Raw genomic sequence first — 72,089 nt, forward strand, 5'->3', positions numbered from 1 at the left:
ATGAGAAATAGAAAGGGAAGAAGAAGAAGAGGAAAATCTTAATGAATTTCAAGAAGCACTTGGAGGAAATGCAGATGACAAAAACCCAAGTATTCCGACTCCTGCAATAATAGAAAGGGCTCAGCATAACCCTCTCTTTAACAAACTTTTTGACGAAATACTCAGGAGCAATGCAGATGCTCACTTCTTAAGACTCACTCAAGAAGGAGCAAAACTCCCCTCTAACTTTGATCTTGCCCAATTGAGACAAGCATCAGAAAGACAAAGTCGCCATGAAGAGGAAAGAGGTAGAGATCCCATCAGATATAACATTCCTCGAGGTAACCCACCACCTCCTCCTCCAAATGAAATGGAGATGTTGCGGCAACAAGTCGAGAATCTCGCCCAACAGCTTCATAGTGGTGTCAAGACTAACCAATTCTCACTCAATGACATTTGTCCCTATCCTTTTGATAGGAATATTTACATGCCACCATTTCCACGAGGATTTGAAACACCCAAATTTGAAAAATATAGAGGAAAGGGGGATCCCCGTGATCATGTCCGAGAATTTCATTCCGCTTGTCTCGAAGTAGCATATGAAGACACATACCTAATGCGCCTTTTTCCCCAAAGCTTGGGAGGAACAACCACATCATGGTTTTCCCGACTACCAGGTGGCTTTAGAACATTTGAGGAACTCATCCAGAAGTTCCTAGCTCATTATTCTCATAACATTGAACGCGACATCACCATGGCTGATCTGTGCAACACCAAACAAAAACCAGGTGAACTATTCTCAGTATTCCTGCAACGATGGCGCCAAATGTCTAGCAAATGTTCTCTTCAGTTACCTGAACGAGAACTAGTGGAAATATTCATTTCCAACTTAAACGAAGAAATGGAATTTCACCTGGATGTCAAAGACACAGACTCTTTTAATGATATGATCACTAAGGGTTTGAAATGTGAACGGGCACTCATCAAGAAAGGACTCATCAAAATCTTTAATGAACCAAAAGATGGTCCTCGCCCGCGCTTCAATAGTGATAAACCAAGCTTCTGGAATAAAAACAAGAATATCATCAACGATGGGGTTGTGGATGCCCGGACTATCCAAAACGCACAACCTGTGGTTCGGTTTGCAGGACAAAATCCTCCACCTCAAAACAACACAAATGTTCCTTCTAATCAAGGTCGCATCACATCTCATGATGAACCTAGACCTCGTCAGCAAAAACAGAAACGCACATACACTCCCTTAGGGGAACCCATTGAAACAGTGTTGCGACAACTCATTTCTCAAAATTTGGTCACTCTACCTAAACTATCAAACTATGAGCCTCAAGTCAAATCGGCATGGTGGAGAGATACTGAACACTGTGAATTCCATCAAGGAAGAGGACACAAGACAAGTAATTGTCACCGATTGAAAGATCTCATTCAGGATCTTATTGATCGAGGAGAAATTGAAATTGAAGGACATAACCCAAAAACAACCAATAATGATCATCTGATGTTCAAAAATCCACTTCCATCACAAGATCAAAGGGATCCTTCCACTTCCAGACGAGGCACTGATACCACTGATTATACGCAGGCTGTGTATAATTACACTGTAAATCATCTGTATGATGTCAATGAACAAGTTGCAACCATAACCTTCAAAAATCCCAACTCAAATTGCAATGTTGTTACACGTCGTGGCAAAGTTACCATCAAGGCAGCTCCACAAGGCACCACCTCCATCCCAAAGCAGTACAATCTTGTGGAACAATTAGACAAAACCCCTGCACTTATATCCATTTTAGAGCTTTTGCATCTATTGCCATCTCATAAAACTATCTTGGATCAAGCACTCCAAGAAGCGTCAGTCCCCGTAAATCTAAATACGGACCAATTTCAAGCCATGGTTGGAAGTCTAAAGTCATCACCTTGTTCACTTTTTCTGAAAGTGACAACTCTTCCTTCCAACAACCACATAATGCCTCACTCCACATCGAAGGATTTATTAACCAGCATAGGATCAAGCAAGTCTTGATCGATAATGGAGCAGGCCTGAACATTTGTACACTACAGTTGGTCACAGCATCGGGCTATGCGGTAGAATCAGTGGATCCTCATAAGAAGATCACAATCAAAGCCTACGATGATGCAGAGCATTCATCCAAAGGAGCTGTGGTACTACCAATCCGCGTGGGCCCTGTGGTAAAGCACATCATCTGTCAGGTTCTGGACCTTCCTTTGCCATACAATCTATTATTAGGGAGACCTTGGATACATGCCATGCAAGCCGTTCCATCTACCTACCATCAAAGTATCAAGTTCCCACATAACGGTGTAGAGATCACAATTCTGGGTGACGCAAATCCCTTTGCATATTGCCATAATATCAACCATCAACCAGAGATTACCATTCCTAATAATAGAGAAGCCATTTCCTCCACATCATATATAAGTACCGCCTCTCTTGCCCATTCAAACACCATTATACCCAAGCAAGAAAAGCTTAAGATGAAGATAGCAGAGGAAGGTCCCGGGGAATACAACTTGAGTCAACTCTTTTGTGTGGGACAAATGCCCACTTCTCCTAGAACTCATGGTAAACCACAGTAGGTACTCCAGCAACCACTAAACATACCAGCATGTGCTTTGACACCTTTCGTTCTTGGAAAGAGTCAAGAGGAAGAAACACAAGATGAGGACCTGGCGGAATGGATCTATAAAGATCCCATCACCACTGATAAACCACGAGTTACACTTCCTATAGAACAGTATGGAAAAGGTCTCCTCATTATGCAAAGAATGGGGTATGATGGTCAAAGTGCTTTGGGATATTGCAAACAAGGATGACATGAACCCCTGCTGCCGGAATTCAAGCCCAAAGGTAATACAGGTCTCGGCTTTGAAAAAGAAATCTTTCCTAAACTCAAGTTCAAAGGAAAACCCAGCAAACCATTTTGTCCACCTATTGCAAAGCAGGCACCTTTCATAATCAAAGAACCCTCAAGCACCATCCCAACAGCCCCACTGAGGCTCAAAACCCCAACACAACTATCACCAATGCCACTCATCCCATCAAACGAACTCGTCATCTCATCATTCACACCATTAGTAGCAGTAACTGTATCAGCACTCGCAGCAGCATCTATAACACCAGCAGTCCCAGTAGAAGCAACGGAATCAATATTACCAATACTCCCTATAACAGATTCCTTGATCCCCCTCAATCGCCCTGCAACACCGATCATTACAAAGGTACATCAACCAATCACACCCGCGGTATTTAACTCAAAGGACATCCCAGTATGGCATAGTAATCGGATGCTAGAAAGTGATTCAGAGACTGACTCACATGAGTGGGAATTTGATTCTGTACAGCTTAACACTTCAGATGAGGAAGACACATCACCACCTCCACCACGCAAAGATATCCCTGTTTACGGAGAAGCACAGATAAAGACCACTTGGGTTCCTGAACTGGAAACATCTTCCACAGACCCTACGTTTCATCCTACGCCTGATTTTGACAGGGAGAGTACCATTAACGACCTTCACCATAATGTCTTAACCCTCACTAATACATCTAACACACTTAACCTAATCGATGAAGTAATGCCCATTATCCACCCTGAACTCATCGAATGGAACCAACCAAATCCCCCATGTCTTGACTTCTTCCAAAACGATGAGGCTATCATTGACTTTTTGGAATTAAGGGATAACCTACCAAGCGGGGATCACAAAGATGGATTCGCCATTGAACTTAATAGCACAGCATACTTCGGGGCGGATGCCAAACCTTTCAGCTACAAAAATATAACATTAAAACATGGATCTTCTAGTGAAAACCACACTGTGGCACTGTTTGATCCAACGAAAGTAAAAAGAAAGAGCGTATCCAATGGTGAAAACCTCTCCGAGGCACCTGAGGATGAAGGGTTTGACATTCTCCCTGCTAATGCACAACAGGAACGATCAACGATTCTCATCGAGGAAACCAAAGAGTACAATGTGGGGACTCCTGAAAATCCTCATATCATACATCTGGCATCTCTTCTCACTCCAGAGGAACAGCCTAAATTTATAGAGTTCTTCCAAAAGCGTCAGATCAACTTCGCATGGTCATATGCAGACATGCCTGGGCTTGATCCTGATTTAGTCATGCATCACCTCACCGTCGCAGAAGGAGCCAAACCTATCAAGCAGAAGCTTCGTAAGATGCATCCCCAGATTGCAGTGCTAGTCAAAACAGAACTCAAGAAACTCCTAGATGTTGGTTTCATTAGACCAATTGATTATGCAGAATGGATCTCCAATATTGTGCCAGTTGGCAAACCAAAAGGGGGCATCTGCATTTGTACTGACTTCAGAGATCTGAATAAGGCCTGTCCTAAGGATGACTTCCCCCTACCAAATATCGACATCATAGTGGATCTAACAGCGGGACATGCCATGCTTTCACTCATGGATGGCTTTTCAGGATACAATCAGATAAAGATCACACCAGAAGATCAGCATAAGACAACCTTCACCTATCCATGGGGCACATATTGCTGGAATGTAATGCCTTTTGGTCTCGAGAATGCAGGAGCAACCTATCAGAGAGCAATGACCACCATCTTCCATGACATGATGCATACCATGATGGAAGATTATGTGGATGACTTACTAGCAAAATCACTCACCAGAGAAGGACATCTCCACATCTTAGATAAAATCTTTGATAGACTGGAACAATACCATGTTCGACTCAACCCAAAGAAATGTGTCTTTGGAGTAACCTCCGGGAAACTTCTAGGATACATTGTCTCAAGCAAAAGTATTGAGGTCGATCCAACAAAAGTTAAGGCAATCATGGACATGCCACCACCACAGAATATCAGTCAGCTAAGGACATTACAAGGACGCCTTCAATCCATTCGAAGATTCATTGCACAATTGGCTGATAAGTGTCACCCATTTACACATCTACTACACAAGAACATCCGCTTTCAGTGGGATGCCCGATGCCAGCAAGCATTTCAGACGCTTAAAAACTATCTCATGAATCCACCATTGTTGATGCCACCAGATCCAAGTAGACCATTGTTACTCTATCTCGGCAACAAGTACAACATTAGGTGTATTACTGGCACAACATAATGCAGAAGGAAAAGAGTGTGCTGTTTACTACATCTCTCGCACACTGGTAGGCTATGAACTCAATTACACCCCTATTGAGCGAGCTTGCCTAGCAGTAATCTTAGCAGCCACAAAATTGAGACACTATCTATTAACACACAAGGTACAACTCATTGCAAAGATTGATCCACTCAAGTATTTACTTAACCAAGCAGCATTGACAGGCCACTTGGCCAAATGGGTGATGATTCTAAGTGAATTTGACATTGAGTATGTAGACCGTAAAGCTATCAAAGGTCAGGTTATTGCAGATCAGTTGGCCGATGCACCACTCACAGGCGATCATCCTCTTATTTCCAATTTTCCAGATGAGGAGATATTCATGATCACAGCAGCACAACCATGGAAACTATATTTTGATGGTTCATACACTGGGCACGGCTCGGGGGCAGGCATTCTGTTTATCACACCTTAGGGTGATAGCATCTCGAAGTCTTACAGGCTCACATTTCCATGCACAAACAACATAGCAGAGTATGAGGCCTTGATCACAGGACTCAGGTTAGCCATCCAATGGAAATTACAAGAACTGCAAGTATATGGCGATTCCCAACTAGTCATTCGACAAGCAACGGATGAATATCAGACTAAAGATGATAAACTCGTGCCATATAAGCAAATGGTAGACACTCTAAAGACATCATTTACTACTATCACTTTTGAGCAGATACCAAGAGATCAAAATCGAGCTGCTGATGCTATGGCTACCATCGCATCTCTCCTAGATCTTCCACAAAATTCAACATGCTACGAGTTCTTGGTAGAACAGCTTTGGATCCCCGCTTATGATATCCCTGAATCCGAGATGATATGTCGCCTTGTCGGTTCTGAATCCCCATGGTATGGTGAATTCTACACCTATCTCCGCGATCACACCCTTCCTCCCAACCAATTGAATAACCAACGTAAAACCTTCATTCGCCAAACTGCTCGATGTACCATTATTGTTGAAACCTTATACCACTGCAGTCTTGATGGTACTCTCCTTCGATTTCTGGAACAAGGTGAGATAACAAAGGCTTTGGAAGAAGTCCATGAGGGAATTTGCGGGACTCACTCAAGTGGTTCGTCACTAGCCAAGAAACTCCTGCGCACTGGATATTATTGGCCATCTATGGAAAAGGATTCCTACTACTTTGTCAGAAAATGCAAGAAATGTCAAGTTCATGGCGACCTGATACATGCACCAGCTTAGGAACTGCAACCAATCACGACACCATGGCCTTTCTGTCAATGGGGCCTTGACCTTGTGGGTAAGATTCATCCATCTTCATCCAATGGCCATAAATTCATTATTACTGCCACCGAATATTTCACAAAGTGGATCGAAGCTGTTCCACTTACCCAAGTCACCGACAAGCAGATCACCTCATTCATCCTCAACTACATCATTTGCCGGTATGGTGTGCCCATGTCCATCATCACAGATAATGGTCTCCCTTTCAAAAATCAGGATGTCCGTGAACTTTGTGAGAAATTTCATATCCAACACCGCTTTTCCACCCCCTATTACCCACAAGGCAATGGTCAGGCCGAAGCATCCAATAAAAACATATTAAGAATCCTCAAAAAGACAGTCAATGATGTCAGCCGTGATTGGCATGTTCAACTAAATCCAGCGCTATGGGCATATCGAACTAGCATTCGAACCCCTACAGGTGCAACTCCTTATTCATTGGTCTATGGTGCAGAAGCTATCTTGCCTATTGAGGTCGAGATACCGTCACTACGGGTTTCCTTGCACAATCTCATTGATGATGAAGCTTACAGAGTCTCACGTCTTCAGGACTTAGAGTTACTTGATGAGAAACGACAAGCTGCATACAATCACCTCAAAGCCTATCAACAATGCATAAGCAGAAGCTACAATCACCGAGTTAGACCTCATACATTTGAGGTAGGTGATCTTGTTCTACGAGAGAATCCTCGCAACCAACCAAACCGAGAACATCAGGGCAAGTTTGAATCAAACTGGCTGGGCCCATATGTTGTCACTGCTGTGTTCGGGTCCGGGGCATATCAGTTGGCTACATCAGAAGGAGAACCGCTTGCAGATCCAATCAACAGCATGCACCTCAAACGGTTTTATACCTAAGCTGTACAGAGCATCAGGCTCCCCTACATACCAGAAAATACCAAAAACATTCAGAAAAATGTCATGAAGAAATAGAAAAAACATTCAAAAAAGTAAAGAAAAATCATACATCCAAACGGTGAACAACCACTCCGGTGGCACCTTGGGTAAGTACGATGGTGAAAACCTGGCAAACAGGCGTCACTCGTAAAGGCTCTGACTCCATTGTCTTTCAGACTTGTTGCGATCACATCTCCTTCATACATACATCCATCCATCCGAAAAACCATGGCTTGTTATTTCTCTGCAATTATGATAAATACTTCATGCATCTTGCGTCCCGCTTTTTCATAAGTCATGTCTAAAACTGGGGGCAATGCCTTTAAACTATTGATGGAAGTGGATTCTACATTGTCTTATGATTCATTAAGTTCTTCATTCAAGCAATCATCAAAAATCCAAAAACATTCAAAAATATCTCGCAAAAATACCAAAAACATTCAAAACAATTCAAAATCCAAAAATATCGACAAAACCATTGAAAAATCACACAAAAACATGGCAACACCTTGTACATACCCATCCATGCAGATACCAAAATAAACATTGACAAACTACTCACACAATGACCATTTACCAATCAACCACACAATCAACATCAACAATCAAACTGTCTTCAACAAGGATGCATCCTTCCTTACCAAAACAAAGACAAAAGTGACATTTTCTTTGACAAGAAAATTATGTTAAGCTATCAAATACTTGGTTGATTTGTGAGTACAATCGTTCGTTTATCTGTATTAGGATCTTGCAGCATTGTTTTGTATCGTTTGTGCATTATTTCTGATGAAGTTCTGGGGCATGTACTAATGGTGTCTGCGTGGGAAGTTCACTAAGCTATGTGATCATAGGCAAAAATACAGTCATAGATCACTACGGCTTGCTGACTACAGCGTATACCTCGACCATATGAGCATGAACCATTACCAAGGATCCATATTCTTTATTCTTTATGTATATACTGTTTGTTTGCAGGTACAATGCTCTTTCTTTGGTTCCTCCTACCTCATCCAAATTGGATTAAGGTTTTATCTCTTATTACGGTATGCACTTGTCTCAGGATATGATCAGCCTAAGATCAAGGAGGACGATCCAAGTCATGCATGAAAGGAGATAATCCTTGTCTGTTCTGCAAGCAATACTCAGGTCAACTTGATCCATTATATCAAGTTGCTTGTATTAACTTGCTATATCAAAATCCATGTAAGAAATACTCTGGTCATCTTGAATCTTTATGTCAAGTTGCTTGTATTTTCTTACAACATTTTAAAGCTCAATGATGAAAAATAAAGCACCATGGATCATCATTCCATCTCATTTGTATATATTGCATTCCATCCATCCATACATTCATAAATAGCTGCATATCATTCATACATAGTAATGACAATGGATACTCTATTTTCCTCTTCTTCCATATGAATGTAATAGGTCCTCCATTTCTTCTATCTAACATTGAACCCCTCCCGACCCTCCCCATCTCGATAATCACCATCACATACCCTACATCGTGTCCCAATCAACCTAATCAAGCCACATTCATCACCATCCATCTCTAAATAGGAGGGATTGTGTTTCCTATCCTAAGTCATCCAATAAGTCAAGAAAGTTACTCTATCTGCATAGGTACATCAACTCACGCACACCTAGACTATCAACAGATACTCTGATCAAGTATCTTCAGATCTCAACAGGTAATCGATTATGGCAAACCTAGACTACAACAGGCATTTATCATAATGACCTAGTCTCAACGGGGCTGCTATGATTCACCACAATCATCCATCCCACGCACACACTATCAATTGATCAACCAATCAAACACAATCCAATGGACAATTACATCAATTGTCTAAGTTTCAACGAGTATTTTGCTTCATATACCTTGACTTCATCGGGCAATTACATCAATTGTCTAAGTCACATCAGGTCACTTTGATTCACTTACTCAGACTTTATCATGTCCAAGCGGCCAACTGACATCAACTGTCACGCTTTGACTTAACCGGGGCAATTAAACCGATTGCACCAGATTGTCTAACCAATTTTGATCAATTGTATAGCATCAATCCAAACCCCACACTACATCTGCTATGTATCTCTTGCATGACCTCAGGGTACCCACTGGCTTGTTGTTTCTTCATATTCACTCCATTTTCTCCCATTCTTTCATCATTAGTTCTAATTTCTTCTATTCTACCTCCCCTCCACTTTTCATTCTTTTTTGAGAGATCGCCTGATTTTTCAAAAAAAAAAATTCGGCCCATCTCTCGAGGGGGCATACCACCCATTAAATTTACATTTTATGGGGCATTTCTTCACACCTATTTTTCTTTCTTTGAAACGACGCGATAAACCGCACCGTCTCAAAGAGGGGCAAATGTAGTCACATAAATTTGTCCACTTAATTAAATGAATACTTAGTATTTATTTGATTATTTAACCATCAATTAATGAATTAATTAAATTAATATTTAATTAATTCATCTTAACCCTCTTCTCCTATTAATTAAATAAATTATTCAATTTATTTGATTTAATTCACTTAACCAAATTCAGACCATTAATTAAATAAATAAATCATATTTGTTTAATTAAATCTTCTCTCACATTTAAATAAATTAATATTTATTTAAATCCCCCAAAATCTCACCTCTCACATTTAAATAAATTAACATTTATTTAAATCACCTTTATCCTCTACCCACTTGTATTTTCCTACAAAAACAAGTTGCACAATTATTTTAAATAAATAATTTATTTAAATCACCTTTATCCTCTACCCACTTGTATTTTCCTACAAAAGCAAGTTGCACAATTATTTTAAATAAATAATTTATTTAAATCACCTTTATCCTCCACCCACTTGTATTTTCCTACAAAAGCAAGTTGCACAATTATTTTAAATAAATAATTTATTTAAATCACCTTTATCCTCCACCCACTTGTATTTTCCTACAAAAGCAAGTTGCACAACTATTTTAAATAAATTATTTATTTAAAATCCTATTTATCCTCACCCACTTGAAACCTTTAATGGTTTCCCTTAAAGTATTCAAACTTGATGGCTTTAAAGTCTTCAAACTTGATGGCTTCCTTCTATAATCTTCTTAAAACTTTAATGGTTTTCCTTAAAGTCTTCAAGCCTTTAATGGTTTCCCTCAAAGTCTTCAAGCATTTTAATGCTTTATCTTCATTTTTCTCATTTAAATAAATTAATATTTATTTGAATATTTATCCAAATGCAAATTACACCATTTAATTGAAATAAATGATTTTATTTTAATTGAAAATACCAAAATTTCTCCCACTTGCATTTTCCTACAAAATCCACTTGCATGCCTAAACCCCTTCTAGAATTTTCTAATCACTTCTAAATAACCTAAACCCTTCTCTAAACTTTGTCACATTCCTAAGCAAAAGGGAAGTCACTTCTCAAACCCTCAAAGTCTTTGATAACCATTAAAGGCTTTCAACCTTCAACCACTAAATGGCTCAAAGTCTTTGATAACCATTGAAGGCTTTCAACCTTCAACCACTTAATCCCCAAAGTCTCCAATAACCATTAATGGTTACCTCAAACCCTCCCACATGGTTAAAACATTTGTTTTGACTCAACCTCTACCCAACCAAAAGGTTTCATCAGGCCATTAATGCTTTGACCATGATTATCTTTTAAACATTTGCACAAAGGTTTATCCTTGGATTAACTCTTAATCCAGTGGGTAATCTTAATTTGGACTTGACCCTTAGCCTCTAGATAACCATGAGGTCTTCTCAAGCCTTTAATGCCTCCAACCTCTTCTCTCAACCCAATCCTATGTTGACACTTGTCACCATTTTATTGGTGCCAATTGTGCACATGGATCCCTAACTTTCAAACTTGGCCCTTGATTAAACCATTCAATCTTAACCCTTTATTTCCTCATTTCTTCTATAAATAGAACCCTTCTTCAAAAGCAAAAAAAAAAGCATTAGAGTATTGTTGTTATACTGGAATTAGCATAGAGCTTTCTCATAGCATCACTATCTACACTTGCATATGATTTGCTTATCATATTCAACCATCTTGAATCTCCATATGGCATCCATGGCTAGTGCTAAAAGCTGAGAGCTACACTCATTTGGGACTTGGAGAGGAAAGGAACAAGGGAGGAGCAACTATGAGCATCTTGATTAGCATTTGGAGGAGTATAGTTTATCTATTCTATGTTTGTATGCTTTCTATTTCATGCTTAATATCTCTCTTGATATGCCTGTTTAGGATAATCTTTTGTTGCTAACACTAACGTTTGTTTCTTGTGCTCTTGTGTGTGTTGCCATCAAACATATTTTCTAATCCTTTTTGCAGAGCATCATTTGGTGAACTCGATGTGAATCGAACACGCAAAGATCAACTTTTTTTTTTTAACCAATAACATGTTTGAATGTTGAATGCTAGATGAAAACCTAGAGAAATAACCTAGGAAGCTCAAGAATTCCAAAACTGACTGTGTTTGTTTGCTGGACTGTAAAAGTTTTTCAATTCTGAACACAGACATGCTTGTATATTGCACAGACACGATTTCCTGACACAAACGTGGTTCTGTTTAACACATACACGTTTTTGAGATTTTTTGTAAATTGCAATATTGATTCTGGAAACACATACGCGTTTCTACCCTTCACAGACGCGGTTATACAACATAGACGCTATTATGTCAGACACAGACACGTTTCTGCAAAATTTGTGCAATTGTTTTCCAATCTGTGAAGTTGTTTTGTTGTGACCAAATCTGACTGTTTGATTGTTTTTCATGACAAGAGGACACAGTGTTGATGAAGACTCAATGTTTGCAAGTGTCTAGACTCCAAAAAAAAATGACTCAAAGAAAGTGTGATGTTTGATGTAAAAATATTTTGCATACACTTGAAGACACAAAAAATACAATGTTTTGTTGTTTGGTCTTGAATGTTTGATTGTTTAAAATAAGTCAAGCACAATTCTTATGGCTGGCCAAGACAATAGTTGTTGATCCCACATGGGGTTTTACCCCCGAGGCTACACTATTCAGAGCGGATACTTGGTTGCTTGACCTCACGGGCTCCACCCTCAGCACTCACTTCTCGAGTCAGCCAAGTATCAGTCCCCACGAAAACTCCCCGTGGTGAACTTTGTATCTCTACTAAGAACCGTATGTGTGTGGGCCGCTACCAGAGGAATGACTTCCTGCCCCAACAACTAGAAGGATTTTGGCTTCTAAAACAAAAAGGTGCTAGTAAGGGCATCTGCTTGTGTGGCCATACATGCGGCACTTTCAGCTCTGTAAATACAGAAGGCTCCCAGCCGGTAGGGGTTACGCCCTATAAATGATCAAATAAATTTGATCAAACAGGTTTATGGGGAGACATAATGTCGGTATGAACTAATCAGCACACGTTATTCATAGTTTTCACCACGACTACAATTATTTATAGTGGTTTGGAAGAAGATGGTTTTTCTTTTGCTACCACTCGGTTCGTTCTCTTCTCACTAGTAGTCCTAATGACCACACGGGAAGATAGGCCCTCTAAAGATTAAACAAAAAGAGCCTATTGCTCAAGACACAAAAGATAATGATTCAATTTTAGTGCACCAATTGAAGTGTTTGCTAGTCTATTGAAAACAAAGCACATAATAAAAAAATCAAAAACCCTTGCCAAGGACCTGCAACAAAGATTTATTAGTAGTTTGGATTGTTTGAAATAATCACCCCTTCTTGCAAGCACACAAGTTAGGTAAATTTTTAATCCAAAAGACTTTGTGAAAATAGGGGCCTTCAACCAAACGATTTTGCTTTCAAGACAAGCTGCACCAATTTCGTTAGCTAGATCTGAAGATGTTAGCTCAAAATAAACTGGATTTGAAATATTAAATGACCAAAAACTGAATCAATAAAACTCCAAAACAAAAAAAGAAAAAGAAATCAACGCACACAGACGCGGTTACCCCAAACACAGACGTGACTCTCTGACTTAGACGCGCTTCTGCGAGACACAAACGCGGTTCCAGAACCCAAATGCGACTTTTGGACACAGACGCATCTAAAAACACCATAGACGCGACTGAGGAACACAGATGCAGTTTTCAGAATCTGCAAAAATAATAATAATAAAATACTGTCGAGGATGCAGACGCGGTTCCAGATGTCACAGTTGCGACAGAAAATCAAAAACGCGACCCGAAAGTGCGCAGACGCGAAAATATCGAAATGTTGTCGAAAATGTCAGATCTGCAACTTCAAACACAAAATCTACAACAAAAATGTTAAATGCAAAAGGGACAAGGGTCCCACTGGGCATGCCAAAATGAATATGGTAAAAATGGATAACAATAATAACGATATTGAAAGACTAAATGGATTCAACCACAAAACCCTAGCCTAACAACAACAAAGATCCACCATAACATATGAAGATTACCTAAGACAATGCAAATCAAATGAAATCACAAAGATTGTACCATCACATGTCCAATAGGGTTTGGATCTCCATTCTTCCTATCTCCATTGATCTTGCTTGATATATTTGCTCTCAGATTTTATGTGCACAAGAGCTCAACAAAGAATGGAATGTGGTTGCAAGTAGGATCGCATATGAAAAACGTAGTGTAGTCAAGTGCATAAATTGATTAGAATGATTGATTAGGGTTTGATAATGAAGGGAGTATCTCCTTATATAGAAGACACTATATGAAATGGATGGATAAGATTGAGAGGTGTAAAAGGAGGTCGACTATGATTAGAGGGTAGGTAAAAGAAATAATAAAATAATGAAAGGGGTAGGTAGTGTATGAATTAAGAGATGAATGACATGGATAGAAAAGGTTAATGAATTAATTAAATAAATAAAGATTTATTTAATTAAAAGAAGGATTGAGATCAATTAAATAAATAAGATATTTATTTAATTTAGGAAAAGGATAATTTAAATAAATAAATGTATTTATTAAATGAGAAATAAGGCTAGAAGAGGATAAATGAAGTAATTAAATAAATAAAGATTTATTTAATTAATAGAAGAATTAGGCCTAGATAATTAAATAAATAAATATTTATTTAATTAGACATGACAATTTTAGGTGTCTACACTTACATTTACCATCCTTGAATTGCAAATCATAATCTTTGTCAACCATCTGTCGAATACTTAAAAGATTATCCTTCAAACCTTCAACATACAAGACATCATCAATACCATGCTTACCATCAAAGGAAATGGAACCTCTACCACAGATCACACGAGCTTTGTCATCTCCAAATCTTACTAGTCCACCATCATACCTTTCCATACTCACAAATTTGCTTTTATCACTGATCATATGATGTGAACAACCGCTGTCAATCACCCATTCATCTTTTTCTTCAACTTTAGCTGCTAAAGATTTCTCCTCAATAGTGCAACTTGTGGAATCAACAGGTGTCGATCCATCTTCCTTGATAGCAGCAATAAACACAACTTCATCTCCTTTTGATTCTTCATTTGTAACACCTTCATCAACAACATAGCAACAGTTCTTTTGATGCTTATACTTTCGGTTATGTTTGTAAGGCTTAACATACTTCTCACGCTTCTCATATCTATCATTCCTATCATGCTTATCAAATTTATCATGTCTATCATATTTAGCCATTCTCTACAGGAACCTAGAAGCAAAATGTCTTATCTTATTGCAAGAGAAACATTTCAAGGGCAATTTTACATCGTACTTACCATCTCCCTTAGGTAATCTCCAAGTAATCAATGCTTCAAGATCATCCAATTCTCTTTCCCGCTCTTCCATTTCTCTTCTCTCTCATTCATATCTGGATATTTTGCATTCTTCAAGATCACACTTCTGCTTTCCGAATACAGATGCTCTAAATGTTGTCTCTGACTTTCCATGTGATTCACCAAACTCGCTCAGTTCAAATGCAACAATCTTTCCAACCAACATATCTCTTGCTATAATAGTTACACTCTGGATCTTATTAATAGCAACTATCTTATGTTTGTAAGCAGGAGGCAAAGATCTCAACACCTTAGCACCAATTTCATCTTCTTCAAGGGTTCCACCGGTACATATGATACCTAGGACAAGATCATTTACCTTATCCATGAAAGTGTTTATGTTCTCATCTTCTCCCATCTTTAGCATCTCATACTTCCCTTTCAAACTCTGCAACTTAGCAACTTTTACTTGTTTATCTCCTTCATACAAGGTTTCAAGATTCTCCCACATCTCATGTGCAGTCTGAAGTCCCATTACATTAGTCATCTTTGAATCAGTCAGGGCGCTTAACAATGCTTCCTTTACTCTACTGTTATTTTCAGCTTCCTTGACTCATCAACAATAGTCGGTCCATTCTGAGGAACATAATAGACATTCTTTGTAATCTTCCAATAGTCTTATCCAAGACACCTCAAGTGTACCTGCATTTGATTCATCCATATAGCATAGTTACTTCCATCAAATCTCAGACTCTCCTTCTTGAAGATAACACCTCTAGTTGCCATCCCGGATCTCCTCAAGCGGTTAAGCTTCTTTTGGAGGATCTAGCTCTGATACTAATTGTTGGCAACAACAATGAAGGAAAACTGAGGCGGGGTGAATCAATTTTCTACCAGATCTACAAAATTAACCCAAAAGCATAACAGATATGATAAATTATGACAACAAAGATAAGCAAATAGATAACTCAGCACACAACACCAAGATTTTGACGTGGAAAACCCGGTTAAGGGAAAAACTACGATGGGAGCCTACCCACAAATAGATGATACTCTGCAATAGTATGTGAAAATTATTACAATGGGGAATGCACATGCATTCAGGCACATTGCCTAGAGCTCACTTCTCAAAATATAATAACTCGGAAGGATACAACCCTCAGGGAAGTCTCATTGGCTTACAACAAGATTCAAACTACAATCCGGAAGAAATGAATTGAAAGAATAGCATCTCCAAATGCCTAATGACAGTTACAGTTAAGCACATTTGTTTGCTCTGCAACACCAAGCTCTGCTCAATAAACCATATCGAAAGATGAATCCTTGTTCGCACATACACCACTCTTTGTTAATGCAGACACAACCTTGATACTTAAATTACATGACAATATCACCTATTTATACAATTCATCAACCTTGACAACAAGGTTGGCTAAACCCTCAACTCACAATTACAAAATTACATCACACGATACAAAGATCGACCAACAAACTAATATAATGATATGCATGACATAACATGGACCTAAATCAAATTTCCAAATGCGCATATCCACCGGTAATCACGCCAAGATAAACTGCAACACGCTACACCACCAGGAAAACTGCATAACACGAAGAACATCACCGGTTCAACAAAATTACCCAAAACTCGCACGATGATCAATGCAGATCATCAAGAAAAATAGGACACAATTAGGAAACATGAGCAAGCACATTAGAATCATTAGTAACAATTGAACCAAGACCACTTATCAAATCTTCATTGATCAACATTTGAACCTCGAGAATACTCAAATAGCAGCAACCGTCATAAAGAAAGATAAATTGTGGAGCACCAAATCATGAATCATATGAAATGAAGATACACGAGACCATCCCAAATAATATCTCAAAAAATCAGCTCAAGATTTATTCACACTAGAATATACCGGAGGAAATATTGAACTCTGCAAAGCACTGATCAGAAAAATAAATTGCAAACTGGATCATATGGTATGATCAATTAAGCTTTCTAGATCACCAAAACCAAAATAGAAAGATGTAATAACACTAGAAATACTCCATACACCAAACCATGGTCACAGTGAACTAATCTGCAAGCATCAGAGCAAGAATATGTTGACATCAATGACAACAACATATCCTAGCAGCAACAATGTCCAACAGTCCAAAACCACTCCTACCACTTCTAGCCTTGTCGTTGCTAATTTGTGCAAGCTAAAACATATCACTACTCCCTCGAGCTCTTGTAAAAAAAGGCAAACCTACCCCTTGGCTAAAAAAGGCTAAGCTTTATGCCCAACCTTGCATTGATAAAATCAATAGTGAGGGAGAGGATAAAGGTGTGGGAAACACTAACCATTGCAAGTCTAATAGGTTGGAAAGCAAGACCATGAAGAAAGAGAAGGAGGCCATGGGCAAAAATGAGGATGATCCTAAGGAGGTGGAAGAGATGGAGGAAGAGGAGAATGCGAGATAATATGAGAAGACTGCCAGTGCCCACTCTGAGAGTACCCCAAAGTCCTTGGACCTAACAAAAGTAACCCACCCGTTAGAGGATGAGTTCTCATGTTAGAAGATCCACCCTACCAAGGCAAATTATACTTGTAAAAAATGCAATGCTACTGTTGTAGACTTGGAAGCTTTGAAGGCAAAGGTGACAAACTTGGAGAAGAATTTGGTGCATGTTTGTAGGTTTAGAGCTCCAAAGTCATGTATAACTCAACTACTACCTTGTGCCTACTGTAGAAGAAGGCCTTGTGAAAATATGCTAAAGATGAAGACAATTACAAGGAACTTTTCAAATTTCTTACCGAGGATTGAAGCAAACTATTTCCCTGACCCCCTTGGGGTTTCTCTTTTTGATAGTTTTTATTTTAAGTATTTTATACTAATATATTGTTATGAACTCGTTTATACTATGAATATGTTATGAACTCGTTCTACTATAAGGCTTATATTTGTTTTTGATAAGTTTTGGTTGAACTCTTGGTTGTTGTTAATGGCTTGTTAATGTTGCCTTCAGGCTGTTTGTAAAAAGGGACAACACCCTTGTTTTGTTGCTTTATTTGTCAAAAACATTAAAGTTAAGCAAGGATAAAATCTATCCTTAACTCTTTTTGGCTTTTATATTGACAAACTTGAGAATGACAACATTTGCAAAGAGGAGATGATGTTCTTTTGGGGGAGTAAGGTACGGGGCTTCTTTTGTACATTGACAAGTATATCAATTTAATTTCCAAGTACTCTCAATGGTTACAAGAGCACTTATGTGCCCTGAGGAAAATTTATAAGGAGGCAAGTTTGCAAGTTAAGGCCAACATCGTGGTCTTGTTCAACAAAAAGGAAAACAATAGCTTGAATTTTATTTTAAAGGGTGTATTCTCAGAAGAACTAATATAGTATACATACCTTGAAATTGACTTCAACGATGAACTTAGCTAGGAAACTTATAGAAGGAACATAACTTTAGGAGGTTGGAGAGCACTTTATGCCTTGGAAAAAACATGAGAGATGGAGTTACAAGTTTGGAAAACTATCTAGATTCTATTTAGGCTATTAGTAACGTTGATGGTGCTTTAGGGGTGCAAATTATGTGTTAACAACACTTATACTTAAAAAAATAAAATAGAAAGGATCCAAAAATGCATGATCACAAGCAAATATAAACTGAAAGTTTTGGTACCCTATGTGATTCTTCAAACAAAAACATGCACATTTCCTATTGAAGCCATCACTATGATGTTGTTTATGGTATTTAAAAATAAAGTAAAAATAGATGAAGGCGAATAGAGAACTTAAGGTTGTCATTGAAAAAGACCTAAACGAGAGAAATAAGTTTTAGATAAAGCAAAATATCAAGTGAATGAGCAAATGTGACATTCATTTGAATGTATGTCCTATTAATAAGAAAGAAATAGAGATTTTTGTTATAGATAAATTTGACAAGTCTATAAGGGAATTTTTTTTTGGGAGAAACATGAAATATTTGCTTGATGAGTTTAATCCCACTCATTAGTTATCAACAAAAGGCCTAAATAAAAACTTCGCGCATTGCTAACATTATGTTGTTATTTTCATTATCTAATTTTCCTGTAGGCTCTTCAAGAGAAGTTGCAGGTGATGGGGAAGATTGTGATCCCAATGGGGACAAGGATTGTGTGGGCTATTTTGAGGTTTTGTTGGCCTCCTTCCTTCCCTTTCTCAGCTCAGATCCTGCGGTCTTTGGAATGATCTTTGTTCAGTTTCTTCCTATGGTCAGGGTATTTGGTCTTTCCTTGACTTGTGTTGTTTGGGGTGGTTCTCCTTTCGTGGAGTGGGTTGTGATACAGACGAGGGTCTTCACCATGGTTTTCTGAGTTGGCAGTTGCAGTCTTTTGTGTTGTGCGCTTGCATGACCCTCTTAGAGCGTTCCATTGGGAGTTAATTATGGTGATTGTTGGTCCTATTTTTGTGTCCTGATCGCTGTTTGTTGTGGCACCTATGGCTCCTTGTGGGACTGGTTGGTTAGAGTTTGGTTCTCTTGCTATCTTTTCTCCCTCTCTGCCTATTTTGTTGAGGTGAATGGCTCTTCTATTGAGGTGGAGAGCGGTTGGATGGGTAAAGTTGGATGGAGTTTTTTGGGGGCCCTTGTTGCCCTGTTTCCCTGAGGCTGGTTGCTTTCCTTCTTTCTTCACCATGCTTCTGTGTCACTTTTCTCCTATGGAGGTAAAGACTTTGGTGGTGCTTGCTTGCATGGTGTATGTTTGGTTTATGCCTTGTTTCCTTTTTAAGGTTATGAGAGCCTTTTAAAATCTCAATAGACTTTCTAGCTAGTGTTGTTCTAATCTTTTTCTTTGGATCTAGTAGGGTTGATCGGTGGCTAGCTTGTTCATATGCTGGGCAGTTTTTGTTTAGTTTCTATTGAGGTGGATCCTTTTCCTATTGAGGTGGCAAGGAGTTATGCTGGAAGGGAGATGACTTTCAGCTGGAATGTCTTTGTTGGTTTCAACTTGTTGGATTTGAGAGGCAAGTCAAAATTAAATATGAAGGTTTGGGGATCCATTCAAAACCCCTTGTTTCCAGACCGTTCCTTTATGCTTATCTTTAAGTCCCTAGTTGTTTTAGTTTTGGGATCCTTGCAAAAACCTAATATTTAAGTTATGGGTGTTTGGAAAAACCCTTGGTACTTGTTGCAGGTTAAGGGAGCCTTCAAAAAACCCTTGAATTTTATTGCTTTGACATCTTTTGGTGGTGTCTGACTATGGCTTCAACCTTCTTTTTTTTCCTTTTTTTTCCAGCTAGTTCTTTAATGATCATACTTTGATGTTAGGTCGAGGTTGGGCTGTTGGTTGTCTATGTTTTACCTTTTGGTAGTGTTCTTCTTTGGGTTTTGGATCTGTGCAAAATCCAAGGGTTTTAGGTCCCTTCAAAACTTGTTGTAAGGGGTTTCGGGTCCCCTTAAAACGTGTTTGATCCTTAATAAAAAACAAAAGGCCTAAAAAGGGGCAAATATCACTTAAAGCAAAGATGATTACATCTGAATTATAGACACATTATCTCAATTATAGACACATCATCTTTGATGCAAAATTAAGTAGATGGAAGATACCGAAAGAAGAATGGGACTAGAGAGAGTGTCTTTTGCACAACTAAGGTAGCTAAATTATAAAAGTTTAGAGTGAAAAACTTACAATAACATCCATACTAATTACATAAGTACTTTGGTCATAACATTACATGATTTATTCAAAGTAGAGACAATTGAAAAAATGAGGAAGTTCATCATCAAATTAAATAACAAAAGAATAGTAACTCATTAAAATAAAATAATAAGGTCCACACTATCTGCTTTCTCTCCTTATTTCTCTGCTCCTCGCCTTATCTCTTTGTTCCTCTCCTTATCTCTTTGCTTTCTCCCCTTATCTTCCTACTCCTCACGTTATCTCTCTGTTCCTCTCCTTATCTCTTCATTTTCTCCCCTTATCTTCTTGCTCCTCTCCTTATCACTTTGTTCGTCTCCTTATCACTCCACTTACCTATTGTCGGTCATTAAGAACCCCGACGAACAAATTGCTGCAGTCAACAATGACGATCAAATCCTCCTCTATGACATTTTTTGACATAGGCCCCTCCCACCACTGTCTCCATTGGGTCGAGAAGGTGCAAACTCCATTGTGGGCACCAGCTTCGTCTCCATCATGACATCTCCCATGTGAGAGACTTCAAAATTCCCTCTTGCCCCTGCATAATGACTACTGTATGCGGGAAAAGTGGGTCGATAGAACTTAATATGTGAAAAATATTGCTAAATAACTTGTCCACACACACACACAGGACTTCTTGGTGCAAGCTATGGAGTAATGAAGTATTACTCAGCTTCCCAAGGTGGGTCCCATGGTTCTCTATCTCACAATGTCCCTCAAACCAATGTTTTTGCTCTCAAATCACTGAGCAAAATGGTTCAGGGATGGCAAATGTAAGAACGAGGGATGCTTTGATAGATTTTTAGAATGAAATGCATCCTAAGCTATGCATGATTTTAAAATGCAATAAACTAGATGATAAGATGACAAGGTTAGTATGAGTACTATCCTAACATGATATATTTGTCTATGATTGAGCTAAATGATAAAGAAATTATTCTAAATATGCATATTTAGACTAGTTCCTGATTTAAAAGAGGCTAAAATGATGAGCATAAAAATGATATATGAGAGCTTGAATGTATTTGAGCATAAGTGTGATACTACAAATTTGAAGGATGTTTTAAAATGGAGGAATGAGAGCTCTATTTATAGCAAGAATAGGGCAATGGATGGTAAAGATTGAATGGTTTTATCAAGGGTTGAGTTTGAAAGTTGGGGATCCATGTTTGTAATTGGCACCAATGAAATGGTAACAAGTGTCAACATAGGGTTGGGTTGAGAGAAGGGGTTGGAGGCATTAAATGCTTGAGAAGACCTCATGGTTATCTAGAGGGTAAGGGTCAAGCTTAAGTTAGGTTTACCCAATGGATTAAGATTTAATCCAAGGATAAACCTTTGTGCAAATGATTAAGAGATAATCATGGTCAAAGCATTAAAGGCCTGATGAGACCCTTGGGTTGGGTGAAGGTTGAGTTAAAACAAATAATTTAACCATGTAGGAGGGTTTGAGTTAACCATTAATGGTTATTGGAGACTTTGGGGGATTAAGTGGTTGAAGGTTGGAAGCCTTTAATGGTTATCAAAGACTTTGAGGAATTAAGTGGTTGAAGGTTGAAAGCCTTTAATGGTTATCAAAGACTTTGAGGTTTTGAGAAGTGACTTCCCTTTGCTTAGGGATGTGACAAAGTTTAGAGGAGGGGTTAGGTTAATTAGAAGTGATTAGAAGATTCTAGAAGGGATTAGAAAGGGGTTTGAGATTTTGCAAGTGGATGGAGGGATAATAGGATTTAATTGAAATAAAGAATTTCATTCAATTTGGTTGCAATTAAATAAATTAGATTTATTCAATTTAGGATAACTATTTAATTAAATTTGAATTTAATTAAAAGTGGATAGGGGGAATTTAATTGAATAAAATGATTTATTCATTAAATGGGTATAGTGAATTTAATTTAAATAAATTGAGTAATTTACTTAATTAAATAGAGGAATGTGGGTAAATTAATTAAATTGGATTTAATTAAATAGAGAAATGAACATAAAATATTCATTTAGGAATATGGTCATTTTTATACGTCTACAACTACCACTACTTTTTTCTCCATCGCCTCCTTCTATTTTGTGTCATATACCTACAAGAATTCAAACCGTGAATGCTATATCAATACAACTTTGCAACTTACCATCGCACTGTGGGGTCAACCTCCTAATACATGATATATTAGTCTCACATAAGACTTAAACTTAATTGTTGGTCTTACTTATCAAACAAATTTTTATCATGATTACCTTTTCAAAATTATCCTTTAAATCTTAAAGCCTATTTTATTTAAACATACATATCATTGATCAAATATTTATATAATTATAAATTATATATATATATATATATTTTATGACTTGTTCAAAACTGTCTTTTTTATTAAGATCTTCTCAAATTTTTGATTGATTATATTTTACACAAATTAATGTGATCATACAACCATTAAATTTACACAATATTTTTTTTTACACCAAAGGTGTTCCCCATGTGAGCTTTACAAGCTCAATTGGATGATTGATTACATCTTAGAGGCGTGCAAGACATTTAAAACATTTGCAACCTTAAATGGAAAAACAATAAAAATCCCACAAAATTTTATTTAAACTCGACAAATATATTAAACCTTAGAATTTTGTTTAAAAACAATTTCATTTGATAAAATACAATGTTTTTTATAATTAGATACATAAATTCTTTTTTATTTTAAGTTGTCTTTCTTATTAAAAGTGATTTTTAAAATAAAATAGAATGTTTTTTAGTTAATATATATCAATTTCGTATTTGATATATTTAATTTTATTTAATTTACTAATCATTAAATTTTTTTAATATGAAATGATTTGCATGCAAAAAAGAATAAATTAGAATTGAAGTTTGTTTTATCTTATTCTAAAATTATATAATTAGTCATTATTTTTAAATAATTTTTTTATTTTATTTAATTTATATGTATTGGATAATAAATGTTTATGAATATTAAAAATCACAACTTATTATAATTTTAGAGTTAATTACAAGCTTAAAAAATATAGTGGTGATTTGATTAATAATTTTAGATCCAACAATACTTAATCCCACATAGAAATAGAACTATCCTTAAAGTACTTAAAATATTTATTATTAATGCTAAATTTATAATAATCCTAACCACAACTCTTATAATATCTAATTATGATTTAATTCTAGCCCAAGGTGCACAAGAATCAATTGAAAAAGAAAAAACCACAATTATACTTAAGTGATTAGACACAATACAATATCCAAAGATTCGATTTAAATAATGCGAGAACATTCTCTAGCTAACTACACAATGCATCATTCGAGATATGATAAATCTTAAGATTAGGATTTGGACTGTGATTCAATTAATGTTAATGTTGTTTGTAACATATTAATTTAATTTTTTAGGTACATTTTTTATTAATATTTTAGTTGTAATATATCTAAAAAATAGTTTTTTTTTGTTATTTAATTATTTTTCAATTTAAAATATTTATTTATTATTATAATTTTATTAATATTTAGATTTTAATATATTTTGACTTTACATTTAGTTTATTCTATTTTATTTATTTATTTTAGATTTAAGTTTTATTTTTTAATTATTTGTCTTTTTACGAAATTATAAATAATAATTAAAAGTTATTAGAATTAATTTAATTTATAATTATTTAACTTATGAAAATTTAATTTATTGTAAAATAATTATATTTTGAATTTGAATTTGAATTTATATAATAAAATTTATTTACCTCTCCATTACTCTTTATCTCTCTATCCCATCTCCCTTTTCCTCTCTGTCTCCCTCTCCATCTCCACATTTTCTCTCTGTCTATCTCCCCTATCTTTATCTCCTTACCTCTCTCTGTCTCTGTCTCTGTCTCTGTCTCTGTCTCTGCCTATCTCTATCACTCCCTCTTTTTATCCCTATCTCTCCCCCTCCTCTTTCTACATGTCTTTATTTCTCTATCCTCTATCTATCTATCTCTCTAAATCTTTGTCACACACTCCTTGTTACTCCTCCCCATCTCTATCTCAATATCTCTCACACTTTCACAAGACTCCTTATTTCTCCCTCCCTATCTCTATCTCCCCCCCTCTCTCTTCTTCTCTCTATTACCTCCTTTATCTCTCTCTTTCTCCCTTTGGTTCTATCTCCCCATCTCTTTCCCTCCCTCTCTATTTATATCTCATTATCTCTATGTTTCTTTTATTCACTCTATCTTTCCATCTCTCTCTCTAGCTCTCTCTAATTATCTAAGTCACGTTGGTAATGGAGTCTAATTATCTTCTCGATTCAAAGTTTTTTTTTAGCCATATTTGGATCGCTCTAACTAGATGCATAGTTCATTTTAAGCTATCACTTCTCGATTGAAATCTTAATTGAACAAACAACATCAATTTTTAAATAGCCTACCAATTGAACCTACAAATGTATGAAAATACACCAATTTTTTTTTTCTAATTGACAAACGTATTGCACAACAAAATTCGATTACTAATAAATATAATCATACAATTAACCAAAATGGAATTGCTAATAAATATAATCATACAATTAACCAAAATGGAATTGCTAATAAATATAATCATGCAATTATCAAATTTACATCTTTAAACTCTCACATTGTCTTCGACTCTTTCCCCTCTCCCCATATTACCGTACTCTCACGCCTGGTCCAATACGTCCATTTGTTGGGGTTTTGGAGAATCAATTAAGTAAAATAAAATTAGTTTGTTAACAAAGCTAGTAGGTAAAACCCCTAGGAATGAAATAAGACGAACAGTAGAGAGAGAGAGAGAAAGGAAAGCAGGTTTTGTGGTCTTGTGTACAGGCGAGACTCGCAGAGAGTCGTCCTTGTGCATCGGATCAGACTAGATCATCGCCTATTCATCACATCGGTAAGCAGTTAAAATTTTTTTAATCACTGCGTGTGGGGCAAATAACTCCATAATTTTTACACATCTCGCCTTGCCCTGATAAATCCATTGACATTTTGGTATTGTTGAAATACGTTTGTTGGTATACATTTTAAAAGCATTTGTAAGGGTTTAGAATGTTGTCTTCCCGTTTAAACGATAACCTAAATCTGTTTCTTCCCGTTCTTCTTTCGAGGCCGTTTGAGCATTTTATGGATGGCTTCTGTATCCTGCTGCTTCGTTGGTCCTTTTCGTTTTGGATGAGATGGAAATGTATCTTTTTTTTGAATCGAATTCTATTTCTAATTCTTCCTTATTTCTTTTTTAACAAGTAACTAAAAAATCTTACTTGTAAACCCGGCCAACTATAAATTATTTTAGGGATACACTGTAATGGAAGGACATTTGCAATTAGTCAACTCTGCCTTTGACCATGAAATTATGTTTGTTTTCTATGGATCTGTTTTTATTTCTTCTTTATTTTACGTTTGCGTCAGACAAAATGTAGGATACAAGTTCATTTTTCTTTTGATATAATTTTGTATCGTGCTGGAAGTTTATGTATACTGTTTGCTTCTCGTATATCTTATGTCCTGTGTGAAATTTTTGATACAGGAGAAAGCAAAGATGGCTTCAAAGCTGGTACAATTGCAGAGCAAGGCAACTGTGGCTTCACAGTTTGTCATGAAGCATGCCTGCGTCTATTATAAGCAATTGTTGGAGCAGAACAAACATTACATACAGGAGCCAGCAACTGTGGAGAAATGTAATGAGCTTTCTAAACGCTTATTATACACTCGGCTGGCAAGGTTGATTTACTACCACATGTTATTTATTTATTTTTTTCTTAGTCTAAATATATCTCTAAACATGTTCGCTTAAACTGATTAAAAATTATAGAAACCAAGTCAGATTGTTTCCAACCTGCACTTTGTTTCTTGTTCTACCCAGACATGGTGTTGATTTTCTTGCAATCGTGACTTTGGGGTGGTATGAAGCAATTACTTATGTTAACGATTTCTAGTTAAATAGCATTTTGTTCTGTTAGCTCAACATTAGCAGCTGAACCACTTGCAAAATTGATGCAGTAGTTTTTAAAGAATATTACAGATAATATCTACTCCAAATACAATCTATCCTACACTTATAAAATAGTTGCATTATATTTGCAATTGTTTATCACTTTTGAGAATTTGAAGTTGACTTTTTGCTTCTTGTTTGCCCTGTTTTGACTTCATCAAATTTTAAACTTTTTGTGTTGAAATTGGCTATTGTTGTCATGTATTGAACCCCTGATTCAAGTGTTTTTAGTCACCTCAAATGTCAAGTTATTTGTCAAACTGAAGATGTTTATCTGCCTTTGTTGTCACAAGAGGTTGGTGTTACATGTTTTTCTGCATAGTTTGACCCGGTCAAGCCTAAACAATTAAGTCTAAAGATCTTTTCATGCTGTAATAAAACCATTTGGCAGGGACACTTTTGACTTCATTAAGTATGTTGTGGCAAATTACTATGCCAAAATTCCTTGCCATTTGGGAGATCATAACTTTACAAAATTTTGCCAGGCAGTTTATAAAAACAATTAAAACAAAAGTTTTTGAAAGGTTGGAGCAAAACAAATTAACGTGGTGCTATTGGAGTTATTATGAACGATGTGGCCAAGTTTTGAATGAAAATGCACCTTCAGTCTTTAATCTTCTTTTATCATTTTTACTGATTCATTAGAAGATTTTGCAAAGTGTATGCAAAAAGTGTTTGGAGTTCAGCACAGTTAAAATATGAGGATAGATCTCTCTCATCTTTTTAAAATCTTTTCTATTGTCAAGTCGGAGCTTTAAAAAGGCTATATAACCTCTCCAAAATTCCAAAATACACCAAGTTGGATCTTTAAAAAGGTTTTATAACCTCTCCGAAATTCCAAAATAGACCAAGTCGGAGTTTTCAAAATTTTAAAACTTATTCCACTTTTGAAATACATTACATTGGCACTTTGTGATGGATATAAAACCTATTTAAACTCTCAACGTACTTTTTGAATTGAAATGAGAGCAATATATTTTATTGGGCATTGCAGGTTTTGTAAGGTTATATAAAACCTCTATTGGCTTTTGACAAGGTTCTTATAACCTTCTCAGATCTTGACACATCATTCACAATCATATTAATATTCTGAAGGAAAAGTCTTCGACAGTGAAGGCTTAAAAATTCATTGGCACCTTTACCGAGTTTCATAACCAACTTCGGGAGCCAAAAGAAGTTTCAAAACCTCTCCTTTCTGCCAACAATAAAGAAGGATGAAATCGATTGTTTGTTTGCCTTAAGTGGGAGCTCAGGAAAATATTGACATCCATCAGAGCATGCAGAAAGGATTTTGTCAGAAGTATTAAATAAATCTGCTGTAGCAAACATGTATGCAGATGGAGAAGCATGCATAGGTATGTGAATAGTTCAACAACAAATTTCAAAAAGTTATGTTGTAATGCTTTAAAAACCTTCAGACAATGCAATTGGAGGTGTAAAGGACCAAATGCCATGCCCATTTTCAACATCTTTCCTGCTCAAGGTGGAACACTTAGGCAGAGACGTACCGTGACTGAATGGGAGCTTTCAAATAGCATATGGACATTCCTCAAAATGTGAAATTGTGGAAGTGCAGGTAGACATGCCTGGGATAGTATATGGATATCCATGAATATAAAATGTGGGGACATATGCCAAATGCTGAAATTGTTTAACAGAATGCCTTCATTGGGCATTCATCGAAATGGTCAGAGGATGGTTTTTATAATTTTATTTTATGTTTTCATTGATATCTCATGTGATGTAATGGTTGCTGAACTTGCACACTAGGGGTTTGTTGAGATGGCATTTGAAACTTTCTTTGCAAGCATCCTCTATACTTGTGCCTTAATAAGAGCTATTTCTTGGCGTGCAAAATTTGTAACATTGGAGCAACGTATGGTCTCCATCAAAGAGGTGCGCACTGGAAAATATGTATGCAGAATGTGAAAGCATAGACAATGCATGTAAACTGTTTGACAATATGCTACAAAGAGATTTTAATATCATGGAATGTAATGATTGCAGGTTATATGCAAAATGTATTTGCCGAAAAGGCTTTAGAGACCTTCAAGAAAACGCCATAGGTGGAATACGGCCTTGGGCAATTCATGAATTCTTTCATGGAATTGAAGATCAACACTAATTAATGAAGGAAAATATTGACTTGTCCTTCCACTCCATACCCGTCAATCCTTTGAACTTACAGCTTTGTCTTGTCTATGATCTGTCTTTCTAGAGAGTAGCATTGAAATGATTATTCCTCTGAGGCTGATAATGAGGAGAATGTTCTAAATCAGAAACAAATCGTTGCACTCGCTGTTTTGCGTTCTTGAGAACTATAAACTCAGAACTAGCAAGAGACTAGACTATACATATCTCAAGGGCTACGAACCAGGGATGCTATCCAGTGACTTCTGTAATATTTTCTTGAAGCATGATCACATGTGATCTGTGCAAGTAAGAGCTGACATGTGGACACAAGCCTCACAAGAGAAACATATGTGGGATGCCAAGGCCCAGCATTAGTGGTTATCCCAACATCAAATGCTATTGTTAACACTGCTACTTCAATCTTCGTAGAAAAGCATGGTGGTATCACAAGCAGGCATCCAGGCTTATAGACAAAGACATGCACCTAAGTAGGATTATCGCTTGCCAAGAGATTAACCTCAGGATACTCATCAATAAAAATCAGTTCCTCACATCTGCTGCAAAAAAATCCACAGATGAGAACAAATGTCTAAGTCTGCAGTCAAGTCACTGGAGGAGAGAATTCACTTCTTAACAACTTGGGATTCAGTGCCTGGCTATGATTCCTCTGGGTATGTTATTCTGTATACTACAGATGGTAGGTGCTTCTTGGTGCATCAGTCCATTCTTTCTGAAAGATCCATGGTGTTCAAGCCTTTAAGGCAATGCTGAATTCTGTGATAACAATCAAGAACAATGGAAATTCATTTGCACATGTGAACAAGGAAGCACTTTCTGTATTTCTAAAACTCTTGTATAATGGTGAGATTTATACAAATGATTTTAAGGAAGATGGAGAGGAAAAGGCAGAAATGATAATCAGCCTGTGCCAGCAATACTGGATCAATTTCTTGCTCTCTATGTTCCAGATTTTCATTGTAGAAAATGCAATGAAAGTTGAGAATTTGGAGAGCATGCTCACAATGGCAGAATTTTATCAGTTAAATGTTGTCAAGATTGCAATTAAGGATAAGACATGGTGCCACTTTAGTAAGACCAATGCATTAATCTTTTTCTGTTAAACATTTAGAATTTCTTTGACTCTTTGAAAGATGACTGGAGTTAGAAAAGTGACTCTCTCCGAAAAAGTTAGAAGTCTAACCAAAATAAATTTTATTATTAATGATTGTATTTTAAAGAATAATCTAGAAACCGAAAGTTATAAATATTCTAAAAGACAATGGAAATGGGGAGTTCAGTTCTAGAGTTCAATTTTTTGGCTGGGGGGAAAGGCTACAGGAATTTTAACATTGTATGGCAAATATGAGTTTTTGTAGGGCTCTTTTTGAAATTGAATAAAGGATAGATCCCGCAGGTCTATGTGCCTGTGATTTTGTTATTCATGTTTTGAATTGTTTGAATGTTCAATTTGTAGCCATTCTTGATAGTTTTTCTGGTTGTGAAGAATACAAGTAACTTCTTTTTTCAGTATGTTGTGATGACATGATAGGTTATTATTTGATCTCTGAGTCATTTAATCTTATGTGGATCAATTTTTCTAATGTTAGACTGCATTCCAGATATAAACCCCAGTTGCATCCTTTATACTTCAATAATCTTCTTTGGGGAATGAATCTTTGTGTTTATTCTTCTTACTTTTTTGTGTTTTCATTTATCTTTCCTACTTCTGTTTTAGTATAATTACCTTTCCTGCTTTTCAGTTAAAAGCTTACCCCGAAAAATTCCTAATTTTATCATACAAGGGAGCTGTCCCTTTCAAACATAGAGGAAGATCTGTAATCTAATAGTGATCTTTCCAACTGGTGGGGCATTTGTTGCTGCGTGTTGGGTGATTCAAGGCTATTTTGCAGCAAAATATCGCAGGGACAAATCCATTCACTAACACTTATGCATCTACACCTTGATGCTTTATCATGTGTGTTAGCACAAAACAGTGGATGTTAAACAACACAATACTCAGCTTAGAGACACAAGTTTCTAACCGAGCAGCTATCCAAAACCCCACTATCTGAGCTCATTTATCTTGTCAATCCAAGGTCGTACACCTTGAAATGGGACAGCAAAATATATGCACCAAGAGTGTCAAGGAACAAATCTTTCCTATTCTAAGCAAATGGAAATGCTAAATAAATCTCCATAGGAAAAGAACTTGCTCCAAAATTATAACTCAGAAAGACTATGCTAACTTCTACTAACAAAATGTAAATTCTTTTAACTTATACAGAAATGACTATTCTGTTCTGTCGTGGCTGCAGGAGCAGACAACGAGCAACTTAACAGGACAGAGTTAGACAACTTAAAAGATAAAGTGCATAAAAGATAATCAGACAGATTCCTCACCAAGTGGGCCCCCTTGGGTGAGTCATCTGGAGTAAAAGTAACAGCAGAAACTAACTATTGAGCTTGCACAACCATATTAAAACTTAAGAGACTTAACTATTCCAACAAGTATATAAGCTTCTTTATTCAAAATCAGTTTAACATAACATTGTTTTATCAAAATAGCAACTGACTTGAGTGATTTTGGGGAGGTGTCTTGAGTGATTGTGCTTCTCGTTTTTTTGTGCTCTTTCATTTTGTTGCCATGGAATCCTTTCCTTGATTCTCAACAACTTGGCTAATCAAGAGAATCAAGGAAAGGATTCCAACAAGAAGTAGAAGCTGTTCAAGCCTAAGACACATCAAGATAGACCATATTCTTCCTTTCCACAACAAAAGGATTCTACATCCTCGCCTAAGGGAAAATCATATAAGGAGAGGCTTTCTTGTTCATATTGCAAGAAAAATAGTCGTGATGAGCATCATTGCCACACCAAGCAGATTGATGAGTTGATCAACATCATCAAGAAGAACAACATTGATTTGCCATCCTATTACAAGAAGAAGGGTTCATCCCCTTCCCCTTCCTCACAGTCAAAAGGAAAGGGACAAGCTCTTTGTGCTACTACAAGTCATGATTATGGGAGATGGCTTCTAGATTTAGGAGCTTCTCATCATATGGCATCTTCGTAGTCTATGTTCTCTTCATTTGAGCCTTGCAGCATGACACTGATTTTGATGAGCAATCGTACATATATGAATGTTATTGGGAAAGGATCTATTGCCATTGGGGATAACTCCCTCAATGATGTGTTGTGTGTACCCCATTTGACAAACAATCTTCTTTCCATCTATCAGATCACTCATGGGGCAACAAGGAAAACTGTGTTGTTCACACCTAATTCAATTATCATTAAAGACTTGGAGACTAGAGCTATTATTGCTACAGGGGTGGTGGATCATGCATCTTGGTTGCATTCCTTTGCAAATTTTGTTCCTATTGATGAGGTTGATTCTTCATATGTTGATCACACTTCTTGTGTTATGTCAAGGAGAACTTTGGTTACTTGAACTTGGGTGTTCTCACATGTGACCCCGTTCTTGAGACTAGCATTTGCACCTGATGATGTAGATGTTGCTACAATTTTGTCTTCTTGTGATTTAGTGCAGTAGGGTATACCTTGTCTTCCAGACACAGTTTCTTGGGATGACTACTTAACAGACATTGCAAGTTTGTTTGTGGAGTCCTACATTGATGATTTGGGAGGCATCATTGATGATATTCATCTCTTTGATGGAGATGATTCTTCTTCAATTGTTGCGAGGGGACACTCTAACCCTCTTGTTCATTCTCTACATGATCATTCTTTCGAGGTTGACTTGATTGTGGATTCTTATGTACAACACTTGGAGGTCTTTTTATCCTTGGAGACATGTGAGTCTTTGGATCTTGTTCTACATTCATCTCCACTAGATCTTGGAGTGCCTTTTTCAGCAATGTGGACCAGTACACCTGATTTGGAGGGGGCAACTTTCAGCATCGACATGGGGACACTTGAGTAGTTTTCAAAGACTCCATAGTACCATACATCTTGAGTTTTTTTCCTACATCTTCCCTTCATGACTGGGGAGACTTCATGGACACACCTTTGGTTTTGTTTCTTCCTAAGGGGAGGAACGTTGTTTGATGATCATGGAGTAGCTTCTTCATTTAGTTTCGAACTTCTCCCATTGGTGCAAATTCTACATTGAGGGAGGGCTTCATGGTCTCTCTTCTTCTCTCTTATGGGGGACTTTTTCCTCACATGGGGTTTTGTCCTTCTCATTCTTCTTTGAGAGTTCTTTTGTATATTTTCATCTCTCTTTTTTTTTGGGGGCGGGAGGTTTTTTTCCATTGGCTTTTTCTCTCTTTCTCCGTTTGTGAGAGATTGCATTGCTTTCTCTCTTTCTCTCTCTTCTTCTCTCTTATGGGGGGGACTTTTTCCTCACATGGGGTTTTGTCCTACTCATTCTTCTTTGAGAGTTCTTTTGTATATTTTCATCTCTTTTGGGGGGGAGTTTTTCCCATTGGGTTTTTCTTTCTTTCTTCGTTTGTTAGAGATTGCATTGCTTTGCGTGCATTTGCATTTGTGCATGGGTACCTAATATGGCCTCGTAGCCGGGACCCATCTTGCATTGTTAGCTTGAGTCTACATTCCCCTAAGTTGCACTTAAGGGGGGGGGGTGTTGGTGTAAATTATGTCTCATAATTACACTTTACTTAAGTTGACAGGATATTGCATTTCATAGTAGTTTGTGTATGAGACACTTAGGGAAGTGTGCACATAGAGATGATGCATGTAGGAGAAATTCCACCTTTTGTGGTCTTATCTTGTTGTTACATTCCACCTTCGGTGGGTGATCCTTCTCTTGTGGAATATTTTATTATTTCTCTTACCTACCCTCACCTACCCTTGCTTCTCATTGAGCCACATGTCATGTTTGTGTGTTCACATATCTATATGGCCTTGCCTTTATAAGTAGGCTCATCTTACATTGTATGTAATGATCCAGTTGATCTTATTTTGCATCTTGATTAGAATACAGTTTATTCTTATCAATATCTTGTCTCTCTTATTGTGCTATCCATTGAGCTCTTATATTGGCTGTATTTGACAAATTCTTACACCCTATTTACCAAGTTTCTCATTGAGAAATCTATCGATATCATTTTGAAACTTTCCAATCCTAAAGCCACCAAAATTGTTAGGATATTCCTATAATTTGCTTTTTTTCATTACAAAGGATAAATCTTATACACTTAAAGGAAAAGGCCTTAGATCCCCATCACCCCAAATTGGATTGTTGGCACAGTTCTTTTCAAACACACCATTGCTGATTGGTCAGATGGTAAGGAGAGTTTAAATGCGCTCTTGGCTTGTTTTAATCTGATCTTATATGGCTGACTATTGAGATTGTGAAATATATTTGCCTTCCCTTTTGTGGATGCCTGATGAACCCGGATATTTCCCTTTCACATAGAGTTTAGTGAAATAAACTCAAACATATAGGTACCTTTTCTGCCAATTCCCATCATTATTCTTCGGAAAGAATAAGATTACCTTATACCCTAGTGATAGATATACAGTTTTAAAATGTTTCATTTCTTGGATGGAGTTTTTTCTATGAATGTATACTCAAAACTTTTGTTCCTTTCATTGGCCTCTCCCATCAAAGCATGCTTCTTTTCTTGTTTATCAAGGATACACAAAATTCATCTATTTGCAAAATCTCTAGTATCTTTTGCATTGAGCATACTTACTAGGCTTAAAAAGTTCAAGTTGAACTTGCCGAGAGACTTGCCAAAATTTGGATTTTTAAAATAATTGAAAAGTTCAACAAACTAGGGGAATTTAAAAGTATATGATTTTTTTCGTTTTTTTGCATGTAACTCAGTATGACCACAAAATAAAGTAAAATTACATCAAGATAATCCTTAATTAAAAGAGATACTTTATATGTTTATTTTAGTTTGGTGAATTCCCCCTTTTTGGGGTAACTTTGGGCTTCGTTGCCAGGACAAAAGGATGTCTGTTCTGTCAAATTCACCTGTGACTTGCACCCAACCTTGTCCATGATGGTACACTACACCCCGCTTAGATATGATATTTCATTCAATATCAACACTTTATCATTTCTTCTAGGTTCTGGACATTGGGATTTATCAGGAAGGCACAATGCTTTTACCACTTGAGTCATTCCTTATGAGGGAAGATGTTCAGGAAAGAACTGGTAAAAATATCTTAGAAAAGATTACGATTTATAGAAATACAAAACACTATAGATATTAAAGAAGTCACCTAGCTCTAACTACCTAGAACTGTAGACATCTAATTACAATATATTTGACCATTATTAGTAAAGAAATATTATTCTAACACCCTCCCTGAATGGTCAATCTATCAAAAACACCAAGTTGCCCCCTCAATTTTACAAACTTATCCGGGCTCAGATACTTGGTGAGAATGTCCTCAGTCTGATCCGTTGTCGGAACATGCTACAACTGAACTGACCTGTCTTCTACCAGCTTGCGGATGTCGTGACAATGAAGCTTGACATGCTTGGTACGTTCATGGAAGACTAGATTTTTGGCTAGTTTAAGCACCCCTTGATTATCAATATACAAGGGAGAAGGACTTGCTTGCGGCATCTGCATGTTAGAAAGCATCCTCCAGAGCCAAACTGCCTCACATGTGTCCTTGACTATTCCCCGGTATTTAGCTTCGGTCGAGGAAAGAGCCACAACCTGTTGCTTCTTGCTGCTCCAAGTGATGACACTAGTACCCAAATTGAATACGTACCCAGAAGTGGATTTTCTGTCATCCACTGATCCTGCCCAATCTGAGTCAGTATAACCAATCAGCTTTGGATCGTTGCACTTGCTATACAAAATGCCATAATCTGAAGTACCTTTCACATATCATAGCACTCGCTTCGCTGCAATCCAATGATCAGCTTTTGGGGCTGTCATGAAGTGAGAGATGTAGTTGACAACAAAACAAATGTTAGGTCTAGTGGCAGTGAGGTAGATGAGGCTGCCTAGTAGTTGCCTGAATTCGTTTTCGTCTACTCCAGGTGAATCAGACTTGGCTGATAACTTCAGCCCTTTCTCCATAGGTGTGGAAGCAGGTTTACAATCCTGTATGTGAAACTTGTCAAGCAAATTGCGGGCATACTTGGATTGTGAAATAAAGATATTGTCATAAGTCTGCCACACTTCGACACCTAAGCAATAATGGAGAAGCCCCAAATCTGTCATGTCAAAAGCTTGGCACAAGTCCTGTTTGATGGCTGTAATCAAATGTGCTGAATTGCCAGTAATGATCAAGTCATCCATGTAGACAACAAGAAAAAGGATATCATCACCGAAGAGTTTGACATAGAGATTAGTGTCAGAGGGATTGCACTGAAAACCATGTTCACCCAAATACTGATTTATCTTGAAGTACCAAGCCCGAGGGGCTTGCTTCAGGCCATAGAGGGCTTTTACTAATCTGCAAACCGGATGTTCCTTACTAGGAATCTTGAAGGCAGGAGATTGAGTCATATAAACTTCTTCTTGCAACTCACCATTGAGGAATGCACTCTTAACATCCATCTGGTGAAGTTTCCATCCAAACTGAGCTGCAATGGCGAGAAGAAGACGAATTGTGCTCATTTTGGCAGTAGGAGCAAAAGTCTCCTCGTAGTCAATGCCCTCCCGTTGTGTAAAACCCCGGGCAACCAATCTGGCCTTGTACTTATCCAAAGTACCATCTGCATGATACTTGACTTTGTAAACCCATTTACAGCTGATAGGTTTCTTCCCAGGAGGCGGATCGGAAAGAACCCAAGTGTTATTCTTTAGAAGACTATGGTATTTTGTCTCCATAGCCTTTGCCCACTCAAGAATGCCTTTAGCCTCAGAATATGTTTGGGGCTCATGAATGCTGTGGATGTTGGCCATAAGTGCAAAGTTGACTGTATTTTGCGGTTTACTGTTGCGGCGAAATGATCTATCCTCAAGAAGCTCATTATCATGACGATCTCCTATTGTCTTGGCCTACCATTTAGGCCTAACGGTAGAAGTACCAACATTTGGCATTGGAGGAACAACATCCCCTGGAGTTTTCAGAACAAAGTCATCTGGATGCAAATCCTGTGACTCAAGTGGTGCTGGATCGGTAGATTCCTTATCTTTAGAGTCAGAATGCTCTGAAGCCCTCCCATCATGGGAACCAAGAGGAAGATGAACACCAACATCAGAAGTCTGCACAAACTGAGTCATAGGACTAGGAGTAGTAGAAGGCATAAATGGACTAGTAGTCTCATCAACCACAACATCACGATTGAAAATGAGACGATTTGTCTCCACATCAATCAACCTGTAGGCCTTGTGGTTGTCGCTGTAACCAGTAAACATGAGTGTTTGGCTCTTTGAGTCCAGCTTAGCATGCTTAGCATCTAGAATCCATACATAAGCAGTAGACTTTCAAATGGTTCACTTTAGGCTTGCGTCCTGACCAGGCTTCTTCAGGGGTCATCTTTTTAACAACATGTGTAGGTGACCGATTCAGGAGGTAGACTGTAGTGTAAATTGCTTTAGCCTAGTATTTCTTAGGAACGTTTCTATGCTCTATCATAGAACGAGCCATTTCAGTAATGGTGTGATTCTTATGTTCAACTACATTCTGCTGAGGGGTGTATGGTATGGTGAGTTGGCGCTTAATGCCATGTGTAGCACAAAATGTAGAGAAGTCATTGGAACAAAACCCCCCCCATTATTTGACCTTAGAGTGACAATCTGAGAGCTGGATTCTTTCTCAACTAAGGCCTTAAACTACTGAAATGTACTGAACACATCTGATGTATGGTTCAGAAAATACACCCACATTTTACGACTGAAATTGTTAACAAATAACAAGAAGTACCTGCAACCAGTAACAGAAGGTGTATTCATTGGCCCACATACATCAGCGTGAACCAACTGAAGGACCTTGGAGGCTTGCCAAGAATCACCATTCAAGAATGGTGTCCGATGCTGCTTCCCAGCTTATAGGCTCCACGTACTCCATGATTTTGAGGTTGGATCTCAGGTAGACCAGCAACCAAACCTTCTCGATATAAATGAGAGAGATAGTGCACGTTTAAGTGCCCATAACACTGATGCCAAAGTGTTCTGATGGATGTACTCCTAGCAACTAGAGCGTGCTCCTGAGAATCACCAGAATCAACAAGTTTATACAAACCATGATCCTCAAGTCCCATAGCGATTGTAGTACGAGTCTCCCTATAAAAAATGCTGCAGGTGGACGAATTGAAGATAACATCTAATTTAGGAGAATGCCTCATGATTTGACTGACGGAAAGGAGCTTATGTTCCATGCTTGGAACATAGTAGACATCAAGAAAAAGTAAATTTCTACCTCTTGAGTGAATCTGGACAGTGCCCTTACCAGCAACTGTGTACTCTTCTCCTCCTCCGAAGATTATTGAATCTGAGAACGGTTCAAATTTCTTGAACCAATCCCAACGATGAGTAAAATGCTGCGAAGCCCCTGAATCAATATACCGGGCATAATAGTGTACTGGATTTGTTGTTCTCTTGGCCATAAAAGCATAGAAAGCAAATTCTTTCTGCTCAGAGTGCTCTGTGACATTTGCTTTCTGTTGAGACCCTCTCTGCTTCTTTTGTTCAAAAACCAATCGAATTCGACATTCGGCCCTCATGTGACCAAACTTATGACAATAATTGCACTGAACGTTCTTCTTCTTCTTGCTGTCCTGAGAAGAACCAGAGCTTTTCGACTAAGAAGATTGAGCCTTCCCTTTGTTCTTAGCAGAAGATTTGGCAGAGAACGCTTGCTTGGTGGAGGTGGAATTGGTACTGCTTCCAAACTGCTGGCGCCATCAATCTTGCTGTAAAAGCTTGTTTACAAAGATCGAGAAACTTCAAATCGATGTCAGTGGAAGTGATATTGAGCGTTTCGATGAAATGCTCATAAGATTATGTCCTCTTCCTCCATTGTGCGACCAATCGCTTCAAGTTGGTCACGGATGTCCTTGATCTTTGTCAAGTGATCCTGCAGAGGTGTATTCTCGTCCATCATAATCGAAAAGAGCATGTTCTTCAAAAAGAATGCTCTGCTCTTGTCAGAGGTTTCATGGAGACTCTTCAAATGACCCCATATCTCTTTCACAGTTTTTCCGGATGGTACCTGAGGTAGCTGCTCATCGGTGATGGAGAGTTTGATGAGCATGACTGCTTCTCGGTTGCGTTCATCCCATTTGTCCTAATCTTTTCCGGTAGTGGTTGGACTTTGAGACGTGCCCAAAACAATTGCAGCAAGATGTCGGTACTAAAAAATTGTCAACATGCGCTACTTCTAGGTGTTGTAGTTGCAGCCGTTGAACATCTGGCTGCTTTCGAGCATTATATTTGTTAGAGATGCCATCACGTACCCCGAGGTGGAATTGGTGAAGGCACGAATTCCAAGGGACGAAAACCAATAGATGAAAACAAAGGATTTTTAAAAATTCTGCAAGTTGGATTCTTAAGGCCAAAGTTGAAACCCTAGCACAGTTTTCGAGGCAGAAATTTTTCGGAAGACAATTTTGACAGCAACCCAGTTGAGATTTCAAAAAACCCACCAAGAATCTGCAATCAAAAAAAAATTCCGCCTTGAAACAGAGGGTCAAAACCCTAGGTCATCAAAAAACGTGCAGGAAGCTGTTAAAAGTTGCAGATTTATTAGAAAAATTGCCCGGGTCACAGATTTTTTTGTTTGTTTGAGGGTTTGAAATAAACCCAAGGTACAAAAATTTGGATTCTGCACACAGCCTGACCTTTTCCATCGAAAAACGTGAACCCAGATTGCATAAAAAACAGAAGCTGCCGAAAATATCAAAAAGTGGCCGAAAATAAATTACAGGCGATGCGAAGGGCAAAGATTACCAGGTAATAAAAAATCACGCCGCGATTTGCAGTGAAAATCGGGCGAAACCAAAACCCATGTTGCAGAAACAGGGATGCAACGGGCACCAAGGGCCAGAAAAATCACGAAACCCCAGCCACCACGGGCAGAAAAAACGGCCGCCATTGCGCGAGATTCACGCGGGCAGAAAGACAAACACAGACCCGAAAAAATCGCATGAAAATCAGATGCCACGCGGAGATGTTTTGACCAGAAATGTGCCATGAACCCGCCAGGAAAATCGAAATCCTTTTCGCTCGGAGAACAAAAATAGACGGGTCGCGGAAAAATATTGCGACACAAAAGCGCAGCCAAAGGAAAAAAGACAGACACAGGTAGGGCAAAAATGCCCTCGAATAGACCCGCGATAAAAATATCATAAGCTCTGATACCATGTTCAGGAAAGATCTGGTAAAAATATCTTACATCTTTCATCTCCTTAGAATTCTTCTTCATCCTGATGATGAATCACAGAGTGTGATTCAAAACGTTGATGATAAAATTGGCTCACACAATCTAATCCAGAAGCAACAAATGAATAATGCAATGGATTGTGGAAATCTCATAGCTTTAAAAAATATCTTAGTTATCTTTTTACGTAGAAAAGATTACAATTTATATAAATACAAAACACTGTAGATATTAAAGAAGTCACCTACCTCTAACTTCCTAGAACTGTAGACATCTAATTACAATATATTTGACCATTAACAGTAAAGAAATATTATTCTAACAGAAGAAATATCATTTATTTATTCATGTATTCATGGGCGTTAATATTTCAATTCTTGGATCATTTTTGAGCGGCATGTCACTAAGTATCTTCAAAATCATAGCAATGCAATTTGTCCAATTCATCCTCAGCAAGAAAATTAGGACCACTTTCTGATCTGCTCATTTTATATGTATATATGAAGTCTTCACTTTGGGAGAGTTGCTTTTTACATATCACCAAATTCTACTAGCTTATGTATATTGAACATAGATATAGACCAAACAGCTGGTTGTTGGAAGTTGGAACCACTACATAAAATTATGGGTTGGTGGATTCACCCCCTAAGAGGGAAGCTTTTCCTATTAACCTCAAAAATGGTTTGACCATTTACATAGAAATAGCCGGCTGGGCCCTGGCATCTAATAGATATGAATGTTATTGACGAGTGACAAAAGGAAAACGTTCATGACATTACCCCTTCCTTCAATTGCTTTGCCCTCGAAGCAATTGCAGAGCTAGATGCTGAAAATTTTCTGAGTATTTTTTTGGTGAGCCTGCCTTCTGGGTCAAGTGACAAATTGTGAGGTGCTGTAGAAAGCTTTCTCCGTGGTTGCACCACATGAAGCTCCTTATTCCATTTTAGTATATCAAACAACAGCTTCTAGTACCACATTTGTTATTAGTTGATAATTTTCTCTCAACAAGTCTGTGTGCTGCTCTAGATCAGGCAATTCAACTTCAAAATCAACCTTAGACGTGGTTCATCTCATGGAAGTGCTGCGAATTTGGACAAAATGTTTCTCTGTCATGGATCCACAGTTTATGAAATTTATGTAAGAGTTAGATATAGAAGCTATATTGTTTAGTAGTTTGGATTCAAATTTGGTACTGGAGTGATCCGGCTGTTTTCATAAAAAATAAATAAGGTTGGTACTAGAGTAAGGTTATATAGGTGATGATTTTGATAGTTGCAGTTACCTTTTCTGAAGCTTCTTTCCTTTGTGTTTCTCCAATAATAGCTTATGTGAGAGATAGTGACCTTAGTGGTTGAGCAAGCTTTCAGCCACATCTTCTTTGCTAGCTTTCGTGTTGATGAAGATTGTCACTGTGGTCTTGATCTTTCTGAATATAATGAACTGCTCTATTTTCGTCCTGCTCAGACTTCTTTAGCAAACTCTTCATGTTCCAATAGCCATTTCTTTTGGTATCTTTCATATAGAGTATCATCTAATAAGCTTTCGTCTGGAGATTCTTCATTATAAGGTTCTCGTGAACTTGAATTTTCATGAATTTTCATCAATGAGTTGTAATGAATTCTATACTATAAAAAAATTCAGCCATGGTCAGGGCTCTCCCAATAGGCCAGGAAAGTGCTCTGATGCTAATGTTACAACTCAAGCTTAAAACCTTTTGTAGCTATGCAGACCTTAAAATCTGAAACTGAAATCTGCCAGAAATCTGAAAGAAAACAGAAAATGGATAAAATCTTAAGCTGCAATTGAAATTGATAATCCTATGAGACTGATTTCAGTTGGAAATAGGGAATTTCTTATGTAACTGAAACACTAAAGTTCTAAACTGCTACACTAACAAAATCTGGAACTTTTAAATAACTTAAACCAAAATTTTACAACCGCTGAAAAGGAAACAAAATTTTAATCATGCTGAAAACTGTAGCAGACATGCCCGATAGTAGAAAATTTTCATACGAAGGTATGGATGCAAGCTCAGGCCCAAATACTTCAGGCAGTATACCCTTGGCCCAAAACACAGTTCCATTAGACCTTTGCAAACTCAATATCCAAAGACTTAATAATACAATTGCACTTATAATTCCTACAGGCTTATTTATAACTGCTTTTCTCTGATGTGTTCACTTTGTAAATGTGGAACAATTACTTGTACACATCATTAAATCCTAACAACACGCTAAACTGAGAACATTGACCAAAATGTTGGGCTAGTGGACCTGCTACACAAAAAATATGGGTTGGTGAACACATTGACTAAAAGGAAAAGTTGGCTTGTCAATCTGAAAATTGGTCTCCCTATTTACATAGAATAGGTTTGAGCCCATTGCTTCATAGAGCTGTCATTAGTAGCATACAACAAAATAAGGTTCATAACAGTCCCCCCTGTTATGTGACCAACTATAGCTTGCTACTATGCTTTAAACCATATGCAAAAACTCTTGGTTTGAGAGAATAAAATCGTCATTGAAACCATAGGAATAGATGGACAAAAATTTTAAATGCTTAAAAGATGGACAAGAATTCTTAGTTCTGAAACAAATCTGGAAGTTCAGAATAACCGTTGTAAACCTTTATTTGAAACCAAAAATCTGGAAATTACTAAAAATATTTCAAGTTTGAAATCTAGAAAGAGAAAAAATTGTAATATTGTTGCAGAAGAACATGACTGTGGCATTTTCTGAATACAACTTTCTTGAGAAGGCACAGGTGGCACATAATGCCTAAGTATTTTGGAGCAGCGTGGACACCACTCTTGAGCCAAAAGTCATTATAGACTTGTGCACAATTTCCATTAACAGTATAGTGACACTTTGAGGTCTACTCATAATTTCTTCCCCAGCATGAACTGTCCACTTTAATGCATGTGGGATAATTTCTTTTTTTAACCTACTTAGTTACTAAAAGACATCTTAGATATACCAAAGGTAGACATATCCACAATAGTTTCCAAGTACTATTTTTGTCACATCTTCGCCTCAATAATTGACAACAAAATTAGCTTGGAGACTAATTACCAAAAGTTTGCAGCATTTTAACACTCACTTTTTGGGCACTCCATTTAATGCAACCTATCTTATATTCTACAAAAATGACTTATTTTGTTTCAATGCAACATTAATAATTTAATGGTTTGAGAATCTCCACTAAATCTGCAAACTGTTTTTGGTGGAAGAACAGCAGAGGTAAACTTGGTTTTTTGCCCATGTGTGCTCAATTATCTGTGTATTTATTCACAGAATATTGTCCTCCACTTGTATTTAGATGGATACCTGCTGCTTAACATTCCTCTTTAACAACAGTTGGATGATGACCGCACAGATGAGCAAAGTTTTTGCCATTTTTTATTGTCAACCTCATGTTCGTAAAGAATGATACCAAGGTTGAGGTCTTTGCTAACATCTTCAGTGACTGAATGATTGACATCCTCGGTCACGACTTTGTCAGTGTTTCAATAACCATTTCTGTTGACTTGTTTCATAAAATTCAACACACTTTGGAAACAAGAGATCTTCATGCAACTGTTCTTCATAGGAGTTTTCTACTCCCAGATATTGATCAGTGAGATCTGATAAACTCTCCTTGCACTCTATCGTGATAGATATCAAATTTTGATCAAACTACCTTATCATGTAAGTTCATCATGTTTTGAATGGTGCATTCAAACCATTAAAGATCTTCATTATCACCGATTAGATTAATCATCATGAAAACATAGCTGAATAAGGATTTTCATGCTTAATCTCTCCAATCTCATGTGTATCAAACTCCTCATTAAATGCAAAACAAAGCTTGAAGTCACATACAAAGTCAACCATATCATACAGACTGCCATTCTGGTTTCAGTTGCAGCTGATATCCAGCTGCAAGCAGTGCAAAATGTTGATTTTGTAACTGGGTTAGAAAAATAAATAGGATTTGGATTGCCTTAAGGCATCATCCGAATCCTTATAGGGCAGGGCCCTATCTATTGTATTTATGTGTAAAACAAATAGGGCTGGCCCCCTTATATCCTCCACGCCAAACATAAAAGAAACTCATGCTTCATTATAGGGCTGACCCTATATTGAAATGAACTAAGTTAAGCCTACACTCCAAACGTGTGGACCTATCCACATCATTGTTATATGCAAAAATGGTTTTAGTGCCCAAGGTTAAATGGGCCGACCTAGAGATAAGTAAAAAGATGAACCTCATATATATTCCAGCCACTTGCAAGGCTTAAAGAGACAATACACATTCAGCGAATATTATCTCTGTTATCAAGCAGCGAACTACCTTCAGTGATCAGTGAACACATCTAGAAGACAGCAAACATATCCAGTGAGCAGCGAACATATCTAGAAGACAGCGAACATCATCAATACACAGCAAACCCTATTGGTATCACATTCGTAGCACAGCGAACTTGCTCAGGAGCACAGCGATCACCTTTGGAGGTCTGCAAATTCCATTTAAGGGGCAACGAACTTCATTCTTGTGACTGTAACATCGGCAGATAAGCTCTCTATTACAGTGTGCCCTAGGTTAGAATTATTACTGTGATTAGTTTAGCTTCAAGTGTGAAGCTCATTGTAAATTCAATTGGTTATTGCCTAATCAGATCTGAGGATCTGTTGTTGCTGGGTTTTTCCTCCTAGAGTGAGGTTTTCCCAGGGTACTTGTGTCTTTGTGTTCATTTTGCTTATCTCTATTTATCAGCAAACAATCTAATTAGGAGCTAATTCTGATTTCTGGGTTCTTATATTAATCTGAAAGACTAATTTCAACACAAAATATCAAAGGAGTACAATAATTTGAGTATAGCAAGGGAGTGACAGAATAAAACCTATGTCATCTAAAGGTACCGTGGCAAAATGTAGAACAGTAGCACCAGTATCAAAATGGAATATAAGAAATATACTGATTTAATGTAAGTAACATTGGTAATAAATCATTCTTTTATATCAAGGTGGTGCTAACATCATAAAAGCTCAACAAGATTGTCCCTGTTGTCAATGTTCGGTACAATAGCATCAACAGTACTGAAATCAATCCTGATATCCATCCTTAAAGGAGTATATTTCTACTCCTATGTGGCAGAATTGCCATGCCTATACTACCTTACAACTATTAGATCATTTCAAAGGTACAAGCAAAAGTAATTTATTTGAGTGCTTCATTTTCTAATTAGTAAAAAGGAGCACTATAGATGCCAAGAATCACACCATGGAAAATGAGCCCAACCAATGGACAAAACTGTTCACTACCCATTCACGGGGAAAACATCTAAGGGTTAATGTGAACAAATTTCATTAGCATTGACACTATTAAAGATCCTGGAGATGTGCCAATAGGCAGGGATCATAGTTGAACTTGTATGTATGCAGACATATTGGATGTATCACATATATAATTTATTGTGGGCCTCAATGCTCATTGAAACAACCATTATAAGAGTAAACATAAGATGCCAGGTGTATAAGGAGAAAGAAATTGTTGCATCTCTCTGTTTCTTCATTTGAAGAAATATATGGTATAAAAGATTTTAAAAGCAATATAAAATATTGTATGCTATAAGGAGTATCGCACTTTAGCTTCTCAAGAAAAACTTTTTCATTCGCATTATATTATTCCAAATCCTTTATTCATCCATTCCCTTTTTAAATTTCATCTCTTTTTAATGTCAATTTTATCTGAATCCACTAACAGAAACCTGTTTCATAATTCAAATACTCTTTGAAAGTCCAGCCTAGAAGAATCCAGACGACTTTGGTGCCTTCATTTCCACTCTGTTCAAGTATAGAAACGGTAATATAAATAATGTCAAGTTTTATATCTTTTTTGTCTGTATGTCTATGAATGGTTATTACTTTAATAAATTATTTAATTGCTTTAGATCTTATATTAGGGCATTCACAATGAACAAGGAGAAATGACACAGCATCATCGATGACAATTAAAGTATCAAAATGATAACATCAATTTCAATAACAAAATCCTACTAGTTGAAGATGATACGACTCGATTGCAATACCTACATACATCTTTTAAACTTTTTTGATTGGTTGATGCTGCACGCAGTCACAATCCTCAATAATTGAACTTTGACATTATGTCCTCATTTTATCACGTCCATGAACCTTAATAATTGTCACCCTTGGTACATGGCCTGATATCTTTTATAGCATTCTATAGTCGTCCCTTTTTTATCATTACTAGCCAAAGTATCATTTTGGTAATCAAAGGTCTCACCTGACAAATAAACATGGCTTTTGGCTTTTAAAAAATTGATTGAAAATGTTATGGTCATAACGGCCTACATCTTATTCCTTTATTTTTATTGGACTGATTGTGCCAAGTTGTCTCTAGTTTTGAGAAAAAACATCCTTTTTAAGTTTTAGCTTCTCTTATCGGGTTAATTTTCTTCATCCACTTGGATGCTTTGGAAATAGGGTGAGTTGATGTTGTAAACTTTTAAGTTACCTTTCTTACATTTCTACTTGTTTGCTCTTCTGAAGTCAAATTTGCTATGAATATGTAAGCCTTAGAACCAAATTTAAGTTCTTTGTAACTTTACACGCATCCGCCTTTCAAGATTCAAATCAATCACATGCAAACCTCTGATTGAGCTGAATGTAAGTTTTTCTCTTGATGTGGGTGCTCAATTCGCCAGCATTACCTAAATGACAAATTGACAAATTATAATGTCAAATTGAATGCTTGACTTGAGAATGATGTAAAGTGGATTCGATTTATAGATTTGCAAGAGGGTTTGATGAATGGCTAGGATTCAATTTGGAACCTAAGATCTGATCCTTGATTTGGGGGACTGATGAAGAGATGTGGCATGCATAGAAGAGGTGCACATCATTATAATTTTTAATTAAGATAATCTTTTTTTTTTCAACTCAATGTGATTAGGAAGTTAACTATGCACATTTACAATCCTTAATAATTGGACACTGACATGATGTCTACATCTTCACCACATGCTCATGAACCTTAATCATTGTCACCCATGGTACATGGTCTGACATCTTTTATACCTTTCTAAAGTCATCCCTTTTTTATCATTACTAGCCTCAGTATCATTTTGTTAATCAAATGTTTCACTTGACAAATGAAATTGGCTTTTGGGTGTTAATTTTTTTGAAAATGTTATAGTCGTAACCGCATACATCTTATTCATTTATTTTTATGGGTACTGATTGTGCCAAGTTGTCTCGAGTTTTGAAAAAAAAAACATCCTTCTTAAGTTTTAGCTTGTCCCTTATTTGGTTAATTTTCTCCATCCACTTGGATGCTTTGGAAATAGGGTGAGTTGAGGTTGTAAACTTCTAAGTTACCTTCCTTACATTTCAACTTGTTTGCTCTTCTGAATTTGAATTTTCTATGTATCTGTAAGCCTCACAACCAAATGTTTCATCTTTTCCTCCATGTTGCTCATCTCTTTCCCGCATCAAGGCCATTACACCTCTCTTTCCAGCTTACAACCTCAGCCTCCACGCTCTTCAGAACATTCAGTTTGCGTCATTAGCCTCATCTTCATTACATTGCTGACTGGTTGATGTTGCGTACAGTCACAATCCTTTAAACATTGACTTGAAGCATTTAATGGCATTGAAAAATAATTCTGTCAGCATCTGACGCTGACAATTTTTTTGAGAGAAAACTCCTAATATAAATACCATTGGATAAATAGTTTGACAGGATGTGACATAATAAAAAATAACTAAGACATCAACAAAATTCACAAACACCGAATTTCAATCAATATAAGATAAGATTCAAGCAAAAGTTTTAATACTCCACTTGATCTTTAAGGCCAATAACCAAGGTCTCAAAATCCAAGACCTAGAGGTTAACAAGGTTCAGTTAGTACCATGTGAGTTTGGGAAGTCGATCACCTGATCTGTAGATTATATCTTTTTGTCAGGCATCTTAGATCCCTCTGTCCACTGGTGGCTGGGGCCATAGGTTAAAGATTGATGAAATATCATAAACAATTAGTGTCCTGTTTGCAGGTTTTAATTTCTTCATACAACAGGTGGTTTAAATCGTAGATGCACTGGTATGGAACAAACATAGACTACATTCTGTGTTCAAAGGCATTTTCAAGCCCCAATACTGCAAGTCTTCCATACTATTATGACGGTAGCAAAAGAAATGCACACACTAGGGAGAATAATGACGCAATTTCAAAGCAATTAACAGATTGCTTTTTTAAGATATCAACTACTACATAATAAGGTTACATTCCCTACTCAGGTCCAGGTATCAAACTCACCATATGTACTGTACAGGGCCTTGTTCATAAATTCCTAAACCTACACCCACCCTTGACAATTCTTTTCACAATTTAGGGTTCTACTTTAAAATCACAGGCAGTGTTGTGCCAAGGTTTTGTTGTCAGACATCATCAATAAGGTTTTCAAAATTCTAGAAAGCCTTGTCAAATTTCAGAGCTTGACCTTTATGAACAAGGTCCTGTACAGTACATATGGTGAGTTTGATACCTGGACCTGAGTAGGGAATGCGACCTTATTATGTAGTAGTTGATATTTTAAAAAAGCTTAGAGTAATCTGTTAATTGCTTTGAAATTGTGTCATTATTCTCCCTAGTGTGTGCATTTCTTTTGCTACCGTCATAATAATATGGAAGACTTGCAATATTGGGGCTTGAAAATGCCTTTTTACGCACAATGAAATCCTTTTTTTGTACAGATTTAGTTGCATTCTTTTCTCCTGATTTCAAGAGGATGAGGACATTTGATTTCTAAGATCTTTAGGATCCCAGCCAAACAATAGCTTAATTTTTTTTCTGCATCTCTTGCCCTTACCAAAATAGCAAGTTTAGTGTTTATGCACTTTCCTATTACAGCTGATTCCAATGGAAAATATAGCCACTTTGTGGTATGTATTACATGTCAGAATTAGTATTTTTGTCAGCAGGATCTCCATCTTTCTCAGCACCTAAGTTACAAACTGCAAGTCGCAATGCCACGTCAGCAGGACTGCATGACTTTGACTTGTTGCTGGCAGTTGTGGCAGTTGCAACTGGAATATGAATCGTAATGTCTTAGTTGACACCTCATATTTTTTCCTTCTATATAAATATGTACATACCATTCTTTGTAGGCTTAATGGTTTTAGAGACAACAATAAGGAGGTAGACTACACTTATGCTGTTTTCACAGATCATGTACAAAACTAAGCATAATATAAATTTGCTATTAGAGTTCTAATTGCCTGTTCTCTGTGTTGTTCAGTCATTCGTTTCAAATTCTTGAATCCACATCACAACTTAAATCCCCTACGCTTTTAACCTAGTTGAATCTCTTTAATTGGGTTGTACATTAAGCTTTATACCTGGAACCCAGCTCATTGGTACCAGAGCAATCTCACTTCTTGTTTTTTCCAAGTGATATTGGTGTGATAACAGGATAAGTGTCTCTATTTATATGCCCATTCACATGAGACATTGAGATCTGAATACAGGAATTTAGGGCTTGAAATATGTGACCCTTCATCATATCTTCCTTCACGCCTCCAGATGGGAGATGAAATGTTGGCCATGCCAGCACCGGAGGTGTTCCAAAAGACAAGAGAGGATATTTTGCAAAGGTAATGGGAATAACTGGAGGGACACAATGTATGTGAAAGGGTGGGCATAGTGGATTATTTTTACTACTTTTTAGACAAGTTGAATAACCTACCTATTCACAACAATCATTTGGTGGTCACACATCATACAAGGTACAAGTCAATCTAGATATCCACATGTTTGAAGGCAAGATGGATGTGGATGCCCTAGATAATCAACTTATTCAAATCCACTCATACTATGTGGTTAATTAATTTTCTAATCAAGAGATAATCACATTGGCTCTTCTGAAAGTTTCTCTCTTTGTGAAGAAACAGTGGAAGAACTACGGCACAACACATGACAATGATACTAAGTGGTTAATCAATTTTCTAATCAAGAGAAAATCACATATGCTCTTCTGAAAGTTTCTCTCTTTGTGAAGAAATAGTAGAAGAACTACTGCACAATGATACAAACATATCTTTAGACACATGGATGGTTTCCTTGCAACCCTCAAATAACCTTCTAGCTTGTAGGATACTATGATGATTCAGTACATTAAGTTTTCTCAGTTGTGTCAAAGTTGAGATCAATCAGTGGAAGAATTCACAAACACATTTCATACTTTGGTGTCTAAACTAGGAATCCAAGATTAAGAGCAAAACCTTGTATTGAAGTAATTGTCAGGTTTGAGACCCCACATTCAATCCGATACAGGATTCATGTATATCTCTTCAATTGGAGAAGTCCATAGATTCATTCTCAACTTTGAAGCAAAGGAAAAATTCAAGAGAGAGAGAAGATGCTAAGTCTCAACACATGCCATAGTCTAAGTCCTCAAAGCAAAATTCCAAACTAGCAAATGGCTCTCCATGCCATCCACTAAAGAAGCAACAATAGCTGCCACATGATAAGAAGATTAAGAACCATAAGTAGTCCAAGACTGGCAAGTGTCATATAGTTCATAATTCCAGCATCATTGCACGTAAGAATGGCACACTAGGAAGTTTTTGCTTGCACAACTTGAGAAAGAGGGTATTGGTGCTATGACAACATAGGATAGAGATAAGCAAATCATGGAGACCAAGCCTAGTGCCAAGGTGGGTATCATAAATATCTTTGTTTCCCTGGCTGACATTGGGGGAGCAATAAAATTGTTTCACTCAGAGATGTGGATCAATGGACAGCCATTGTACTTCATAGTTGACTCGACAATGAAATTGTAAAGAACCCGTTTTCACTTGAAATGGCTTGGAGATTGAACGTGACATTGACACTTAACCCACAACCATTTTCCATTAGATGGTTTAGTGTGGGCTTTGAGAGATGCAACACTTAGTAGTGTCAACCAGCATTAAACATCAAATAATTTCAAGATGTAATCTTTGCAACATCATGCCATTAGAGGTAAGTGATGTTTTAGTTGGGCAATTGTATCTTTATATGTGGGGCAAATCCAAGGAATTTAGTTATAGATGTTGGTGATAGCATACTAAACTTTCACTCGTTGGTGCTATAAGCAATGTAAAAGGATAGTCCTTCTCGTAAGAAGTTTGTGCTTTTGATGGTGAGATTTGAACATAATAATTTCCTTGTGGCAAGAAAACATATAGCAACTCGTCAAACAGCATTGCAAAGACCTTAAAGTTGAACTGCAAGCTAGTGGAGTACAAGGATATCTTTCAGCCAGTGCGAGGAGTGCCTACAAATTAGGTGAAGGCATACCATTGATTTGATTCCTAGACTGCCTCATGTAATGCTGCTTTGTATTGTTGATCATTACTAGAGAATGAGGAGATTAAATGACAAATCCATGAGTCTGTCCTGAAAGGACATATTAGGTTGAGCTCATCACCTTGTGACAACCCAATTGTGCTAGCATAGAAGAAAGATGGCACATCGAGGTTATATTTTGACTACATAGCTCTCAACAAGACCATTGTGAAGAACCATTATCTTCCTCCAAGGATTGAGGATTTGGTGGACCAGCTATGTTGTGCAAAGTTCTTTACTAAGATTTATTTGAAGTTTGGTTATCATAAGTATCTTGTTGAGCCCATTGACATTTGGAACACAATCTTGAAGACAAGAGAAGGTTTCTTCAGGTGGTTAGTCATGCCTTGTGGCCTCAACAATGCTCCAACCACATAAATTTGGATGATGAATGATATTTTAAGGCCATTCACTAATTGTTTGTTGTCTTCTACCTTGATTACATCTTGACCTTTAATTAAACTTGGGATGAACTTCTATACCATATTAAACAAGTGCTTGACAGTTTGTGGAATCATAAGCCGTTTGCAAGCATGGAGGAGTGTTCATTTGCCAAGGAGATACAATATCTAGGATATATTGTAGGCACATAGGGAGTGCATGTGGAATCGACCAAGATTTAAGTCATCTAGGACTTGCAACAACCAAAGAATTTCATAGAGCTTCACAGCTTCTTGGGAATGGCAAAGTTTTATAGGAGATTTGTATTTGGTATTTTGCATGTAACCTGCTTGCTAAACTAGATTATAAGAGATGGCGCTGAAGGAAGGTTTATTTGGACAACTACATGATTGAAAACATTTGAAGAATTGAAAAATGCAGACTTTGTTTTGTGCTAGTGCTTGCATTTCTAGATCTTTAGCCCATTTAAGATTGAAATTGGTGCATTAGAGTATGCACTTAGAGCAATTTTCACTCAACATGGTCATTAGGTTGTGTACCACAATGAGACATTCATTGCATTGGCAAGAAACTACCCAATATGTAATTTTGAGCTTTATGCCACCGTTAAGGTATGTAAGTAGTCAAAGCATTATATCTTGGGCAAGGAGACTATGATCCACATAGATCATTAGCTGTTTTAGTTCTTGCGGACTTAACACGAGTTGTAGCAAAGAAATGGTATATTCTTATGTCCAATAGTTTTACTTGAACATTAAGCTTAAGAAGGGAAGTGCAAATCTATTAGCAATTTGTCTAAGTTGTCTATGTAGATGATGTTAGTGCATGGTCAAATTTGTATCCTTTTGATAAGGATTTGTAGAGATCTATGAGAAATTGCATTGATGTAATCTAGTTCAAGTTTTTTAATTGAGGATGGACAAAACCATCCCCTTGGGCACTTCTGTATTTTGCATGAGGCAAAGATATGGAAATTGATCTAGTAGGCTCATTTTTAACAAGGTCAAGGAAATTTCGGAGTGGAAAATGCCCTTGTGGTGTTGCAAAAGTACTTCTTTTGGCCACACTTCAAGGTAGGTGTTAGCAAATACGTTAGGTCATGTATTGAATGGGCAAGTTCCAAGTTGGTAACAAGAAGTCGTTTTTATACACACCTTTGTGGGTTCCAAAGAGTCTGTTGGAATTTGTTTCCATGAACTTCTTCTCAAGTTGCCCTACAATCAAACATCATAATGATTATGTTTTTGTAGTTGTCGGATTTTCAAAAATGCCAATTTTGTTTCCTTGCAAATAGACTATCACAACTATGGAAACAACTCTCTTGATTTCCAGCATGTTTGGATCCACTTCCTTTCATGCTAAACTCAAATTTGAATGAACTCACCACCTTCCACCTTATATTGATGGATAGATTAAAGTGGTTGAATGATTACAATCCATCTTCTTAGACTGCACAATTCAAAGAAGCATCTGACTTGGGATGAAAGTTTGCCTTTTATTTAGCACAACGACAATAGAGCTTGACACAACTCTACAACACATAATCCTTTCTAGGTTTGCTTGGATTTCTAACTTTGGGCATGTTAGGGTTTCAAGCAGATCTGAAGCAAATATGAACTAACAATTATATGCAGATTTAAATACAAAAGATAAAGAAATAAAACAGGACACAGATAACACAGAGATTTAACGTGGTTCACCCAGAATGGGTTACGTCCACCATACACAGCCGTCCAATCTTTCTTATTATCCAGCAAAAACAGTACATCAACCTTACAATGCCTTAAGCATCCCAACCGCTTATAACATGCATTTTTAGGGCAACAAACAAAGTCGGCCTTTTTAGGGTTTTATTACAATGTCGGTTTTCATCAACGAAAAACGGCAAAATTTTTTTTTCGGGGGCAGCACCCTGCTCGGGGCCCAGCCTGGCCCCAGACCCCGGCGAGGATACAAGCTGAGTGTACAATACTTTGTTGATCAGTCGCCACATTTCAACAGGGCACCCATTGACATAGATTATCATGTTCCTCCATCAACACTAGCAATTCTTTCAACTCAAAAGAAAGTTGACAAAGTCATTCAATTCATTGAGCACATTTAGTGTATTCAACAATGAGTTTAGACCATTTTGTAGCAAGCTAATGCAAAGTACAATTACCATCATGACAAGTGTAGCACATTGCACACCTTTTAGGTTGGTGATTGAGTTTGATTACACTTGCAGAAGGAAAGACTGATAGGACCTTACCACAAGCTTTGTCCACTTTGGTACAAAGCCCTAAATCATTACCAAGCAAATTGGAGATACTATATGTGAACTTTCCTCTGAGGTTCTTTTGATGTTGTAAAGACACTATTGTACATAGGGATCAATCTAGAATGTAGGATTTGGTTAGCATTGGATCAAATCATTGACGCTAGGGTCAAATAGATGAGAAAAGATCCCTGTTTTCCAAATTGTCAATTCATAGAAGCAAAAGTTGTGAATCTGTTCGCACATCTTTTATCATACTTGCCTGCAACGAGTCCATTGCTCTTCAAGGAGAAGCAACTAATGTATGAGGATTTGGGTTTACTAGAACATACCAGAAACCTTGGTAAGACATGGTGGCCTTTGTGGTTTCATGAGTAGGATTCCCATCTAATTAGTGTCTATGATGTAAACTGCAAGTATAGCACCATGTCAGTAGCATTGTAGGCTTGAGTTCTTGTTGGTGGTTGTGAGTGATTGTGATTGTTGTAATGGGAGAATATGAACCGTAATGTTTCAACTAGTGACTCTTATTCTTTCCTCTTGTATAAATATGTACATAGCCATTCTATGAGGTTAGATGTTTGTAGAAATCATAGTTGTAAAACTTGGACTCTGCAATCATTCAATAGGCTAAAAAATTTAAGAACTTGAGACTCGGCAATAACTGAGCAATTTTATCAAACATTTTAAGATGCACAAATTTTTAAAAATATTCTTAGAAAACACATTATATGAAATTTGTAGAACATATTATTGATTTCCATCATATATAAATCAAAATTAGAGTTTAATATCATAGATCCCAATGGGATTGAGGGACAATGCCATTGTTGGTCTGGGGGGCAATGCTTCCACTGAGGTTGAGGAGCAGCACCCCTCATTGGGTTTGGGTGCAACGCCTCCAATGGGGACGAGGGGTAGCGCCCCCAATGAGGATCAGGGGCAGCGCTTCTAGTGGATTCCCTGTTGCAATGCGGGCGTGATTGCACCACCAAGCCCAAATTGAGGCCTTTGAAAACACACAAGTGCACACTATTTTCTTAAGTTTATCACTTAAGAGCGAAATTAGGTGTTTGGCCCTTTTTTGTTTATAAAAATGTTTAAAAATCATATAAAATTTAAATATTAGGTGAAAAAACAAAGTTATACTCTTTCAGGGAAGTTTTTCATGAAAAATCCCAATTTCTTATCAAAAATCTCTCCGAGATTTTCAAAAAATCGCTAGCAAATTTTAAGGTAACTCACCAAGACTCTGCTTTTCGAGCATGCATGAATGTTGCAAGCACAATACAAGTTTTTAAACAACAATAATAAGGAGGTAGACTACAGATTTGTTCTCATATATTATGTATAGAATTAGGCATAATATAATCTAGTTGTTACAGTTCTAATTGTCTGATCTTTGTTTTTGTTGTTCAATCATTCTTTACATATTTTTGTCCCTATCATAACTCAAATCTTCTACACTAATAACCTAATTCTACCTTTTTAATTGGGTTGTCCACTTGAATTTACACCTGGCTCTGGATCATCTCATTTCAAAATTGGCTTAGATATAGGCAGTCGTTTGTTGTTAAATACAAAGAAATGTTTGATACGATTTCCCTAGGATTGGACAAACAATCTTACTTTGTAGGATTGGACATGAGGGTGGGAGAGGGAGACATAGGCTCCCTTCCTCCCTTAGTTCACAGCAGTTTGGTTAGGTTTTATTAATGTTCCAATAGGTCTCTAGGTGATTAGTGACATCAAGGGTCAAATACAATAAATATCAAAAGACCTATCTAACTCAATTCCAATTTGAATTTATCAACACCAATCGACATCTATGACTCAATCATGCTAGGGTTGGATTATTGTAAGTTATTGGTCTTGGTATTGGTTTGGGTTTGGGTTTGGAGTTTCATTTTGCAGGTTTGGTCAAAACTTTTTTGGGGGTTGGGTTCGTCCATACAAAAACAATAAAATATAAAAAATCAGAAATATATACATATTTGTAGCAGTAATTAAGTTCAAAATGTCTCACACAGCATCATATGTTGTATAATAAACAAAATCACCATAAAAAAATAAAAATCACAATGTCAATTAGTCAAACTTGAATGTCATGATACATATTATACATTAAAATAAAAAAATAATAATGTCATGTGTCAACAATTAGCCATCACTGATCAAGCATCATCATATGGGTCTTCATAAATATTATCATCAACATCCATATTAATTGATATAGGAATTGGTAAGTTAAAAGAATCACAAACAATGCCACTGGCATTGGCATTAGCACTAGCATATTATCGAAAGATAATAATAAGCATTGTACAACTACATCACCCCCTCAAAAGAAAAAGCTGTCTTCTAGAGAACAATAAAAACAAGTATCAAGTAACATTAGGGAATGTTGTCCACTTTGATGATGATATTGTAGATGAGAAGTAAAACCTATAGGCAAACTTGGAAGCATAGTTTGTGAACTCTGACTTGAAGAGTACTTAGCTAATCAAATGAGTTCAGTGAGGGTTTGGGGGCGCCTTGGTGCATTCCTTGTTGCAATACAGGGTGGGGTTGAGGGGCAGAGTCTCCACCAGCATGCCCAAGTTAAGACCTTCAAAACCACATAGACCTTCATTGTACACATCATTTTGCATTCACAATAAGAGAAAGGACTTTGTTTTTGACTTTAAAATGCATTGGAATCCATGTTTTAGTCAAACTTAGATTATTTTAATTTTTTTTATTTTTAAAAACTCGAGCAAATTTGTTGCATGGGTTTTGGTTCCCACTGAATTCACTGTGAGTACACTCGGGTTTGTCCTGGACGGATCTGCAGGTCTCCGGCGGGACCTGTATGGCCTCCAAGGCAAATTGGATCTGGACCTGAACCAACTGGCCAATACTAGTGAATCCGTAACATAGGGTTTAGCTATCTAAAAGTTTCATAAGATCTCAAGTTTCAATGGGAAGGCCTTTTCAAGGTTCCAAAAAGGAAAATCATCTAAGGATGCAGCTTCCAAGGAGATGACAAGGTTGGTCACTACGAGTTGTTCATCTGTTTTATGATTGTAGATTAAGATGATTTCTTTACAAATTTTTGAAGGTGTTTTTTGTGTACTCGTCATTTTGAATGGGATAAGTTAGCAATAGCAGTATGGGTGGGTCTAACCACTGATCCAGTTTTAGTTTGTGTTCATGTGAACCCTTTTAATGGGGAAGATATTCTCATTGCATGCTATTATGCAAGTTATGAAGTGGGCAAACGATAAATAACAGATGCAGTGAAGTGGTGGTTTTGCTGCTTGTTTGTTCACGACTTCAGCCTTAAAAGTAAAAGGCTTGAGACATTGATGCAATCAATTGCACTTTTTTTTAAGTTGTTGCTTTTAATCAATTAGCTGGAGAAGCTAAATGTATTTCATAGTTCTTTTTATTCTATAGCCGTGTCTGAGGTCAGGTACAAGGTTGTGATGATCAATTCAGGTAGTAAATATCTCTGAGTCTGATGCAGAATTAAAGTATGAGATACCGACTCCCAAAATTTAACAAAAGATTCAATACTTTATGTTAATTACTTGTAATGAAACAATTCTAGAAGCTAAAGGTGTTTGCCGTTTTACCTTATATAGATGTGCCTAGTCACACAGGGAATCCTTTGTGCTCCTTGGTAATCATCTCTTTGCTGCTGGTTCAGTCATATAATGCAATAGTTTGCAGGATTGCATGTTAGTTCTCTAGTGTTCCGTGGGGATGTATCCCCAGCAGTCTGGGTGAAATCCTAGGCTTCCTGGGGACTTAGGGATTTGGGAGACATCCCCTTTCCAGGATTGGAAAGCCTGCTCCATTTGGTGCATAAAAATAAAAAAAGTTGAATTTTTAAGGAAAAAAATTCTAGAAACCCCTATGAACTAAAATGGGATGATTATCATTGCAAATTTATCATATTGTATTAAAATTATAGCTGCTTTTAGTTTGATTATGTTTTTTAAATAGCCATCGGCAAAGTTTGGGAAAATCTCTGCTATCCCCAGAACTCCTTCCCCCCGTCCCCTTGTCCTAGATACTTGGTCATCTCTAAGAAATTATTCAAAATGATACATTTTTAAAATCAAAATTACTAACAGGACTGTAATAGCTTTTCTTGCTTGTGGGATGCAAATATGAAAGCTATTATAGTTATCAGTCAGAAAGCAGACAATGGAAAATTTGCTGATGCATGCACATTTTTTGTGGTGCTGAAAAAATTGAAAGAATTGATTTAACGGGGATATCTAAAATTTGAAGAGTGGTTTGAACTTAAGTGGTTTTGATTTGGTTTTAGAAAAAGAATGGGGCATGCAAATATGATTCCTGTCAAAAGTCAAAGAAGCACAATCTGTGGTCATGCAAAAGCATGCACTATGTTGAAGATTCTGAGCAAACCTTGAGGTGATGTTAAAAACAATAAGTTGTTATTGGAAGAATTTGAACCAAATCTGTACTGTAGAACTATAAATCAAATATTTCCCACAGTTGACATTTTTCTCCAATTGCAGGATGACAAGAGCCTGACTTCTTTTTTTTTGTAAGTATTGTTTTTGGTGGCACGACATTGACCATCAACATTAACGGTGCCGCTGATCATTACTGAGAAGTTTCTGGCTCGTTGAAATAAAACAAAAATGTCTTCTTGATTGTTGGAATGGTAAAGGAAATAATTCTTAGAAATAAAATACATTTTACCTCATTTTTATATTGTTTGCATTTTCTTAATTTCTTTAACATGCCATTTCATGGTAAATTTGTTGTTGGGAGGCTGAATCAGTTCTAGGCTTCAACAATGACCATTTATGGTTTTGATGCTTCTCTTTGATCTTTCAACTATTTCTATTAGTTACTTCATATTGTATGTAGTAGATTATTGTATATAGATATCTTATTTGTGAAACTAAAAATAGATGTATACTCTGTAAACTAGTCATGGTTTTTGATTGCGACAACTAAATCAACTTTTTTATCCAGCATTCCAGGCCGCTATGAGTCATTTTGGAAGGAAGTGGACCTTTTGAAGCAGAAATTGAAGAACAGGAATGAGTTGAAAGTTGAGGAGGTTGGAGTTGGTGTACTATTTGCACTGGAATGTTATGCATGGGCTTGTTGTGGTGAGATTGTAGGACGTGGCTTCACAATTACAGGATATGATGTTTGAATATTGTATCCACAAGAAAAACCATTGAAAATATTTCAATTTTGCTTTAGTTTGAAAGATGGCTGTTGTCCATATTCTTTTGGCTACATGTCAGACAATTTGAAATTCAGCATTATAACAGCTGTTCTTTTTGGATTTATTGGTTCAAACACACCATCGCTACAAGCCATCGGTTGCATTTAAGCCAACACTGTTGCATGGCATTTGAGATAAATAAATGAATTTTTATGGCAGGCATTATTCTTGTCTGGCACCGGTACCATTGCTTCTAGTTTTTACTAGTGAATATTCATAACCTGACATCAATAACTTTTTTGTCATGCTGCTAATCATATTTTGAGTTGAAACCCATTATTTTTCCAAGTTATTGGTTCATCCCCTGCATAGCCAGGATCTAGGTTCGGTTCATGCCCAGTCTGGTTTCTAGGACTATTTGTCAGGGGACTCTGCCATGGCATGTGGACAAACCCAGAAGAATCCAGTGGTACCCAAGGGCCAAGATGAACCTGCTTAGAAAATTGCCTTTTAGTTTTTTGTTTTGTTTTAAGATGTTGATTGCTAAGCAGGATCGAATCTGAATTGCTGAAAGCTGCTTCATTAGTGTCGAGTCTCGACTCCTATTTACTTATAGAAATGAACCTGAACTAAATATGTGCATAGAAATGAAATAGTGTTGTTAACATCAATATATTATTGTTGGTTCTGTTGCTGTTTTAAGCTGTATGCTGCTCTTTATTTTTTAAATTTTTTTTTAAAAGTCAAGGGATTTGTACAGCTGTGTGGTATTTGCTGCAGCTTTTTTTCCATAAAAAGCAGTAGTTATTAATTACTGTCTTCATGAGACTAAAAGCAACACATGCTTTAGTTTTTAGTGGCTTTCAAGTGTATACTTATTCAAAGGAGTTAAAGGAATTATTATGTGAAAATGATAATCTTGAATAAGAAGTGCACAAAGTTAAAATAAGAAATGTAGAATTACAAGAAAAATGCAAGTTAATGAGGTGGTTAAAAAGAAGATAGAAAGATATGAAAGAAAATCTAGATAGGATAAAAGAAGAAAAATGTTTATAGAAGGATGATGTATTGAAATTAAAAAAAGAAAATAAGCAATTTGATCAATTACTTACATGTTAGAAAGAAAATTGATGTCCAAGGTCTGAGACTCCATTATGTAATTCTTCATGTGATACAAATGATCTATATGATGAATCATTTGATAAATAGATTCATTTGATAAATAGTATATAGTTAAAACTTCTTTTGATAAAAATGTTAAGGTTGGTGATAATGATATTGAGTATGTGAATCTTGATAGTTGCAATGATAATGTCAAAGTATGTTGTTTGAAGGATGTTGGTTTTAAGATTACAAATCTTGATAGTTGTGATGATAATGACAAATGGATGTTGTTTGAAGGATGTTCGTTTTAAGATGACAAGAAGAGTGATATATGCAAGAAAAAAAGAGCTCATTATACAATATACGAGGCTAAATAATTAAGGTTGTGGAAATGGAAAAGAAGATGATGTTATAAGCACAAGTAGTTCTAAATAATTGAGGTCATGGAAAGGACATCAGAAAAAAAAATGTTGGAAATATCATCCTTGAAAATCCAAATAATTGCGGATGGATTTAATGTTACATCTTTCTTTTACACAAACATCATGTTATGTTTATTTTGCTTTAAAATATTATTAGTCATCAGGGACTTAATATGATTTGCGGATTCATGGTCTCTTTTTAAATGCTATCAGTTGAGCAACTATATGAATTAATGTTATGATTCTGATAAGCTTAATGAGTATGAGTTTCTACATTCTCATGATTAAGTGGATACAAGTAACTCGAAGTCATCCGAGAAGGGCATATGAGTCGCATGAAGCTTGAAAGTATAAGACACCTCTATGGTTGTTAGTGCCCAGGGTTGCAGTGTCAAGATTCGGGCTTTTAGTTTATCAACCTTTAGACTTCAATTAAGCTGTTAGGGTTTCCTCCTTTTTCGTGATCTTAATATGTTAATCTAAATTATTATTTAATTAAAATTCTTGAAGAAGAATTGGACCACGCGAATTAATGATGGTCAATTGTTTTAAGTAAAATTAAAATTCAATACATACATAAATATGTATATATATGAACAATAAGTCTACACGTACATACGTATGTATATGTGTAAACATACAAAATATGCGATATACGTCAATGTATACAATAATACAGACACGTATGTATATTTTAAAGTTCATATATAGACATAACTATATACGTATATAATTATTTGTTTCTTCATCTTTAATCAAGTTGAAAATATCATTAATACAAATTCATCATTAAAGCATTTTATGGGCTAGTACAACCAAGCTGTAAAAATGTGAAATTGCTTTATGAATTCGGATAGGCTTGCATTGTATTGAAGCCACCACTTTACTGTTTTTATGGAAATCTGTTTGCAAACCCAAGCATCGTGGGTAAAATGAAATGGAATTAAGTGAGATTTGGGAGTTGCTTTTGGCTCAACCAAATTTGAATTAAGCTGCTTTGAGGAACTTTTGAGTTCCAGTCATATAAACATCGAACAAAATTCTCTTTGAGTTATCATCTTTCCTTGTTGAGAAGAAACGGTTATTCTTCGGTCTCGGTTAATACCAAATTCACAGTTGAATTGGAAGGATGGTGCAATGAGATTAGGAAGCACCGAGAAAAGAGGACCACGTGAAGAGTCACAACCAACTTCACCTAGCAACCTGGTTGCTAGGCTAGTAGAATATCTTTTAACTGAAAAAGTTAATTTCTCTTAAGCATTGAATGAAATTAAATAGAATGCTCTATTTAAGCAGTAAATAAATATTTGTTTATGACCTGGAAATGAGGTCGAAATTATATTTTTTTTCTCATTATAGCAACATGTAGTACAGGTTTTAATTTCTGTAATGCAATGGTCTTCTGCAATTTAAGAAGGCACTCACACTTGGTGTAAGCCGTAGCATGATAAACTCTTTGTCCACGTCCAAGAATTAAATAATCTGAAGATGTGTATATTGCTGTAGAAAACAAAGATTTATTTGTTATTTATTTTTGTCATGTGATAAGAATTTTGTCTTGTTTTAGGCTCTAAGTATGAGAAGACCGTAAACAAAGAACAGTTTCAAGTTATTCAAGTAAGGCATCAATGCTTATAACTGCATTTAATTTTAGATTTCAACTTCAAACTCGAGCCAAGGGGTGAAGATTGGCATGAGCAGTAGTTCTTTGTTCAATCAATAAGAGCTGTAACAAACAACATAGAATATCGTTATCAGATGGAACTAAATTGTGAAAGACACAATATAAATAGAAAAATTATTATTACTTCATGCATTAAACCAAATGAACAAGAGTATTTGGAAAAGTAAGAACTTCCATTAAATGTCTTGTTGTATAGAAACAAATTCAAAGAAGTCTTGAACTGATATATGCAAGCCTTGTAAAAGACAATTTAAACGATACGTTACGACCAATAGACCGAAGGTCCACAATATTAGTATGATTGTTAAGCAAGAACTTGAATAAGTGGAAGAATATCCTTTAAGGTTTTATAGCCCTAAATTTATTTAAAGACTGTCTACTGGGTAGTTTTTCAGTCACTTGAGATGATGACACAAGCTTGTATGCATGCAATGGCAAGGATGCATGCGCATGGTACCAAAAGCCTAGCACCTTAAAAAGTCAATAGCCTATACCTTGTCAGGATGACAGAACTTGAGAAATTGTTCAGACAAGTCAAGTGGGATGGTGAACCTTGACTTCATGTTCAATCATGTTTGCAATTATGAAAACTTTGGCCAAGGCGGCGTATTCCCTTGCATGCGTCTATTAGTTAATGTAATCTAAATACACTACCTTGTCAGAGGTCATGCTAGTTAGGAGGTACCTATAGTGTGTGATCGACTAGAGTTGTGTAGGTTCAAAACACTAGGCTCATAAGACATTAGACCTAACACTTGTTTGCACCCTCGTGAAGGATAGAGCCACTTCCAGTAGGAAGGTGTGCAAGAGACTGCTAGGTCTGTGGTTCGAGGTAAAGAGTCTTGATGATACTCTCCCTTTGGCTAGCTTGCAATGGTTTTTAAAGTTTTCATGTTGGAATCCTAATACAATAGACCTTGAACTCTTCTATGCACTTCATTTTGAATGTCAAACAATCTTAGAGTTGGATACATATATTTTATTTATGTATATATAATCATTGCTAGATAAAGGATTTTTTATTACCTGCTATAAAGAAAAGTTAAAGTTACTTTTCCTCCTAAATAAAAGAGCTCTATGATTTGTTCACATTGTTCATTATGAAATGTATAGTTTTGCATTTTAAAACTTGCTATAGGTGTTAGCTTGTTACATATGGTATCATAGCGACCAGGTTTGACATTGAACTTAGGGCTTGCCACCAAGAAAAGTTAAGATAATTTTTTTTGAAACGAACCATTTTGGTGATTCCAGGATGTGGATTTAAACTACCAAATAGAAAAGGTTTCACAACCTAGTACATGTCTTTCTTTGGAGAAGTAGACTTAAATATGAGTATTCTTTTTGTTCTCTCCCTTCCGACACAAAAACCCTAGCAAAAGATTTAAAATGTCTTCGAAGGGAGAAACATAAGTGGACAACTTCAGTAAAGGAAGTAGTTAAAGCATTTATCCTCTCTAAAATTATATTTAAACCCAAACCAAAATAAGAGAATCTTCCTTAAGGTAGTGTTGAGCTAGAAAGGTTAGTAGAAAACATAACACTGACTCCGGGATACAAACTTATCCCATATTTTGACTTAGATGGGCAAGAGGAGTCCATCACCAATGATGAAAACAACTCTTAGAAGGAGCTTTACTTGTATATAACAATGATGATGTATATTCAATGATCTTTTGGGAGTGATCAATGGAAAGATACAATTTTTGTTTTTCTTGTATATTGTTACTTGTAATAAATGAGATGTTTAGTAAATTTGAAAAAAATGTTTTATATTTGTCAGGAACTAAAAACCTAAAGGATGGATAGCATCTAAGATAACAACAGAGGATCTGAACCAATAGAGACTTTGATGGCCAAACTTGATCAACTCCTTCATATGATGTAAGAAACTCAAACCAAGCTCCATAACCTAGAGTAGTGGGTAGGGGGTGAAGAAGAACAAGAGTCTTAGTTTAGAGAAAGCAACAGTAGGCATGAACAAACCACCCATAATGAGCACAAGGTGGAACATTCATATACTCATACCCAAACTAAGAAAAGGGTTCATATGGCTAGACTCATAACCGATGACATGAAGAAGGTTAGGCCACCCAAGTTTGACAACTCAATGTCAGGGGACGCTACTAAAGCTTGGTTGATAGAGATGAAAAAATATTTAAAGATCGTGAATACACCGTAAACATGAAGGTAGTATGGTGGGCTTACCGATTGATGGGAGAAACAATCGATTAATGAGAAAACAAAAAGGCTATGTTAGGCCTGAGGTTAGTTGACATAACATGGATAAATTTGTAGGAGTCTTTAGGCAAAGATGGTTACCTCAGCTATTCTTTGATCAGAAATTGACAGTTTTTTTAGGATCTTAGGCAAGGGGAACTCTTAGTTAACGATTATTGGGAGAAATTCACTCGACTATTAAAGTATGTACCCCAATTTCAAGTAGATGAGAGATATCAAATAAGGAAATTCATTATGGGCCTTAACAATCAAATAGGTGGATCGGTGGATGTTCTTGCACCCACTACTATGAATGATGCCTATGAGAAGGTAGTAAGGTAAGAGGAAAAACTCAAGAAAGATGATGCTATTAGAGATAGAAATCGAAAAAGGTAATATGGTGACAGTCCTCCCAACCCCTTCAAGAAGAAGGGCGAGAGATATGATTCAAGTAGAAAGAATGATAAGGGGTATGAAGGTAATAAGTAGGATGCTGATGGTGTAGGAGCACCCAAGTCCAATTTTGGTCAATTATGTAATTAGGGGTCTAGAAGTATTTTTGGTTCATGGATGTAATAAGGTCATATTAAGACCATTTTTCATGTTTTTAGGTCATATAGATTCATTTAATGCAAAAGTGTCAAAGTTGCTTAGCAATTGGACAACTTTTGGAATATGAACAGTCACTTGTTTTAAAAATCACTTGTGGCCATTGGAATTCGGGCCAAATAAGTTTAAATAAGCCTCAAAAGGTCAAGGCATGGTTGTTGAAGACAAACTAAAGGAGAAAGCAATAAAGAGATTCTATTTTTCTGTAATTTTCATTGTTTTGCTGTACTTTATGATGTCGTATGGGTCCATATAGGCAAAATAAGCTTGTGATACCGAACGTACGTGATGGGCATCTAAATCTACTTTTTTTTGTAGCAAATTTGGTTTGTTTTCATCAAGGGACAAGTGAGATATTATGTTTTATTGCAGGCTACCATAAAACCCTAGTTGACAAGGTTTTGTGAACAAAATGTAAATAAACCCCCATTCCATTGTATTAGTTGGCCAAACCAAGTGGAATGAGAGATTTTGGTCTTGTTTTGATATCTTTAGTTGATTTTGTAGTAAAGGATGGAGTTGGAGAGGGTTTTGTTCAAATCCTTGTCTAACATCCTTAGCGTTAGACTAGGTAGGTAGGTGGATTGTGTGAACATCAAAGGAGGGGAAGATTTCAAGGCAATAAATGGTGGATTATGAACCTATATGATGCGCCAAGACCCTGTAAGTTGACTAGAAAAAAATGGAACTCAATTTGTGGGTAGTTGCTTTGTAAAAGAGGGCTAATTGACCCCAAGTGCAGCGAGAAACCTCAATTTTGACTTAAAAATTACAAAGGACCTCATAGTGGTTTTGAGATATTATTTATAACTCCAAAAAGGATATCTAGATCTGCTTTTATTTTGTGGAGAACTGTCTTGAGTGAAAAGAACTTCTCACTAGTCCCGAAAAAGGAGGGCTAGAAAGAACTAGGAGCTAAAATAGGGTATAGGATATAAAGGGTGGTTTGAAACTTCTTGGGTGGAAAAATCTAGTTGAATACACCATACTAATGTGGTAGAAGCCTTGTCAAGGTTGTATATCCCTTGGTATTTCATTTTTGCATTTGGTGTCCTTGGAAGGCTCAATTTCTCATGCACTGTGATTGCACTTTTGCCTAAGGAGCAGACCCTAAGCATGGTTGGAGTATTTTGTTTGTTTGTTTGAAGGGTGAGAGAGGACTGAAACATTGCGATATAATCCTCATATAAACTTGAAGCAAGGTTGAATAGTTGAGTTGGGAGAAAGATCTCCCTTGACAACAAAGAAGTGACACAACTTAGGTGGCACAACTTAGGGCAGATTGAGATTGATTTGAAGACATACTCCACCTTTTCTGCATCAAAGTGGTATCAAAGCATTAGGTTTTTATAGGAAAAATAAATCTTGATTGAAGAGTAAGTTGGTTGTGATAGATAAAGACGAGATGCCTCCAAAGAATGAAATTGCAGGAGAGGTTAGTGAACTCAAGGAGAAGCATGCCCAAGAGTTAAGAGAATTGGAAGAAAGAATGGTTAAAAAAATAGAAGCCTTAGAAGCCAACCAGAGGAGAGATGAGGTCACAAGAAATGTGAGTGACTAAGGGGAAGAAGAAAAACCCCAATGAGGGCTTGAGGATCAAGCAGACCCTGAAGAAGAGAGGATGGCTAGGCTTTTGAAGTCAATCAATGTTGATGGTAATAATTCCAAGGCAGATTTACCCATGTATGGAGGCAAAATAGATGGAGAAGAGCTCCTAGATTGGATAGGGGCCATGGAAAATCATTTTGATTGTGAAGATGTGCAACAAGGTCAAAAGGTGAAGATAGAAAAGTCAAAGTTGAAGGGGCATGCTCTACTTTGGTGGGAATTTATAGAAACTGAAAGGAGAAAGAAAGGAAAGCCCAAGATAACTTCTTGGGACAGAATGGTAGCAAAATTGAAAGGGAAATTCTTCCCTAGTGATTACAATGTTCAGATGTTGAAGAGGATACAAAACCTCAAGCAAAAGGAACTAGATGTGCAAACCTATACCAAGGAGTTCTATAAATTAAGTATAAGGACTAAGCATGAAGAAGACGAGGTAGATATGGTGGCAAGATACGTCAATGGCTTGAGGTATAACATTCAAGATGAACTTAGTCTTACTACCCCAAAGACAATAGAGGAATGCTACAAGATAGCAATGAAGGCAAAAGACAAATTGAAGAGGAAACAAGACAAGCAAGTGAGAGGAAAGAACAAAAAAATTAGAGGTAGAGGCTCTTTTGGGGCAAGAGGATAGTCATCCAAGTCAAAAGATGAAGCAAGCAACCAACAAGAATAAAAAGGTGAATCAAGCAACAAAGTCAACTTTAGATGAAGAAGGCCTAATGGTAGAGGAAGGTTTGGAGGTCAAGGAAGAGGGCCAAACACCTTCTCAAGTAAATGCTTTAGCTGCAATCAATTTGGACATCCTGCTTGGAGATGCCTGGATAAACAAGGGCCAAGTTCCCAAGGTGGTGAAAGAAGAACTCAAATTGTACAAGAAGAAGATAGTGAGAGTTTTAATTCACCCTCTCAGCATGCTACCCCTAAGGTAGGTGAGCCTTTGATGCTAAGAATAATGTTGTTAAAGGTGCCAACAGTCCAAGAGACTCCACAAAGAAAACAATTGTTTAGGACTACTTGCAAATCACATGGGAAGGTATGTAAGGTGGTCATTGATTAAGGTTCAACTCATAACTTAGTTTCTTTAGAAATGGTAGAGAAATTGAAATTGAAAACGATTCCTAGCCCCACTCCATACAAGGTGTCATGGTTGACTAAAGGACAACAGGTCTTGGTAAATGTGCAAGCATGGGTGTAGTTCAACATAGGAGGTTACAAGGACAAGATATTATGTGACATCATCCCTATGGATGTATGCCACTTACTCCTAGGCAGACCTTGGCAGTATGACTAGAAGGCCAAGCATGATGTGCACAAGAACATCTATGTGATAGACAAAGTTGGGACTTCATTCACATTGACTCCACTTCAGGAGGAAAGCATGTATACGAAGATTGGGTCTAGTGTCAAGGTGGTTGGTGAGGAGTTCTTGAAGACAATGAAAGAAGGAGGACAAGGATATGCTATCCTAATCAAACCACAATCAGTCCTAACAACAACTTACATGGATGATATGCATAAGGAGGTGCAAGATTTGTTGGATAGGTATCAAGACATAGTGGTTGATGCACTCCCAAATGCTCTACCACCAATAAGGAGTGTGAACCACCATAAAAATAGGGAAAGTTACAACTAATTGTGACTAAGTTAAAAGTAGAGACCTATTTGACTTAGGACACATGCAATTTTACATGTGTACTAACACATGCATAGAATGACACTTAAGGCATCGATTGTAATTACAAAATGCCACTAAAAAAAGCGTAAAATAATCTAAGTATCATTATCTTTATGGTGATCCCATTCTTGGAATTCTTCAAACTTTTGTAGAGCAATTTTCGTCTGAGCTTCATCGGATTCCTGAGTATGATTGGCGATGACCTTGACTTGTGTAAAAGAATCTCCCAAATCAACACAACATTTCTTATATTTCTTCAATGAAGAATCCAAAAAATCTAGAATAAATTGAAGATCATCTTGTCAATAGAGGACAAAGAGAATTCCCCTCTCTCAATTTTAGTGGTTAGCAATAAACCTTTTTTTAAATGGTTTCATCAACATCACGAACTCTTTGGTTTTCATCTAAGAAAGTACAAGGAATTTTTGATACTTTGTTAACAATTTGTTTCTTTTTTATCCATACATTACTTCTAAGCCTTTGTTAGTTCTTTGATTGGTTGCTCCCGAGTATTCATTTGATGCTCTAATACTTCTCGCTATTCCATATACATATCTCGAGAAGGAATGATACCATTTTCCACAAGAACATCTGAGTCGAAATCTTCAAGTTTTAACCATGCATCAAAGTCCTCTTGTGTTTCCAACTCTTGAGAAAAGAGTTCTATAGTGTTATCCACCTCAATCTTCACAGTATCAAGATTATTGACTATGGTGGCAGCTAAACTCAGGAGTTGTGTTCCTTGACCGAGCATTCTATCCATCCATTCACTCACTGCTTTGCCTTGTGAAGTTGCTTGCTCATCACTCTTCATGGCCCGTTCATACAATGATGAAGTCACTGGTTTAATTACTTCAGAGGACTTGGTACCTTTGATTAGAATAGTAGTGATTTTTTCAACTTGTGATTTAAGTTTATCTTTCTTGATTTTTTCCTCATCATATCTATCAATGAGAGCATCTAATGTTCTTTGAATATCTCCTTTGACAGAGTCATGGGTTTTTTTTCTCAAATCAACCCTGCTAACTTAGTATAATATGAGTCTTGAATTTGATCAATATCCTTATCAATAAGAGGAATGGCAATCTCTGCATATTTGTTCTTAGCTTTGTCTACCTTTATCCTTGATAAGGTCTTGGATTTCTTGGTAGTTTTGGGCTTAGTGGAAATAAGCTGACTAAAATCAAAATCGTCTGGAGAGACAACTTGCTTTTTCCTCTTAGAAGCATTGGAGAACAATCATGGTGGCAAGGAAGAATCATCATTGACACTTGTGACTAAAGCTTGAGAGGGATCCGTTTGCTCTTGAGAGGTAGTAGCCACAATAGGTGAAGTTGTAGTAACAATGATGTGAGGATTTTCAAAAGATGACTCATTAGGTCTAGGACTAGTCTCTGTTACAGATTTATCAAAATCATCCAACATGGTGGCCGACACTTCAAACAAATTTGAAAAGTAGAGAAAACATTCTCAATATTGTCATAAGGGTGTCCAAGGCAGACTCACTAGTATTAGTGTAAGGAACATGAATGATTGTACTAGGAGTAATATAAGTTACAGTAGATCCAAAATGTTCTGATTCAATGGTAGAAATAGGAGCATGAACCATGGTTGAGGAAAAAAGAGAGATCTATTGAAGGGATTCATGGGATTTATCCGTCTGAAAAGTCTTGGAAGATTTTGGTAATCCCTCTTCATTAAATTCATCATCATGTTCCTCATTATCCTCATCCTCACCTTCAAGTTGATATACATCAGTTGGCTCTAGACCAAAAGGTTGATCATCCAGATGTTCACCTTGTACCTCAGGCTCTTTTGCCTCCTGAACATTTGAAATAGAAGGTTCTCCATATACTTTTCCTTTGTTAGCCCTAACTGTGAATTTCAACTTTGGAGCCATCTGGAGAGTGGCATGATCTTGTTTATTCTTTGATCTAACTCCTGATCTTTTACCAACACGTCCAATAGTGTCATCATTTGAACTATTAGAGAAAGGATTCAAATGAATTCCCTTGCTAGAAAGCCAAACATGAGTATTTGCAAGAATATTCTGGAATCTATCTCTTATGGATGTTGCCTCTTTTTGTGACCATTGAATGAGTAGCAAGGGTATTGAAGAAGCTTTCATTTATACATAGGTAAGATCTATAACATTACCATCATCTTCAAGATCATGTATGATATTAGTAGGTCAAGCTCACAAATCTGCCCCATCTTGAGCCAACAATAATCAAATTTCTTGACATCATGCTCTCTCCTACAATCAATCCAGATATCTTGAATACGGTGTACATGGACATATGTTTTCTTTAATTTATTCCTCATTTCTTTGTAATCAAATTATCTTCTTGCCTTGAAGAATTTCATAGTTACTCTTCTCATTTGTTCTTCCATTACCCTTGCCTTGAAGATTGAGTTGATGAAGTATCTACCAATAGTCAATGAGAATTTTAAATCTTATGTGAACCAAATTGTGCCTCATGTACTACCACTATTTGATGAGACAATTCCTTTAAGACAATCTTATTTGAGGGATACCTTGGGAGCATAAAAGGTTCACCATTAAAACATCCCACCCTGAGATAGGTGAAGGCAGGGAATTGTACGAACAAACAACCATACTCGTTCACTACTTCCCATGCATGATCCAAGACTCTTTTGTTGTATAAATCTTTGTTAAGCATGCACATGTGATAGCCAAAGAAGGCATCATTCACGCTATGAAAATTATGAAAAATGTTCTTCAATACCAACTGGGAATAATATTGATACACAACAACTTGCCTTCTATCTTCTGATGTAGACAAACCTGGGAAAAGCCTCATAGAAGCCACTGTGAACACCAAATAAGATGTCATGTAGAATTTGAGGGTAGTTGGTACCTTAGTGAGTTGCTCACATTTGACATCGCTTATTTGCTTGCCCAAAAATATCTTCTCCTTATTTTTCCTAATGGCATGGATTTTCTGATACATCCATTCATAATAGGTATTTGAAGTAGAAATTCCTTTTACCCTGCTCAGGAGAGTAACCAAGTCATTGACCTCTTCAATAAAATAACTTTTAGGAAAAGTTTTTGGCCACTTGGAAATTGTAGGTCTTAAGGTCTTTAACCAATTTCCATTCATATTCTTCCTGCACTTATCTGAATTCCTGTCATAGTAAGCTTGTGCTGACTGCATGGTGATATCAGAATACTTTTCAACACTTGCACACTTGAAGATAATGTCAAAGAAATATTCATCGTCTAATTAGTTTCTAGCCAGTTGTATCCTTCACACTCTTGTTAACAAGGTCAAAATGATTTGCAACTGCCATAACAAATTGAGGGTCCTGAGCAGAAATTGGGAATAATGAGACCAAATGAATACCACTATTTATGGTAGGCTCCATCTTA

At 36.7% G+C, this 72,089-nt stretch overlaps 1 protein-coding gene across 1 annotated transcript; it reads left to right on the forward strand.

The window, feature by feature from the left end:
* The first annotated feature begins 25,361 nt into the window (after positions 1-25,361).
* Positions 25,362-59,585, forward strand: LOC131078403 (uncharacterized). Its single transcript, XM_058016086.2, has 3 exons — positions 25,362-25,600; positions 26,234-26,427; positions 59,166-59,585. The coding sequence occupies exons 2-3, from the start codon at positions 26,246-26,248 to the stop codon at positions 59,350-59,352; spliced, it is 369 nt and encodes a 122-aa protein (XP_057872069.1). The 5' UTR covers positions 25,362-25,600; positions 26,234-26,245; the 3' UTR covers positions 59,353-59,585.
* Positions 59,586-72,089: the final 12,504 nt, after the last annotated feature.

This window comes from Cryptomeria japonica, chromosome 3 (assembly GCF_030272615.1).
Source record: "Cryptomeria japonica chromosome 3, Sugi_1.0, whole genome shotgun sequence".
Classification (NCBI taxonomy): Eukaryota; Viridiplantae; Streptophyta; class Pinopsida; order Cupressales; family Cupressaceae; genus Cryptomeria; species Cryptomeria japonica.

Coding starts and splice junctions, on each gene's coding strand:
- LOC131078403 (XM_058016086.2), top strand. CDS start 26,246: ATGGCTTCAAAGCTGGTACAATTGCAGAGCAAGGCAACTGTGGCTTCA. Junction 26,428..59,165: donor TTATACACTCGGCTGGCAAG/GTTGATTTACTA, acceptor TTTTTTATCCAG/CATTCCAGGCCGCTATGAGT.